Source organism: Glandiceps talaboti, chromosome 19 (assembly GCF_964340395.1).
Source record: "Glandiceps talaboti chromosome 19, keGlaTala1.1, whole genome shotgun sequence".
In the NCBI taxonomy this organism is placed as follows: domain Eukaryota; kingdom Metazoa; phylum Hemichordata; class Enteropneusta; family Spengelidae; genus Glandiceps; species Glandiceps talaboti.
The window spans coordinates 2116621-2188709 of NC_135567.1; the positions used below are offsets into that span (position 1 = coordinate 2116621).

Genomic DNA, 72089 nt, shown 5'->3' on the forward strand with positions numbered 1-72089 from the left:
TGAAAATGATATCAGCATAGCGATTTTATAATACGGTATGGCATCAAAATTCTAAATTTCAACACAAGTCTTATTTTCACCTTCACACTTGGGAGTCACAGTGAACATCTGTAGCCTACTTTTTTTTAACTACTAACAAGGATATCATGAAATGCTATGACAACGAATGACAGGTGGTAACTTCAAAAGGATCAAAGGAAACTCATAGACTGAGGCCAACATTTACTCATGATCAAACTAACAACAAAAGAAACAAAATAAATCTAAAACATGAATTGAAACACATCTAATATCACCCTAGATATTTGGGCGATATATCTATAAATGGGGTAAGCATTGTATTTTTAGATGATCTAGCTGAATATATATACGTTTATTTTACAATGAGAAAACCATTTATAAAAAGTCACTACTTAATATTTAATTTTCCCTCGCTGAAATACAGTTGCTGAGTGCTTTATTAAATGCAGCGCAATACATGTTAGGCACATCCGGGATAAATGCTAGCTTGGTGACGGTTATATTTCCCAAGAGCAATGCATGAATGGAAGTCATACCTCGTCTAAATTACTGTTTTTACAAGATGCTCTTAAAGTTTGGTAAAATATGCCCAAATAAGAATCCAAAGTTAGTTTTCATATCCAAGTATAATTATGTTCAGTCAGAATGAAATAAAGATATTACACCGTGGGTGTTTGTACGTATCTTAAACGTTCACTGTATGCTTACGGGTTCGGATCGGATTCTCAATCGCCCTCCCTGTGTTACACACATTACGAAATAATCTTCCCCAAACACCAATATTTTATGTGTAATACATACTATTAGTGTACAATATACAGCAATGTTACAACTCGTGGAAAATATGTGACATTCTTTTCAATACATCGTAACACAATTTGAACATCATAAATTGTCCATGAAATATGTAACTTATTTTAAATTCATAAAGATACGGCGAAAATGCAACTTGACGATGTTTCACTGCAAAATATTTACAGTAACAAAAATGAAATATTTACTGAGATAATAAAGTGAATTACGTGTTTATATTAAAATGACCACCAGATGGCCGTGCTGGGTTCGATTACAAATGAAACACTTGTATAATTTATGTACTGAACGTCAGTACAGCTATCATTAAAACACATCATCTGCGTGAGTCGTGTTGCGATTGGTCAATGCCCTGTCACGTGGTATGCGTAATTTGAATACTGTTGCCCGGGAAATGAGGATCTATTGCCCCATAGGGCATGAATGAAAAGTCGAGTGGACTATTGCCCGCCCATTGCGCATGTGTGAGCGTCTTCCTTGCAGACGACAAATATTAAGACATAGGTTGATGTTGAGGTGATCGACAGGCCCTCGCGGTGAACAGATGTATTCTATTGCCCTCACGACCAGTCGACATTTGTATACTGTTACTTTCAATATACATGATGGTTATTTTTTAGAGGTGAAAAATAATTATGTCTTTCTTTGTATCTATCTATCTATCTGTCTGTCTGTCTGTCTGTCTGTCTGTCTGTCTGTCTGTCTGTCTGTCACCTTTTACCTACCTCAAAACACGTATTATTTCATTTATTTTTTGTCTACAAATGTAATATTTTATAAGTAGGTAATAAAGAAGAGATATACATATATAAACACCTGTCTCCCAAGTAGTCCAGTGAGGGTCATCGCTCACGAGATCAATGTTAATGCAAAATATGATGCCAGCAAGCATCTGGTACCCAGAAGATATTTTCGATGCTGCAAACAGAATGATCCCTTCCAAGGTGTGGGTAAATCGAGGTGTTTCTTGCAGGTACTTTTGTATTTGGGAAACGTTTGTAAATTTAATAAAGGCCGGCAAAATGCAAGCCGTTAGTGGGAAAGATATTTATAATTCCCAACTCCAGAGTTCTTCAAACAAATATATCAGAAACCTCGGATTTCCCAATACACTATAAATACTAGAGAGAATATTGAGTTGATGGATATATACCTTCAACCACACACTGTATCAATAGACATCAAATCGATCTTTCAACATAAATGTTTACAGGATTATTATATTGCAGTTAATTATTGGCTCAAGCAATGGGTATCACACATTTTCTGCTCATTTTGCTCAAATTACAGTAAAACTATCCTTCACCTATTTTGTGAATGTGAGATAGTATTAGCCGGCTTTTGGCATGATGGAACACTTTAAGAAATGAATAAATTAATATTGACTGCGATGTAAATCTGTATGGGTCCACGAACTATATCCAGTGATTCTTGATTACATGATAGTTATTTCAGATATTTCAAAGTTTCAATATTCTGTCTATTCGCAACTAGTGGAGTACCTTTGCGTATTTGCGTATCTTCATGATGATATCCAATGATTCTCATGTTATCGACAACATTTGTTTCTTTACAGGTAGTAAAGTAACCAACCAATATACAATATTAACCAGAATATATCACCAAGGATACTTGTACATCATTCTCAACTCAATATTCATAATCTTAATCATACATGGAATGCATTCAACTATTTGTACTTCTGTCCCCTAGAGTGTCGTTGTTATGACAACTGAACTCTGACCTTTGTTTCATGGTTCCAGCTTAACAACAATTCATGTGTATTATCAGTGTAAAAAACTCGCTGGATACTGTGAAGGTCACAAATTTCGGACGATACCGGGGATTAAATGTACTCGGAATAGAACTATTACTACTGTATTTGAAAGGAATGCACTGTTTCTAAACAAATGCAAGTTTGACTCTACCCACGATCGGCAGCTCTGGATTTATACCTTCACCCTATGTCTGAATGCACTGTTCCTAAACAAATGCAAGATACATACATACATACATACATACATACATACATACATACATACATACATACATACATACATACATAGAAATGCATATAGAACTTATAAATCAGTCCGTTTAAATAGCTGTTAAATCCGATGTTTCGAATAAATATTCTTTTTCAAAGGAAAATCGGCGAGATACAAAAATGTTAGGTTAAAACCTGAACATTTCTGAAAATAATGGAACAAAACCGCGCGTGATATATAAACGGTTATACGTGGGAAAAGTTCTAAAATTCGCACGCACCAAATAGAACCCAATAGAATACGCCTGAAATTTAAAAAATACCCTGATTAGATGGGAATGACAAGAATAATCTAATAATTCCAAGGGGTTACAGCGTTCCAAGACGGAAAATGATTTCTTCTTCCTTTAACCTCAATGCTTTCTCATCACCAGTAACCTTACAAATTCCTGAAATGGACGTATTTGATACACTGTGATCGTTGGTAATAAAATGCATAGATACAGGATAGTTACGATTCTTTTGTCTGGTAAGGCGGAGATGTTCCACGAAACGATCACCAAGACGACGTTCAGTTGAACCTATATATAAAAAACCACATTTTTGACATGTAATGCAATACACTACATTAGTACTAATACAAGTAAATCTACTTGTAACAGGCACACCGTTCTTAGGGCCAAAAACATGATTAGTATTAATAATGAAACGACATGTACCACATCGAGTTCGATCGCAAGGAAATGAACCAGCATTAACTTCCAATTCACGTTGTTCTGTACGTACCACCATATCTCTAAGACTGGTATCATGACGCCAAGCTGTTAATGGTACTTCAGGAAACAATGAATTGGTAACCCTATTAGAACGTAAGATATTAAAATGCTTGTAGATGGTGTTTTTTAACTCTAGTGGAAAAGGGATGGTATGTAAGAGCTAGTATGGGACGATCGTTGTCACTCTTCTGATCATGTGATTTGATACAAGCTTCCCTCGACAAAGATGATACTTTATGTAAAGCCGTGTTGGTAACAGACATTGGATAACCACGTTGATGGAAGTACGTGCAAAATTCAGCAGACCTTTTTCTGAAATCCAAATCACTACTACAAATACGACGTAAATGAAGTAATTGTGAATAGGGAATGGAATCTTTACACTTATTAGGACGAGATGAACCATACTGTAAATATGAATGTGAATCAGTAGGTTTAGTATAAATAGAGGTAGCTATATCATCACCATCAATCCTAAGGGAGATGTCAAGGAAATTGATAGTTAGTTCTGAAATATCATAAGTATACTGAATAGCAGGATTAAAACCACATATGTAGTTAATAAACTGCATAAGGTCCTCAAGTTTGAGTGATGCTGCACCAACGCCGTCATCAATAAATCGTTTATATAGATCAGCTAAGATCTCTTGATACGAGCTAAAAATAAGGTGTTCTTGATAAGACATAAATAAACCAGCATAACTAGGTCCAAGACAACTTCCCATAGCAACGCCGCGTTTCTGCACAAAATACTTGTCATTAAAGGTAAAATAATTACAGGTAAGAACAAGTTCAGCCAATCTAAGAACTACGTGGGTAGGAGGGTCAAGTACAGGTCTTAAATTAAGATAGTGTTCGATTGCAACTAAACCTTCATTATGTGGTATGGAAGTATATATTTACCGTGAATTTACCGTGAATTTACGTGGGGTAGGAAGCCATTGAGGCTTTTAAAGACCCCTTACTGTTCTGAGGTGGTTATCAATACACGCTTTAAAATGATTAACTGATGAATTAGCAATAACCATTTCTGGTAAACTGTTCCAAATGTCTACGACACGTTGACTGAAAAAATATTTATTTATATCCAATCTGGATCTGTCCTTAAATAATTTCAAACTGTGTCCTCTTGTTGTCGAAGTTGATACGTTGAAAAACACAACTGGATCAACGAGAGTATGCCCATGGAAAAGTTTATACACTTCCAGCAAATCTGCTCAGATCCGTCTGGTTTCTAAAGTTGTCAGTTTCAATACGTGTAACCTGTCCTCATAATTCAAGCCACCAAGCTGCGGAATCATCCTGGTGAACCGACGCTGCACTTTTTCCAAAAACACAATATCCCTATTCGCATGAGGGGACCACACTGGGGAAGCATAGTCAAGGTGTGGACGAACTAGCGATTTATAGAGTGGCAATAGAATATCCTTCGATTTACAGGTGAATGTTCTTTTTACCAAACCAAGTACTCGATTTGCTTTATTTACCTTCCCTGCGATATGCAGTTTCGGTTTCAGTGAGTTGTGAATCAAAACCCCTAGATCTGTTTCAGACTCTACAGATGACAATCTACTACCATTCATGGTGTACGGATAGTTGGGATTATTGTAACCCACATGCATGACCTTACACTTGCTCACGTTGAATAGCATTTGCCAGTCACTAGACCAATCAATTAAGGTTTCCAAGTCTTTCTGTAACACTTCAGCATCGTCTTCAGATACAAGTTTGCGAATTAACTTTGTATCATCTGCAAACTTAAGAACTTTGCTAATAATATTTTCCTCAATGTCATTTATATAGATGAGGAACAGTACGGGACCTAACACGGACCCCTGTGGAACTCCACTTAAACTCTGCTCCATTTCGACGCAGTTCCATTCAGAATAACTCGCTGCTCCCTGTTCCTTAGCCAAGTCTCAATCCACCGTGACACCTTACCACTTATTCCATGAGCCTTTAGTTTAGTTATGAGTCTTTGATGTGGCACTTTATCGAAAGCTTTGGCGAAATCTAAATAAATAATGTCTACTGGGTGCCCCTTATCGACAGAATCCGTTACATACTCTAGGAAGGTTAGTAGGTTGCTGACACATGAACGACCACTTATGAAGCCATGTTGAGAGTCTCTGATGAGTTTGAATTTATCCAAATTATCAACGATAGAGTCACGTATAACTTTTTCAAATATTTTACATATTTGAGATGTCAAACTCACTGGACGACAGTTTCCACACAGGGCCTTGTCCCCTTTTTTGAACAATGGAGTGACATTTGCACGTCTCCAATCAATAGGTACATCTCCTTCGTCAATCGACTTTCTAAATATATCACACAGTGGGTCTACAATAACATCTCGATTGGAACATCGGCTATCGGGACATCTTCATCTAATTTTCTTTCTATTTTCTCCACTTTTTTCTCAACACAGTCCAACTGTTCTTGCATGAAATCTTGTTTAAGACTAATTCCACTCACAAAATTGAGCACTTTCACTGCTCCTCGATTACAACCAGTACAGTACCAGTGCAGTTGGACATCCTCACCTTTATTACTGCTGGCTCTGGCTTGCTTGCTTAGAAACTGATAAGTCTGCTTATTGACTTTCGCACATACAGGGTGGTACCAGGTCTCACACAGTTCACATTGAATACCATCATCATCTTCAAGTAACCTCTTATCACATACACAGATTAATGGCCAGCCAGTCCCATTTTTGAGGAAAAGTCAGTTGGTTCCAGAGATATGCAGTGCTGTGGCAAATCAGACAGTTACAATACCACCACGTAGTGAGATGCCCGTAACTGTTCGCCTTCAATCTGCAACTATGGGAGAGCCACCACCTCATGGTTACCCAGGTATTTTAGACCCTGATGAATCCTTTCGAGATGATAGGGGTTTAGCTGTAGCCCGAACTGTTTCCAGAGTTACCAATGGTGTTGCGCTAGTACAAGTTATGAACATCAGCGAATAGCCTGTAGACTTGCATGAGGACACGCCTTTAGGATCTTTTGTAGCTACTAAGACTGATGAAGTAAGCTATACAGTGTCAAGAGTATATATATGAACTATGTGAAACAAAGAAGCCAACAGCAACGGTATCACGTGTGGAAATCAGTAAGAACACATCAGAAATGGATAGTGGTATAGCCAAGATAGCACTTAATGATGCAGCAATAACAGAACCTCAGAAAAGGAGAGTGGGGAATTTATTGAAGGAGTATTCCTATGTATTTAGTAAGAACTCGATGGATAGAGGTCGGACCCATCTAGTCCAACATCATATACGGACAGGGAATGCTGCCCCTATAAAACAACGGCCTCGGCGTGTACCAGTGCATCTACAGGCAGAGATATGCATTTTTCTCGACACTGTGTGAGAAGAGCCACTGGCTCAACAGTCTATCGAGATTAAATAAAGTCTAATAATTATAATAATAGTACATGATAATAATAATAATTGTAATAATTGGGTTTACTCGAATATTAACCACCCTACCTGGGGTAGTTTTGTATGCTGAGTTCAAAAAGGGGGTCATTTTATGAACATCTGTTGCCATGGTAACCAAAATCACCATAATATGTTAATCATTTTTCCAAAAATTGACATAAAACATTGAAAAAAAAGATAATACAGTGAAAAAATGTCCTTGTATTAGACATGTATGAGTTAGTGCTATCTGGTGTAACATAAATTGTATAAAATTGGAAAGCTGTTTCCATGGAAACATATGGTAGAGTAAAAAATGTTGTGTTTGTTAAACACCTACATATCTGGAAAATAACATGATAAACCTACCGTAATTATAACATAGTTTATTAGCATATTGACTGCCCTATCTTGAGTAGTTTGTTATGCCGAGTTCAAAAATAGATATCATTTTAGGAACATCTGTTGCCATGGTAACCTAAATCACCATATTATGCATTATTAGGCAAAATTTATGTAAAATTCGAAGAAAATTTTTTTTACAAACAAAATCCTTACTTTTGGCATATATGCACTAATGCTATCCATTGTAAGACAGATTATTTAAATTGGAGAGTGGCTTCCATGGAAACATAAAATACGCTAAATTTTACAAATGCCATGTTTTACTAAAAAAAAATTACATCTGACATACACCTACAAACGAATGGGTTTGCTATTAAAATACCAAATATTTTGTTACTCCAAGTCCTAATAAAATATGCAACTAGTCACAAACTGAGTGGTTAACATGTATGTCAGAAGATCTGTGCCGATTACAAGGTCTAATTACGATCCCAATTTTTTGAAGGGCCGGCCGGGCCAACTACACTACAACATGTCACGCGCAAGGAGGGTGCTACTATACGTCACATGAACATAAACAACCCGGTGTGCGGGAATGTGAAGAAAATTGCAGGCCTTCGCTAGTTTTCTGTTAAATATTAAATGTATACACTGGCAACTGTTTGCAATAATGACAGCATAACACAGCAATAAAGATATACTGTGTGAAATTACGATTTAATACAAATTACTCAGCTTTTAAATACAACCCCATCTTGACATATTCTTTTCAGTAACTGTTGTGCTGACATTTAAAAACATGTACGTTAACGACGTCATCAGCTCTACATACCTTTAGCTATGAACAAAATTCAACTTTCCTTTCTTGGCAGTGTAAATCATATACATATATGCATACGTAGTACATAGTCTTCAGTTGAATATATGACATAAAAATTAATGTAACATAGGTCCGGTTTGACATTGACACCCGATACCAAAACATACATCCAAAGTTGCGTTCAACTTCAAGGAAACCGTTAGTTGCTTCATGATTAAACACTGTCCGTTTTCACTGAGGTTATTTCCACGCAAATATATAAATATATAGCCGTCACAAAATAATTGAATATTAGGTATCCTGTGCAACTCTGTAGGGTTGCACTCGTGCTGTATATGCTGCTGTTCGAAGCATACGATATGCAGTCCGACATAAACTCACAAGCAAATTCAAATATGGCCGGTCAGTCTTATCACAGTATCGTGTAGTCTGCAGGAAACGTCCACAATAACAATAAGTAAACATCAGTAAGCGTCTAAAAAAAAAACACACTTGGTAGAGTTTTTTTAGTGTATGTTCGTTGAATTTAGCAGTCAGTATTGCCAAAGGAGTCATCACAATACAGATTTTGAGTGAAATTTTGTTGTGGATTTCTCTCATTGATCCACATAATACTGTGGTCTGATTGTTGCATGATGGGAAAATTTGGACCGGCCGATGAGGGCAGCATTCGAATGACAAACTCAGGTACTAGGTCTGGCACCAGCCCCCCCCCCCTACACACACACAAACAAACACACACACACACACACACACACACACACACACACACACTCACTCACATACTTTTTTTTTTAAATTCATGTTTTCTGTTTATTATTCATTTTGAGCTTTTGAGCTTTATAAAGGAAAAATGTCCACATCTTATTATCCCTTTAAAATAAATATATTCTATAAGCTCACACGGATACATTTTATTGAAAGCACCATTCCTCTAAAACAAATTTGTGCAGACATTTTTATTATTATGTACTATTAAAACCCCTTAACTTGTAATAATAATAATAATAATAATAATAATAATAATAATAATAATAATAATAATAATAATACAACGACAAGTGAAAAACGTGTTGGAAAATTATGTCATAGAGGAGAGCAATTCACCATGGGCTTCTCCAGTAGTATTAGCAAGGAAGAAAGACATGTCCATCCGCTTCTGTGTCGATTACCGCAAAGTGAACTCAGTTACAGAAAGAGATGCTCATCCTTTACCAAGAATTGATGATACCTCGGATGCTTTGTCAGGATCTAGCCTTTATTCAGTTGTAGATCTTTGTTCAGGATATTGGCAGGTTGAAGTGCACCCAGACGATAGAGACAAGACTGCATTTACCACAGGAGTTGGCCGTTATAATTTTAAGGTCATGCCATTTGGATTAACAAACGCACCACCAACTTTTCAGAGATTGATGGAATTAGTGTTGGCTGGTTTGGATTGGCGTAAATGTTTAGTTTACCTGGATGACATTATTATATTCAGCAAAGACTTTGAGGAACACATACAGAGCCTTGAAGAGGTGCTCAAAAGGATGGGGGTTGCTGGTTTGAAATTGAAAACTGTTTCAAGCCACTGTTGTGTTTTTGGGACATAAGGTCTCAGCAGAAGATATATCTCCAGACCCTGACCTAACAGAACGTATACAGTCCTATCCTACTCCAATATGTGTAGCAGACGTTCGCCGCTTCTTAGGCTTAGCATCATATTATAGGAGGTTTGTAAAGAACTTTGCACTGATTGCAACACCCTTACACCACCTATCAGAGAAGGAAGTAAAATTTGAGTGGTCCGAAGATTGTAGTCATGCCTTTCAAGTACTTAAAACTGCCCTTGCCTGTCCACCAATACTTGCATACCCAGACTTTACCAAGACTTTCTACATTCACGCTGATGCCTCACATTCTGCAGTAGGAGTTGTTTTAGCACAGAGACATGAAGGGGGAGAGAAAGTAATAGCATATGCAAGCCATGCCCTTAACAAGGTGGAGAGAAGGTGGGCCACATATTATAAGGAACTTTTTGCTATTGTGTGGAGAATAATACATTTCCGCCCTTACTTATGTGGAGCACAGTTTCATGTTGTAACTGACCAGAAACCTCTGGTAGGATTACGGGATATTAAAGCTGGTAATGATCCCACAGGATGTAGAGAGAGATGGGCTATAGAAGTGAGTATGTATGACTTCACCGTAAAACATAGAGGTGGGAAATATCACTCAAACGCTGATGCCATGTCTAGATTAAACTCCAAAGAGGGCACTGATGAAGAAATGTCACTTGAGCAGGAATGGTGTTGTCCAGTCTTGTCAACTCGTGGTAACAATAACTCTGAAATTCAGAGTACACAGGTAATTAATGAAGTATCATACTCAAAGTTAACTGGTGGTAATACTCTGTTGGACTTTAAAAGGGGACAGCAAGAAGATACAGTATTACAAGAAGTTTTATCATGGTTACAGACAGGAAAGAAACCATCAAAACAGTACCTGAAAGGGAAGAACTGGAGATTGAAAGCGTTATGGCATAAAGTTGACAGTTTGCAAGTGGTGAAGGGAGTAATATGCAAAAAATGGAGTATATATGATGGTCAAAGAGTAAGACATTTGCACCTTGTTCCGGATGCAATAGTCAACACTGCATTGAAAGAACTGCATGATGGTGCCATGTCTGGTCACATTGGAGTAAAGAGAACAGTAGAAAGATGTAGACAGCGGTTCTATTGGCCTGGAATGAGTCAAGATGTTAGGAGATGGGTTCAAAGCTGCCAGCTGTGCCAAAGAAGGAAACCACCAGCACCAAAGGCAAGGGCACCTATGCAAAATATATCAGTAACCCGCCCATTTGAGATGGTTGCAGCAGACCTGAATGAGTTACCCATGTCTAAAAAGGGAAATCGCTATACTCTAGTTGTGATGGACTACTTCACTAAATATGTCAACATTTATGCTTTATCTAACCAAAAGGCAACTACTGTAGCCAGAAAGATATTTGGAGAATATATTGCAGAGCATGGAGTATTTGAAATATTTCACTCAGATCAGGGACGTAATTTTGAGTCCCAGGTGATGACAGAACCCTGTGCACTACTACAAATATATAAATCACGCACTACTCCATATCACCCGCAGTCGGACGGGGTGGTCGAAAGGTTCAACCGGACTTTGGCGGAGATGTTGGCAAAATGTGTTGCACAGTATGGTGATGAGTGGGACGATCATATATCTAAGATTGCGCTAGCTTATAATACAAGTGTTCATGAAAGCACAGGACAAACTCCATATTTTCTCAATCGTGGGAGAGAAGCTAGACTACCAATAGATATACTGTATGGAAGTACTCCAGATGAGGCAGTTGCGGCTCCTATTACACATGCAAGGCGTGTTGTCACCAACTTGAAAACTGTCTTTCTACAGGTACGTGAAACATTTGGTAGATCGAAAAGAAGACAGAAGGTTGGGTATGATATATGGGCTCACCATCAACCATATGACGTTGGAGATAAAGTGTGGCTACATGACCCAAAGACCAGAAGGGGTAGATGTCAGAAACTTAGATTGCCATGGGTTGGTCCATTTATAGTAAAGAAGAGAATAGTGGGTCCAGATGGAGAGCCAGGTGTGGTATACCGCATACAACAGGAAGGACCCCACCGTAGGCGATTAGTGGTACATCACAATAGACTGAAACCATGTATAGGCTTACAACGAGATGACCCACATTCACCACCTTCAGTAAGTTTACAGAGACAAGGGGATAAGGAGAGTCAAAGGGAAATAGAAATTGAGAGTTCAACTCCTGCTCCTGGTGGCTATGTGATTATTCCTGGAAGGCAGCAGATTGAAAATGGGGAGGATAAGGATGTAAATGAGAGACTGAATGTAGCTGAAAAACAACATACTTGGGAGATGAGAGATGTGCCAGTAGTAGAAAATAATGTGCCAGTAGTAGAAAATAATGTGCCAGAAGTAGAAAATAATGTGCCAGAAGTGGAAGAAAATATATTGGATCCAGGGCAGAATGAACATGTGTTGCGCCCTCAGGTGACAAGTTCAGGACTGGTAACCAGAGTACTAGCAAGGTACACAGAGTAGAAGAGGAAAACAATATGATAAAATGTGTACTTTGAATGTGTTATCAAGGACAATATCCAGACTGTGACCAAAGTCAATATTGTGTGTTTTGACGGACCCATACCAGGACATTGCCACTTGGACTTTGTGCGGATAATAATATGTACTACCAATAATAGGATATCAATGTGTAATTACTGGTTTACATTACCTGATGCCGTCCATGGATTTATTGTTAATTGTGTACAGTTTGCTGGATTAGGGTGAGGAGTTGTGTAACATGTTTGTGTTCAATTCTGAATGCTACAATGAAACCATTGTGACGATGGCTACGAACTGTTTCGGTTTTACTGCATTTAACAAGGATGTCAGACATTCTCTCTTGCTGAGAGCGTAAATATGTACAATGAGACAACGAAATATCGTTCTGTAGATGACACATCTGATATGACTATTTTTAGTGAAGGCAATGGGTTCATCTCTATGTCCCAGCCATCAAGCTAACTGCCTCATAAATTATATATTACCAAAGTTACTTAATAATTGTTGCAGTCAATTTTCAAGCCGCGGAAGTCAATAAGTTGGTAATCCGTTTATGTCATCCTTGAGTAAAGAAATGGACCATTCTAAAAGAGCAGACTATGTCAAATCGATAACATTAAGCTATAGCCTAAAATGGCTGAACACCACTTTCGTTGATTACAGCTAGATAGTCCAACGACTTGTGGTAGGGACAGTCCCTAATGACTCACTGTGAAAGTTACAGTTAGCATGAATGGACGCAAATCACAAAGAAGTACATTATTAACATGACAAATAGACATGCTTGAGTGATATAAAGTTTACTTGTCTCTTGAGATGAGAAGTGCGCCACCATACAGTATTATGCAGTAAGCTATTCATCATTACGTCACCTTTGACCAAATCGTTGCATCCGGGATTTCCCCCAACGCATGCCAATAATAAACCTAAGAATACCTTGTCGACTAGTTACTACTTCTTTTTGGATGTGGGCCATACTAACTGTGTTCGTATCGATTGCTGTATTTTCAAGCTAAGAAAACATGTTATGTCATAGATTAGATAGAATGAACACGTCCTAACCACCTTCCGATAAGTACAACAATTTTCATTCTTCTTTTTGTAACGTTGTTATTTTTGCACTGATTAACAGTGAGATGCAGGAATGTAGATGATTTACAATGGCCTTTATATCCAAAATGAAAAATTCTCAATAAATAATGACGGATATTATCTAAATCTCTATATTTTTAGAAAATGCAAATATGTGGATTTTATTGGCATTGTGTTACCTTTGTCACAAAACAGGTGATTCTTAGGTGACAATATGATTTTTCAGTCCAAGTTTGCAAGGTACATCATATGCATCTGTACCATATACTGTGCATCCGAACCACTAACGTTTGAAACAAAGTCCTTGAAATGAAGGTATGAAGCTTGTACATTTGCATTTTGGGTTAGTGTGCTGTATTGTCTGAAATTAGGACCTCGATTCTGTGCAATAGTACATGTCTGTCCTGAATTTAAAATGGGCGTTTAAATTCGTCTAACGAACTTTCCAAACATTCAAGTTACCGAATAAAGTCCCCCACTGAAGAGAAATTCAGAATTTGTTTATTTGATTCCTGCTGTCCTCAAACCATGTGCTCCCACAGGGATTCTTGATTTGTGTTCTGCAGAAAATGTAATACCAGGATTTACTTTCACGGAAATTATATGTGCTGATCACCATGAAGCAGGAAGCCGTTGCAGTTATTGAACACCTTTCAAATTGAACAGACTATAACACCACTGTTCTGTTGAATTTGAATACATAGTATATATCACTATGTAACATTTAGTTTGATGCTTAGACCGATCAGACTCGTGATTTGCACCGACAATATAATGGAATAATATATTTAGTACAATAAACTAATATTCTAGTAAATCCTGTGGTGTATACGTTTTCATATGGACATATGGTGGGATACCCTCACTTGACCACACCCTGGGAGATGATATGACGATCCGTAAAATGAAGTGTCAAATTTAGACATGATGAATATACATTTCTGTTATTCTGATGAGAGAATGATGTATTGACATCATCCCCGTCACAACATATCACTCAGTATGGGGTTATTATCTTAACCACTGAAAGCACTGTTCTGTATCAGTCAGTCAGTCAGTCAGTCAGTCAGTCAGTTAGCCAGCCAGCCAGTCAGTCAGTCAGTCAGTCAGTCAGTCAGTCAGTCAGCCAGCCAGCCAGCCAGCCAGTCAGTCAGTCAGTCAGTCAGTCAGTCAGTCAACTAGTCAGTCAGTCAGTTAGTCAGTTAGTCAGTCAGTCAGTCAGTCAGTCAGTCAGCCAGCTAGTCAGTAAGCCAGCCTGCCAGCCAGTCAGTCAGTCAGTCAGTCAGTCAGTCAGTCAGTCAGTCAGTCAGTCAGTCAGTCAGTCAGTCAGTCAGTCAGTCAGCCAGCCAGTCAGTCAGTCAGTCAGTCAGTCAGTCAGTCAGTCAGTCAACTAGTCAGTCAGTCAGTTAGTCAGTTAGTCAGTCAGTCAGTCAGTCAGTCAGTCAGCCAGCTAGTCAGTAAGCCAGCCTGCCAGCCAGTCAGTCAGTCAGTCAGTCAGTCAGTCAGTCAGTCAGCCAGCCAGCCAGCCAGCCAGTCTGTCAGTCAGTCAGTCAGTCAGTCAGTCAGTCAGTCAGTCAGTCAGTCAGTCAGTCAGTCAGTCAGTCAGTCAGTCAGTCAGTCAGTCAGTCAGTCTGTATGTCTGTCTGTCTGTCTGTCTGTACGTCTCCATCTGTCTATGTCTGTCTATCTGTCTGTCTGTCTGTCTGTCTGTCTGTCTGTCTGTCTAACAACAAGACTCATATTTATACATTTTATGTACATTTTATTTCAATTATCAAATATAACATCTAGTCTAGATACATTGTAACTGAATACATTATACTCTTCCAATGCCAACTTAATGTTAATCACAGAATTACATGAATCGATAGGATAACCACAACACTGAGTTACGTGTAATTCAACTCAGCTATCGTTTAACTGGATAATACAATATTTAAAAAAAAAACACGTTTTGATTCTTTTTGGGTGAGAAATGTAGACAAAAGGTGAAAAAAGAGGGGTGGGAGTGATGCAAATTTTTGGGGGAATCATTTCGTATCATAATTGACATCAAGCATGATTTTCAGAATGACATATGATACTAGTATGACATCAATATCACATTAAGGTAAACCATTACTCTAGCAGATCTTTTATGAAATCAAAAAACTCCAACCAGTGCAACTTAACAAGTACAGATTTATTTACATATTATCAATCTAAAAAAATCAGTACAGGGTTAGTCATATGACGTCATCTACTAACACTTGTCATGACGTCACACTGGTTGTCACAATTGCGTAGAGTACATTGCTATATCTAATTAGAAATTCGGTTATTAAGAATAAGTGACAAACAAACAAAAATGTTAGGACACAGTAAATAGTTAAACTCATTTGACATCAAAATGTAAAAAGCAGTTTGAATAAATGAGCTCAGAACAAACACACAAAATAATAAAAGTAAACAAATCACACACATCATTCTTGGAAAAAAAATTCACCAGTCACTTGTACATTAGAGAGTATAATTTTTGTTGACTTTAGAAAAAAAATTGTCTGTTTGAAAATTATTTGAAAAGTATTAGTACTGTGTGTTTGTAGAAAACACTGCTTTTATTTGATGAAAATTATATTAAAAGAATACAGTATTCTAGAATTGGGTATTTAGGCTTCTAAGAATAGGATAACAAAAACATAAATAATCAAAAACATAAATAAACAAATAAACAAATAAAGAAATAAACAAACAAATAAGTGAACAAATAAATAAATAAACATGCATAGTAACAGTTTATCTGTGAATTGTGAAAAGATGGAGTACGTCCAAAAAACACAAATTTAAAACCGACTTTAAAAATCAAATGTAGGATGATTGTTTATTTACATGTAGATGTGAAAATATGATCTAAGTCCATCGATTTCTTCAAATTCTTGGTGAAAATGAAAATATCATCAAAATAAAGTTTTTGATTTTTTATAAATCTAAATATGAGCGAAAACTAAAAAGTGAGTAGTCAGTAGCACATATTGATAGTACCGAAGTAACTGCTTCAACAGCTGAGTCCAAGCTATTGACTATTAAAGCAAGGCGACTTACTATGTATGTATAAAGTTCAAAGTTCAAAGTTTAAAGGTAATTTGGAAGGAAATCGTCACAAATGTGATGAACTGTGTAGACAGTGGTACATGTCGTTCCTGTAGCATAATATCTGTCATGTTGTCTGCACACCACAATTCGCGAAAGACGAATACACTCGATGGCATTTATAGACAAGACAACAATATAGCTCCAATAGCATATGATTATTTCATACACTGCAGCTTGCTGTCACTATGAAATAGTTCTACAGTTACAAAGGTAGTAGTAGTCTGAATATAATTTATTCTGTGATCTCGTCCAAGATTGTTGTCGTTCGTGGCGTCCTTCACTTGCAAGAATGGAATACTTGTAAGGGTTCAGTCATGGATGACAAGGTTCGTTATTGAGACATAGGGTAGTAGTATTAATCCGATGGTACAGGTCATGGGTTAACTTTCACCTTGTCATTCAGAATGAACAAGTTAATCCTTGCAAACGTAGTAGTAATAGGTGTAGTCCTAACAATTAAGCAACAATATCATCAACGATTTGTCACCTTAACAATTTCTTTCATTGATGTTACACATGAAGGGTTGTCAAGCTAGAGTCATAAAAGAAAGGTTAGAGTTGAAATGTCATGACAACAGTAATCTAGGGACTATAGGTACAGCGAGTGGAATGCAATCCATGTACGATTTGCGTATATCAGTTAAGAGTATTGATTTGAGAATGATGTACAAGTATCCTTGGTGATATATCCTGATTAATATTGTATATTGGTTGGTTACTTCACTCTCTGTAAAGAAATAAATGTTACTACATTAATCATTGGATATCATGAATGTAAGCAAGGGTACTTCACTAGTTGAAAATAGACATTGGAACCTTTACATGTACATATACCAGTGACTGCTTGATTGATTGCTTGGCTACCCAACAAACTTAACTAACTGACTGACTGACTGACTGACTGACTGGCTGGCTGGCTGGCTGGCTGGCTGGCTGTCAGTCTGTCTGTCTGTCTGTCTGATTGATCACTGACTGACTGACTGACTTACTTAAGAAATTAACTGACTGACTGACTGACTGACTGACTGACTGACTGACGGACGGACGGACGGACGGACGGACAGACTAATTGGTTCACCATCAATTCATTCATCTTGATTATACCATCTTGTCAAATGAGAGATTAAATGCCGTTCACATATTTTCTGAATACATGAGAGTTTGAATAATGCATAGTCAGACAGACAGTAATTTATTGAGGTATACAATTACAAGCGTTCTCCTAGACTATCTCTGTGTATGTTACTGAATGACTGGTACATCTATATCACTCTGTCTGTAATGTAGTGAATCAATTCACAGATTAGAACATTTACTATATACAAGTGTTCTCCTAGACCATCTCTGTGTATGTTACTGAATGATTGGTACATCTATATCACTCTGTCTGTAATGTAGTGAATCAATTCACAAATTAGAACATTTACTATATACAAGTGTTCTCCTAGACTATATCTATGTATGTTACTGAATGATTGGTACTTCTATATCACTCTGTCTGTAAAGTAGTGAATCAATTCACAAATTAGAACATTTACTATATACAAGTGTTCTCCTGGACTATCTCTGTGTATGTTACTGAATGACTGGTACATCTATATCACTCTGTGTGTAATGTAGTGAATCAATTCACAGATTAGAACATTTACTATATACAAGTGTTCTCCTAGACTATATCTTTGTATGTTACTGAATGACTGGTACATCTATATCACTCTGTCTGTAATGTAGTGAATCAATTCACAGATTAGAACATTTACTATATACAAGTGTTCTCCTAGACTATCTCTGTGTATGTTACTGAATGACTGGTACATCTATATCACTCTGTCTGTAATGTAGTGAATCAATTCACAGATTAGAACATTTACTATATACAAGTGTTCTCCTAGACTATCTCTTTGTATGTTACTGAATGACTGGTACATCTATATCACTCTGTCTGTAATGTAGTGAATAAATTCACAGATTAGAACATTTACTTTATACAAGTGTTCTCCTAGACTATATCTTTGTATGTTACTGAATGACTGGTACATCTATATCACTCTGTCTGTAAAGTAGTGAATCAATTCACAAATTAGAACATTTACTATATACAAGTGTTCTCCTAGACTATCTCTGTGTATGTTACTGAATGACTGGTACATCTATATCACTCTGTGTGTAAAGTAGTGAATCAATTCACAGATTAGAACATTTACTATATACAAGTGTTCTCCTAGACTATATCTTTGTATGTTACTGAATGACTGGTACATCTATATCACTCTGTCTGTAATGTAGTGAATCAATTCACAGATTAGAACATTTACTATATACAAGTGTTCTCCTAGACCATCTCTGTGTATGTTACTGAATGATTGGTACATCTATATCACTCTGTCTGTAATGTAGTGAATCAATTCACAAATTAGAACATTTACTATATACAAGTGTTCTCCTAGACTATCTCTGTGTATGTTACTGAATGACTGGTACATCTATATCACTCTGTGTGTAAAGTAGTGAATTAATTCACAGATTAGAACATTTACTTTATACAAGTGTTCTCCTAGACTATATCTGTGTATGTTACTGAATGACTGGTACATCTATATCACTCTGTCTGTAATGTAGTGAATCAATTCACAGATTAGAACATTTACTATATACAAGTGTTCTCCTAGACTATCTCTGTGTATGTTACTGAATGACTGGTATATCTATATCACTCTGTCTGTAATGTAGTGAATCAATTCACAGATTAGAACATTTACTATATACAAGTGTTCTCCTAGACTATCTCTGTGTTTGTTACTGAATGACTGGTACATCTATATCACTCTGTGTGTAATGTAGTGAATCAATTCACAGATTAGAACATTTACTATATACAAGTGTTCTCCTAGACTATCTCTGTGTATGTTACTGAATGATTGGTACATCTATATCACTCTGTCTGTAATGTAGTGAATCAATTCACAAATTAGAACATTTACTATATACAAGTGTTCTCCTAGACTATCTCTGTGTATGTTACTGAATGATTGGTACATCTATATCACTCTGTCTGTAATGTAGTGAATCAATTCACAAATAAGAACATTTACTATGTACAAGTGTTCTCCTAGACTATCTCTGTGTATGTTACTGAATGATTGGTACATCTATATCACTCTGTCTGTAATGTAGTGAATCAATTCACAAATTAGAACATTTACTATATACAAGTGTTCTCCTAGACTATCTCTGTGTATGTTACTGAATGACTGGTACATCTATATCACTCTGTGTGTAAAGTAGTGAATCAATTCACAGATTAGAACATTTACTTTATACAAGTGTTCTCCTAGACCATCTCTGTGTATGTTACTGAATGATTGGTACATCTATATCACTCTGTCTGTAATGTAGTGAATCAATTCACAGATTAGAACATTTACTATATACAAGTGTTCTCCTAGACTATCTCTGTGTATGTTACTGAATGATTGGTACATCTATATCACTCTGTGTGTAAAGTAGTGAATCAATTCACAAATTAGAACATTTACTATATACAAGTGTTCTCCTAGACTATCTCTGTGTATGTTACTGAATGATTGGTACATCTATATCACTCTGTCTGTAAAGTAGTGAATCAATTCACAGATTAGAACATTTACTATATACAAGTGTTCTCCTAGACTATATCTATGTATGTTACTGAATGATTGGTACATCTATATCACTCTGTGTGTAATGTAGTGAATCAATTCACAGATTAGAACATTTACTTTATACAAGTGTTCTCCTAGACTATATCTATGTATGTTACTGAATGACTGGTACATCTATATCACTCTGTGTGTAATGTAGTGAATCAATTCACAGATTAGAACATTTACTTTATACAAGTGTTCTCCTAGACTATATCTATGTATGTTACTGAATGACTGGTACATCTATATCAGTCTGTCTGTAATGTAGTGAATCAATTCACAGACTAGAACATTTACTATATGCAAGTGTTCTCCTAGACCATCTCTGTGTTTGTTACTGAATGACTGGTACATCTATATCACTCTGTGTGTAATGTAGTGAATCAATTCACAGATTAGAACATTTACTATATACAAGTGTTCTCCTAGACTATCTCTGTGTATGTTACTGAATGACTGGTACATCTATATCACTCTGTGTGTAAAGTAGTGAATCAATTCACAAATTAGAACATTTACTTTATACAAGTGTTCTCCTAGACTATATCTTTGTATGTTACTGAATGATTGGTACATCTATATCACTCTGTCTGTAATGTAGTGAATCAATTCACAAATTAGAACATTTACTATATATAAGTGTTCTCCTCGACCATCTCTGTGTATGTTACTGAATGACTGGTACATCTATATCACTCTGTCTGTAATGTAGTGAATCAATTCACAGATTAGAACATTTACTATATACAAGTGTTCTCCTAGACTATATCTGTGTATGTTACTGAATGATTGGTATATCTATATCACTCTGTCTGTAATGTAGTGAATCAATTCACAGATTAGAACATTTACTATATACAAGTGTTCTCCTAGACTATCTCTGTGTATGTTAATACTGAATGATTGGTACATCTATATCACTCTGTCTGTAATGTAGTGAATCAATTCACAGATTAGAACATTTACTATATACAAGTGTTCTCCTAGACTATATCTCTGTGTATGTTACTGAATGACTGGTACATCTATATCACTCTGTGTGTAAAGTAGTGAATCAATTCACAGATTAGAACATTTACTATATACAAGTGTTCTCCTAGACTATATCTGTGTTTGTTACTGAATGATTGGTATATCTATATCACTCTGTCTGTAATGTAGTGAATCAATTCACAAATTAGAACATTTACTATATATAAGTGTTCTCCTAGACCATCTCTGTGTTTGTTACTGAATGATTGGTACATCTATATCACTCTGTCTGTAATGTAGTGAATCAATTCACAGATTAGAAAATTTACTATATACAAGTGTTCTCCTAGACCATCTCTGTGTATGTTACTGAATGACTGGTACATCTATATCACTCTGTCTGTAAAGTAGTGAATCAATTCACAGATTAGAAAATTTACTATATACAAGTGTTCTCCTAGACTATCTCTGTGTATGTTACTGAATGACTGGTACATCTATATCACTCTGTCTGTAAAGTAGTGAATCAATTCACAGATTAGAACATTTACTATATACAAGTGTTCTCCTAGACTATCTCTGTGTATGTTACTGAATGACTGGTCCATCTATATCACTCTGTCTGTAAAGTAGTGATAATCAATTCACAGATTAGAACATTTACTATATACAAGTGTTCTCCTAGACTATCTCTGTGTATGTTACTGAATGATTGGTACATCTAATAATCACTCTGTGTGTAAAGTAGTGAATCAATTCACAGATTAGAACATTTACTATATACAAGTGTTCTCCTAGACTATATCTATGTATGTTACTGAATGATTGGTACATCTATATCACTCTGTGTGTAAAGTAGTGAATCAATTCACAGATTAGAACATTTACTTTATACAAGTGTTCTCCTAGACTATCTCTGTGTATGTTACTGAATGACTGGTACATCTATATCACTCTGTGTGTAAAGTAGTGAATCAATTCACAGATTAGAACATTTACTATATACAAGTGTTCTCCTAGACTATATCTATGTATGTTACTGAATGATTGGTACATCTATATCACTCTGTCTGTAAAGTAGTGAATCAATTCACAAATTAGAACATTTACTATATACAAGTGTTCTCCTAGACCATCTCTGTGTATGTTACTGAATGACTGGTACATCTATATCACTCTGTCTGTAATGTAGTGAATCAATTCACAAATTAGAACATTTACTATATACAAGTGTTCTCCTAGACTATATCTGTGTATGTTACTGAATGATTGGTACTTCTATATCACTCTGTGTGTAAAGTAGTGAATCAATTCACAGATTAGAACATTTACTATATACAAGTGTTCTCCTAGACTATCTCTGTGTATGTTACTGAATGACTGGTACATCTATATCACTCTGTGTGTAATGTAGTGAATCAATTCACAGATTAGAACATTTACTATATACAAGTGTTCTCCTAGACTATCTCTGTGTTTGTTACTGAATGACTGGTACATCTATATCACTCTGTCTGTAATGTAGTGAATCAATTCACAGATTAGAACATTTACTATATACAAGTGTTCTCCTAGACTATATCTTTGTATGTTACTGAATGATTGGTACATCTAATAATCACTCTGTGTGTAAAGTAGTGAATCAATTCACAGATTAGAACATTTACTATATACAAGTGTTCTCCTAGACTATATCTATGTATGTTACTGAATGATTGGTACATCTATATCACTCTGTGTGTAAAGTAGTGAATCAATTCACAGATTAGAACATTTACTTTATACAAGTGTTCTCCTAGACTATCTCTGTGTATGTTACTGAATGACTGGTACATCTATATCACTCTGTGTGTAAAGTAGTGAATCAATTCACAGATTAGAACATTTACTATATACAAGTGTTCTCCTAGACTATATCTATGTATGTTACTGAATGATTGGTACATCTATATCACTCTGTCTGTAAAGTAGTGAATCAATTCACAAATTAGAACATTTACTATATACAAGTGTTCTCCTAGACCATCTCTGTGTATGTTACTGAATGACTGGTACATCTATATCACTCTGTCTGTAATGTAGTGAATCAATTCACAAATTAGAACATTTACTATATACAAGTGTTCTCCTAGACTATATCTGTGTATGTTACTGAATGATTGGTACTTCTATATCACTCTGTGTGTAAAGTAGTGAATCAATTCACAGATTAGAACATTTACTATATACAAGTGTTCTCCTAGACTATCTCTGTGTATGTTACTGAATGACTGGTACATCTATATCACTCTGTGTGTAATGTAGTGAATCAATTCACAGATTAGAACATTTACTATATACAAGTGTTCTCCTAGACTATCTCTGTGTTTGTTACTGAATGACTGGTACATCTATATCACTCTGTCTGTAATGTAGTGAATCAATTCACAGATTAGAACATTTACTATATACAAGTGTTCTCCTAGACTATATCTTTGTATGTTACTGAATGACTGGTACATCTATATCACTCTGTGTGTAATGTAGTGAATCAATTCACAGATTAGAACATTTACTTTATACAAGTGTTCTCCTAGACTATCTCTGTGTATGTTACTGAATGACTGGTACATCTATATCACTCTGTCTGTAATGTAGTGAATCAATTCACAAATTAGAACATTTACTATATACAAGTGTTCTCCTAGACTATCTCTGTGTATGTTACTGAATGACTGGTACATCTATATCACTCTGTCTGTAAAGTAGTGAATCAATTCACAGATTAGAACATTTACTATATACAAGTGTTCTCCTAGACCATCTCTGTGTATGTTACTGAATGACTGGTACATCTATATCACTCTGTCTGTAAAGTAGTGAATCAATTCACAGATTAGAACATTTACTATATACAAGTGTTCTCCTAGACTATATCTGTGTATGTTACTGAATGACTGGTACATCTATATCACTCTGTCTGTAATGTAGTGAATCAATTCACAGATTAGAACATTTACTTTATACAAGTGTTCTCCTAGACTATCTCTGTGTATGTTACTGAATGACTGGTACATCTATATCACTCTGTCTGTAATGTAGTGAATCAATTCACAGATTAGAACATTTACTATATACAAGTGTTCTCCTAGACTATCTCTGTGTATGTTACTGAATGACTGGTACATCTATATCACTCTGTGTGTAATGTAGTGAATCAATTCACAGATTAGAACATTTACTATATACAAGTGTTCTCCTAGACTATATCTTTGTATGTTACTGAATGACTGGTACATCTATATCACTCTGTCTGTAATGTAGTGAATCAATTCACAGATTAGAACATTTACTTTATACAAGTGTTCTCCTCGACCATCTCTGTGTATGTTACTGAATGATTGGTACATCTATATCACTCTGTGTGTAAATTTTAGTAGTGAATCAATTCACAGATTAGAACATTTACTATATACAAGTGTTCTCCTAGACTATCTCTGTGTATGTTACTGAATGACTGGTACATCTATATCACTCTGTCTGTAAAGTAGTGAATCAATTCACAGATTAGAACATTTACTATATACAAGTGTTCTCCTAGACTATATCTTTGTATGTTACTGAGTGACTGGTACATCTATATCACTCTGTCTGTAATGTAGTGAATCAATTCACAAATTAGAACATTTACTATATACAAGTGTTCTCCTAGACTATCTCTGTGTATGTTACTGAATGACTGGTACATCTATATCACTCTGTCTGTAAAGTAGTGAATCAATTCACAGATTAGAACATTTACTATATACAAGTGTTCTCCTAGACTATATCTGTGTATGTTACTGAATGACTGGTACATCTATATCACTCTGTCTGTAATGTAGTGAATCAATTCACAGATTAGAACATTTACTATATACAAGTGTTCTCCTAGACTATATCTGTGTATGTTACTGAATGACTGGTACATCTATATCACTCTGTCTGTAATGTAGTGAATCAATTCACAAATTAGAACATTTACTATATATAAGTGTTCTCCTAGACTATATCTGTGTATGTTACTGAATGATTGGTACATCTATATCACTCTGTCTGTAATGTAGTGAATCAATTCACAGATTAGAACATTTACTATATACAAGTGTTCTCCTAGACTATCTCTGTGTATGTTACTGAATGATTGGTACATCTATATCACTCTGTGTGTAAAGTAGTGAATCAATTCACAAATTAGAACATTTACTTTATACAAGTGTTCTCCTAGACCATCTCTGTGTATGTTACTGAATGATTGGTACATCTATATCACTCTGTCTGTAATGTAGTGAATCAATTCACAAATTAGAACATTTACTATATACAAGTGTTCTCCTGGACTATCTCTGTGTATGTTACTGAATGACTGGTACATCTATATCACTCTGTGTGTAATGTAGTGAATCAATTCACAGATTAGAACATTTACTATATACAAGTGTTCTCCTAGACTATCTCTGTGTATGTTACTGAATGACTGGTACATCTATATCACTCTGTGTGTAATGTAGTGAATCAATTCACAGATTAGAACATTTACTATATACAAGTGTTCTCCTAGACTATCTCTGTGTATGTTACTGAATGACTGGTACATCTATATCACTCTGTGTGTAATGTAGTGAATCAATTCACAGATTAGAACATTTACTATATACAAGTGTTCTCCTAGACTATATCTTTGTATGTTACTGAATGACTGGTACATCTATATCACTCTGTGTGTAATGTAGTGAATCAATTCACAGATTAGAACATTTACTATATACAAGTGTTCTCCTAGACTATATCTATGTATGTTACTGAATGACTGGTACATCTATATCACTCTGTCTGTAATGTAGTGAATCAATTCACAGATTAGAACATTTACTATATACAAGTGTTCTCCTAGACTATATCTATGTATGTTACTGAATGACTGGTACATCTATATCACTCTGTCTGTAAAGTAGTGAATCAATTCACAGATTAGAACATTTACTATATACAAGTGTTCTCCTAGACTATATCTGTGTATGTTACTGAATGACTGGTACATCTATATCACTCTGTCTGTAATGTAGTGAATCAATTCACAGATTAGAACATTTACTATATACAAGTGTTCTCCTAGACTATATCTGTGTATGTTACTGAATGACTGGTACATCTATATCACTCTGTCTGTAATGTAGTGAATCAATTCACAAATTAGAACATTTACTATATATAAGTGTTCTCCTAGACTATATCTGTGTATGTTACTGAATGATTGGTACATCTATATCACTCTGTCTGTAATGTAGTGAATCAATTCACAGATTAGAACATTTACTATATACAAGTGTTCTCCTAGACTATATCTGTGTATGTTACTGAATGACTGGTACATCTATATCACTCTGTGTGTAATGTAGTGAATCAATTCACAGATTAGAACATTTACTATATACAAGTGTTCTCCTAGACTATATCTGTGTATGTTACTGAATGACTGGTACATCTATATCACTCTGTGTGTAATGTAGTGAATCAATTCACAGATTAGAACATTTACTATATACAAGTGTTCTCCTAGACCATCTCTGTGTTTGTTACTGAATGATTGGTACATCTATATCACTCTGTGTGTAATGTAGTGAATCAATTCACAGATTAGAACATTTACTATATACAAGTGTTCTCCTAGACTATCTCTGTGTATGTTACTGAATGATTGGTACATCTATATCACTCTGTGTGTAAAGTAGTGAATCAATTCACAAATTAGAACATTTACTTTATACAAGTGTTCTCCTAGACCATCTCTGTGTATGTTACTGAATGATTGGTACATCTATATCACTCTGTCTGTAATGTAGTGAATCAATTCACAAATTAGAACATTTACTATATACAAGTGTTCTCCTGGACTATCTCTGTGTATGTTACTGAATGACTGGTACATCTATATCACTCTGTGTGTAATGTAGTGAATCAATTCACAGATTAGAACATTTACTATATACAAGTGTTCTCCTAGACTATCTCTGTGTATGTTACTGAATGACTGGTACATCTATATCACTCTGTGTGTAATGTAGTGAATCAATTCACAGATTAGAACATTTACTATATACAAGTGTTCTCCTAGACTATATCTTTGTATGTTACTGAATGACTGGTACATCTATATCACTCTGTGTGTAATGTAGTGAATCAATTCACAGATTAGAACATTTACTATATACAAGTGTTCTCCTAGACTATATCTATGTATGTTACTGAATGACTGGTACATCTATATCACTCTGTCTGTAATGTAGTGAATCAATTCACAGATTAGAACATTTACTATATACAAGTGTTCTCCTAGACTATATCTATGTATGTTACTGAATGATTGGTACATCTATATCACTCTGTGTGTAATGTAGTGAATCAATTCACAGATTAGAACATTTACTATATACAAGTGTTCTCCTAGACTATCTCTGTGTATGTTACTGAATGACTGGTACATCTATATCACTCTGTGTGTAAAGTAGTGAATCAATTCACAGATTAGAACATTTACTATATACAAGTGTTCTCCTAGACTATCTCTATGTATGTTACTGAATGACTGGTACATCTATATCACTCTGTCTGTAATGTAGTGAATCAATTCACAGATTAGAACATTTACTATATACAAGTGTTCTCCTAGACTATCTCTGTGTATGTTACTGAATGACTGGTACATCTATATCACTCTGTCTGTAAAGTAGTGAATCAATTCACAGATTAGAACATTTACTATATACAAGTGTTCTCCTAGACCATCTCTGTGTATGTTACTGAATGACTGGTATATCTATATCACTCTGTCTGTAATGTAGTGAATCAATTCACAGATTAGAAAATTTACTATATACAAGTGTTCTCCTAGACCATCTCTGTGTATGTTACTGAATGATTGGTACATCTATATCACTCTGTCTGTAATGTAGTGAATCAATTCACAGATTAGAACATTTACTATATACAAGTGTTCTCCTAGACCATCTCTGTGTATGTTACTGAATGATTGGTACATCTATATCACTCTGTCTGTAAAGTAGTGAATCAATTCACAGATTAGAATATTTTACTATATACAAGTGTTCTCCTAGACTATATCTATGTATGTTACTGAATGATTGGTACATCTATATCACTCTGTGTGTAATGTAGTGAATCAATTCACAGATAAGAACATTTACTATATACAAGTGTTCTCCTAGACCATCTCTGTGTATGTTACTGAATGATTGGTACATCTATATCACTGATCTGTCTGTAATGTAGTGAATCAATTCACAGATTAGAATATTTACTATATACAAGTGTTCTCCTAGACTATATCTTTGTATGTTACTGAATGACTGGTACATCTATATCACTCTGTCTGTAAAGTAGTGAATCAATTCACAGATTAGAACATTTACTATATACAAGTGTTCTCCTAGACCATCTCTGTGTATGTTACTGAATGATTGGTACATCTATATCACTCTGTCTGTAAAGTAGTGAATCAATTCACAGATTAGAATATTTTACTATATACAAGTGTTCTCCTAGACTATATCTATGTATGTTACTGAATGATTGGTACATCTATATCACTCTGTGTGTAATGTAGTGAATCAATTCACAGATAAGAACATTTACTATATACAAGTGTTCTCCTAGACCATCTCTGTGTATGTTACTGAATGATTGGTACATCTATATCACTGATCTGTCTGTAATGTAGTGAATCAATTCACAGATTAGAATATTTACTATATACAAGTGTTCTCCTAGACTATATCTTTGTATGTTACTGAATGACTGGTACATCTATATCACTCTGTCTGTAAAGTAGTGAATCAATTCACAGATTAGAACATTTACTATATACAAGTGTTCTCCTCGACTATCTCTTTGTATGTTACTGAATGATTGTAAGATTCAGTTAAATACTGTGAACCATCAGACACATCAGGATCTTTTGCGATGACAAAGCTGATGATGTGAAAGAGAATCCAGTTACCTTTACTTGAGGAATATTATATGACTTTGAACACGAGAACATGATAACAATGTTTCTACAGTAAAAGGTTACAGAACGTATCAATTACTTTTACATCTAAAAACGCCTATGTTTGACATTTGACCATACATTATCGTCTTGATATGCATTATTATGTCACCAAATATATTGATGAGACTTAGAACTTTAGTCAATTAAAGTGTGCATTACCTTTACAGTTCTTTGTTCCAGCTCCAGTACCAACAGTTGTACCGAAAGGTAGACAACCAAAGTCATTGATGTCATCTATATCATCAGTTGCAGTGAATAACAATGTACACGTGTGTATAGACTTCACAGTTGGTTGCATCTAGTGTTATGTCGATGGTTTGGACGGCAATGAAGGTTTTGACATCAGTGGAACCAGCTCTCACAGTAATCGCTGAAGTGAATGTCCTCTCCACAACAGTAGATTTTGTTATTCCACTGGCTTTAAAGTCAGCATTATAGGTAAAGTATACGCCAATCTTTGTGACGGGGTCGATCACTACTTCCTGGTACGGTTAACCCCAGGGTGATGCTGATAGTTTGTGCCGATCCACCAGATGTGTAGATTACACTGGTTGCATTGGAAATAGAGCTCGACGCAACTGACACATCTGTCCAAATAAAATCAATTTAAAACTATCAAAATGTCATTCAGATTGATTGAAGGACATAGTTAAAGTGTAACGTAATCTGATAAAATTATTGAGAAGATTTGGTGATGATAGCAAAGTAAAAATGTAATACAAATGTCAACTTTACCTTATGAATAGAGATTAACCCAACTACAGATATTACACACTGATATTTTGGATGGCCATAATCTAGGAAATTGTGTATGAGTTTGAGGTAAAAACGAGATAACTTACTGTTTCATTAGTCAATTAAAATTAAGAACAAAACATTCTCATTTACATCGTATAACATTCACGGGATGTCCCTATCATCGTTGCGACGTGTGTCACTAGGTCTATTGCACATATATCGTACCCTTCTCACAGCTGGCCTACCTTCCTGACTATGTTCTACGGGTTCTGCTTCAACTAGAATCATCATGTGAAGTTTGACTTCTGTATTACCCTTTGACTAGTTTTGCTGTCAATAGAATCATTTTCACTGTCGGCATCTTGAAAAACACTTCAAGGGCTTTGTCCGTTTTAAAGTGTGCCAACGTTGCCATTTTTAAATCAATTTTGGTGAAACAAAATTGAATACGAAACTATAGAAATAACAGCGGCGAAACTACCGAGTATGGCGCCATTAGGGTTGACCTCTGTCGTACACGTAAATGTAGGCTTGAGGAAACAACTAACAGACATGATATGAACAACCAACACAACGTAATTACGATCGAATTACGATCTTGGCGAGTTTACGCGCCTCCCACAATCTGCCTGTTGGCGCAGAATGCGTCCTCCCGTTGTCAAAAATAACATGATATCAACCTAATTGTTATTATTGAAATAACCCTGACAGTCCTTTGTTGCAGCTTCAGTACCGACTGTTGTACCGAAAGGTAGACAACCAAAGTCATTGGTGTCATCTGTATCATCAGTTGCAGTGATAACAATACACACGTGTGTATAGGATTTACAGTTGCAGTGATAACAATACACACGTGTGTATAGGATTTACAGTTGCAGTGATAACAATACACACGTGTGTATAGGATTTACAGTTGCAGTGATAACTACACACGTGTGTATAGGATTTACAGTTGCAGTGATAACAATACACACGTGTGTATAGGATTTACAGTTGCAGTGATAACAATACACACGTGTGTATAGGATTTACAGTTGCAGTGATAACAATACACACGTGTGTATAGGATTTACAGTTGCAGTGATAACAATACACACGTGTGTATAGGATTTACAGTTGCAGTGATAACAATACACACGTGTATATAGGATTTACAGTTGCAGTGATAACAATACACACGTGTGTATAGGATTTACAGTTGCAGTGATAACAATACACACGTGTGTATAGGATTTACAGTTGCAGTGATAACAATACACACGAGTGTATAGGATTTACAGTTGCAGTGATAACAATACACACGTGTGTATAGGATTTACAGTTGCAGTGATAACAATACACACGAGTGTATAGGATTTACAGTTGCAGTGATAACAATACACACGTGTGTATAGGATTTACAGTTGCAGTGATAACAATACACACGTGTGTATAGGATTTACAGTTGCAGTGATAACAATACACACGTGTGTATAGGATTTACAGTTGGCTGCATCTATCGTTAAATCAATTACTTTATTAGCAATGTGAGTCTTAACATAAGTAGAACTTAATCGCTGGCGTGAAAGTCTCCACCACTGCAGTCGATTCATTTTTTATTCCGCTGGCTTTAAAGTTGACATTATTGCTAAAGTAGACGTCCATCTTTGTGACAGTTCCAGCATTACCTCCATATTCTGATATTCCCAGTGTGATGGTGATGGTCTGTGCCGATCCAGTTGTGTAGGTTGTAGTAGGTACCTTAGATATGGAGGTAGACGCTAACTGACACATTTGTCCAAATAAAATAAATGTAAATTATCAAAACGTCGCTCAGATCAATTGAAAAAAAATAGTTGAAGTTCATTATAATCTTCTAAGTTTAGTGAGACTTTTGGTAGTGATATAAAAGTGCCAATGTTTGATTTTATCTTATGAATAGAGAGTTACTCAACAAAGGACAAGTTTTATGATATCAATATGACTTCAAAACACGTAACCTAAATCCAAGAATGGGCAAAGGTCAAAGTATGCTTGAATAGATTTAAAACATAAACATGTGCAAAGACAGAACTGGCTTCTATGATATACCATATTGCATTAACATTAATTAGTTGAAAATAATGTTTAAACAATTGTTAACAGCCTTAGACGACTGACTGGTAATTAAGGTATAATGGTTTCGATTTTGTTTTGTTTAGAAGATTGTGCAAAACACCAGCCAACCAACCAACGAACCAACCAACCAACCAACCAACAAACAACCTACCAACCAACCAACCAACCAGCTAACCAACCAACCAACCAACCAACCAACCAACCAACCAACCAACCAATCAACCAAGCAAACCAACCAACAAACAAACAAACAAACAAACAAATAAACAAACAAACAAACAAACAAACAAATAAATAAATAGACATTTGATCACTCCTAACTCATTTTGTAAGTGATATGATAGTATAATTACTAGGAACGGTAGAACTGGTAACTTTGAAACCAGCATTCAACTTTTTTTAGTAAATGAACATCTATTTCTTTAGCAAGGGACAAATAAATGACAGTAGTCACGTGACCACAAGGTAGGTGTGATTGTTAAACTACTCACCCAGTCGTCACTATACAGGTGACTTAACATTGGTTCATACAATACATCCCACTCACAAATAGAATTGATAAGTGTGTACTATTACCTAGGCAATTCTTTGTAAGACCTATAGTAATAAAATTATCGCCTGGCATGATTTGTATTCTCAACAGGTGGTTTCGAAGGACATACGTTACAATTGACGGCTACAATACTTAAGATGAATGTCCACTATAACTCAAGTTTTCCTAAACTACCTGTCAATATCTCATAAACTCTAAATAAGTAAACTCAAAGTTTAAACTTCAGGTCATACTATCATAGCAAGGAAATGAGTTATATATTAACCATCGGCTGTCATCAAATGAGGTTACGCAAATAAAATATATAGGTCTCTCCATTCAAGCCGGATTGGTGTACAAGTACTGAGATACAACAACAAGGAGAACGTAAAGAACCATGACTATATGTGTCAACCAATGCTTCTAAATAAAAAGTGTTTTCATTTGAACAGGTGCATCTTATTTTGACTCTTTGGATACATTACATATGTAAACAACAACGCAGGAACAACTTGTTTATTTGTTCATTACATATACCCTACATTGTATATTTCAAAATCAACTGTGGAATTTTGCAAATATCACTCTGAAACTTCTCTTGAAAAGTGCTACAATTGTAAACCAATAGAAGTTTCACAATCACGATTATTGATATATGAATAATATTATGGACAGTATTTTAGCTGATCATAAAATATAAAATTAGTTTGATTGCTATCACAGTATCATAATATTGTTGTCCATAATAGCAATATTTTCTATGAGTCTTTTAACAAACAAATCGCCTAGAAAGGGAAACGTTTCATGTAATACATGGTATTTTAAATTCAGACATGAGGCCTTGTAATGCATTAAACATATAACTATAAATTCAGACATTAATCTTACAAATTACAATATGAGTCATAGAATGTGTGCAGTTTAAATTTGAGCTACAAAATTCCATTGTATAGCAATGTCGTCATAGTTTCGAATCAGTGCAATATCAAGTACATAATCTATAATAAGTAATGATAAATTATATAGACGGAATGATTATGGCATCTTGGGTTTGTTACAAGCTAAATGTTGCACAGTGATCGCGACACTGTACATCGTGTTTATCCAAAAATAGAATATTGTTCCTACAGACGTATACATGCATATTGCGAAACAACTGAACTTGATATAATGTAATGTTCGTCTTCCTATTGTGTGAAACTTAGTCATACAAAGTGATCACGTGAATTTGTCATGTTGCAAGCACGCCTACCTGGATGTCACCTTTGACCTGTCCTCACCCTTTGTTCTGACAACTCAGATTTACTTTAACCAGCCTTTAACGAAACAACTACATGAATTCATGCACATTCTGTATGACACTAAAAAATCACCCACATCACAAAAAAAACCTGACAACTACTTTACAAAATCCCTTTCAATGATGAGAAAGTTATTTACGTGTAATATATATCACATTGTGCAACTTTGAACAGTAAACTAAAACATGAGTTTAAAATCACTCTATAGTAACTAGAGATTTTATTCAATGTTAATTACAGGTTGATTCATTTATAATTTGATAACGATGTCACTGATATTTTTGGCTGCAATAAAATTATTATGTATTTGTCTCTCATTCACAAACTTTGCCTAGCTGATTTGCTAGAGAACCGACTACTACCAGGGATGAAAAAAACATGTCCCGATAAATACAATAAAACGTGTGTTATGTGTGCAAGTTTGTCTATCTGTTTTGATCGAGATCTGACTGCTACCTGTTGATACAGTCCAAGTAAATATAATGGCGTATAATTTTTCATATAAAACAAATATATTCAGATTGTTTAGATCTGTCCATGTAACGTGAGATTTTACTATATAAATCATTCAACCAATAATCACCCAGTATAGTCGACATGTATTGACATACCATACATATTTGTTGATCAGAGGCTACGTGCACCTGATCAAAAGAAAACATGATATATGTTTGTGTCGCTTGTAAACAAAACTATGCTCTTTAATTTAGAAGAACTTGGTACCCAACTTAAACCGTGTCATCGACATTATTCATGGCGGCGTCTGTAATTTAGTAAATGTATTCTAATGTGACCTTTCCTTGACTTGTGTTAACAGTAAAAAAATATTTAAATGGACATTTTCTTGCGAGGTCAGATCTAGTCACTACCGGATATAGATATTGGAGTATAGACTGGTGATCGGCTCTAAACATTACATATTATAATAACAATAGAACGAATTTATAATGTGCCTGTTCTTGGAAGAGCTCCAGGCACAAACACAGAGTTACTAACAAAATGAATGGATACAGAGTAACTATTTGAAAAGTTGCAAGGATATGTATAGAGAAGTGTGTGAGTGAGTGAGTGAGTGAGTGAGTGAGTGAGTGAGTGAGTGAGTTGAGTTAGTGAGTGAGTGAGTGAGTGAGTGAGTGAGTGAGTGAGTGAGTTGAGTGAGTGAGTGAGTGAGTGAGTGAGTGAGTGAGTGAGTGAGTGAGTGAGTGAGTGAGTGAGTGAGTGAGTGACTGAGTGAGTGAGTGAGTGAGTGAGTGAGTGAGTGAGTGAGTGACTGAGTGAGTGAGTGACTGAGTGACTGAGAGTTAATATTTAAATACTAGGTAAGTTTAAGGGTAGAGGAATGTTTAGAGTGTGAGTGATGAAGACTGTTAAACGAATATATAATAATACAATTAATGTTACGATTGGTCGGTAAATGTGTTATTATGTGTGGGGAGGACTGATTGAAATTGAAGGAGAAGTATAACAAAATGAATGCTCACTTCTTAGTACTACATATCAAAGTTATTTTATAGTGCTTGGTTGTTGTCTAGTATTTATTGCATTGTACAGTGTGTCTACAAACATTTTGATGTTACCTTTCCGTGTTCAATAGGTGATCACAGTATTCCACTTTAAATTGGATTTATTGCTTGCATTGTCAGACATGGAAACTATTAGGAAATAATGCAGTCTTAAAGACATTAAACAAAATTTTGTAATACCAGATTCACCGAACACTTGATTAATAATATTCTTAAAATATCCACTACGAAATGAACAATATGTTTATATATTCTTTCAATTATTATGAATATCTCTTTTGCTTAATTTAATGAATGTGGGTGGGTGCACAAAAGCAGGACCTTTCTATTATATTATAGTTTTAATGTTGTATGAGTAATTTGGACACTGTAGAGAAATTTGACATTTAAAGAAATTTTATTTTAAAGAAATCCAGAGAAAAACATACTTTTAGCTATAGAAGATCACGTGCTATGACCTGAGTTTAAGCGCTGGTTTAAAGATATTTTATTTATAACAGACAATCTTCTTTTCCATCAGTTCAAGTCTCCTATGCATATAATAAAGTCATATTACAACTGTACATAATTATGGATTACATTATGCATTTATACTTTCATCCATTGTAAATGTGACAATGTTGACATCCTCCAAACATGTACTTCATTTTTAATGATCTGATCAAGTTTAGATATTTGTTGTGAAAATTCATGTTTACAAAATATAGTGCTTTGGATATTTATTAGCACAATTTATTTGTATATTAATGCATAGATTCAAATGAAAATTGCCCATGTTGTGAGAAATCAAGTTATACGTAAAAAAACAATATCCAGTACTACAGTAAACACGGTGAAACCTTTAAGTGATAAACATTAGTTTACACAATGGTTTTAGTGGTCTGACCTTTACTATCACAATATTAAACAAGACAGAAAGTATTTATTTCAGCTACTGAATTGGTGAATGGTTTCCCCTTTTGTATTAGATGAATATGTTTGGCACGTGGCCTGTCAGTAGGTTGTAATGGCTGATATATTTTTATCCTTTTGTTGAACCTTTAGTAGGAGGAATAACAACTTCAGTATTCTTGTACAAAGTACTCCTACAACGTGTGTCAAAAATAGCACACTATGCGAGAATAGGAAGTTTTTCACGTTTTGCATTGCAACCTGTATTTTTACTTTACTTTCTCAGTAAATTAACAAATACAACGTTACAGACGTAATAAAAGATTCGAAATTATAAAACTTGGTTATCAGGTCAATAAAATAATTATTTGCCGAAAGTGGAAAGTGTTCATCAGGTTGTCAAAAGTACAATTACATATCCTGATGATATCAGTCATAGTGAATATATTGTAAATTGCGTGCTTTGTAAGTCGCTCAATTCATTCTTCATTATTAATACTGAATGATTTGATTATGATTATGATTATGACGTGTGTCTTCTAAGATTATACTAAAATTAGAATCATACCAGTGTGTGTAAATGTTAGCAATTTTAAAATTATATTCTGTTTCAAAGAATGAATTGAAAACAGTTTTAATTATTAATTGACTTTTAAGTACAGACGTCTTCATTTGGGTTCAACATATCGGCAGTTGTAAAACTAATCGCATGAGTTCCTAGTATTTGGGGACAAATACGACAATTTGCACTGAAACAGTCAGCATCAAATGATGAATGAATCTAAAGGGATGGAACAGAGAGCTAAGCGAGGAATAATTTACAATGAGCTGATTGTTCCCGAGTCACCTTTGACATGACTGTTTGTTCATGAGCATCCAGTATATTTTAACAGCTGTGAGTTCAGAACAATTGCAGTATACTGTGTGTTCAAAAAATTTCCAGAACTTAACAAGAAGTTTAAAAACAACTATTTGTATCATATAAATCACATCTGAATGCAGTCAGACCATCAAGATGTGTTATTTTGACATGTATGTATATATATACCGACAGAAGCAAACAGAACTGCCTGTTCTGGTGGAATGATATGTAGTGTCTTTTCGAAACTTTATGCATTATAATGTTTTTGTGTAATGTTAACGAATGAAATATTGTTTTCACGAATATCTGCTTCAGTGTCATGCGTATGGAAATGTTGCCATGGACACTCTAACAAACCTATATTTCATTGCAGACGTTTGCATTTTTCATGGAGTAATTTTCACCAGGTAGACACGGGTGTCTTGCTGGTAAGCCAGATTCAATATGGTGATCGGAATTTGGACAGTATAAAACATGCGATATAAATTGGTAATGTTTCTAAACAAACAAACAAAAAGTAGCTCAGCATGACATACATATCACATGACCACTGACTGTTCATTTGTTTAAATGCAAGGCTTCCCTTACTAGGTTACCCCTCCAAAACATAGAAGGTAGTCGTGCTCCATATACTCCTGACTGGCTGTAATAACTAACCATTCTGTACCTTTTCTGACGACTAAAACTGAATTTTAAATGTAAATGGTATGAAATTTCATGTGAACATATAGGCATAACGGAAATATAATACATGACATGTACTACATTTATTTCGATCTTGAAATTTTAGAAAATAAGTTGCATTATAAAATTAATGATAATTTCCAAGCAACAAATTCGAAAACGTAAGCCTAGAAAGCATGATCAGCATCTTATCCGTGTTAATGATTTATGTCATTGACTATATTTTAAAAGTATTTTTGTAACAGTGGGTGATGTAAACCATTACCAAAGTAAGTGTGTTATATTACAAATTATGAAGATAAAATTTCATTTTTATATGCACAATAAATATATGCATTTTGACATTATGAAGAAAATACATTGAAGTTTAAATTTGCGAAAGAAAAGTCGAAGGAATTGCATTTTACAATATAGTATATCTATAGTGTAGTAGTTTACTTACAAGATATATATCTATCACTCATTGTACTTCTAACAAACACACACTTGGTGGGATGGTAAAAGAATAAGCAATGGTTTTTACCTAAACCCAAATCAATGACTGTAATTCAGATGTTACTGTCTTCATGAATGTTTGATTGATTTTATATAGAATATGATTGTCTGACATATTGTCAATTTTAAAAGTAGCAGGTAATTTAATACAACTAGATAGAAACTATTACAACAAGGGGTCGGAAGGGTCAGGTCAGGAAGGTTATTGCCCCCTCTCCCGCATTGAAACTCTTTGAAACTTTTGGACCCTAAAGCATGCGATGTGATGTTATATTCACGTGTTACTAGATCTTACTACTGGTTATTCTAGATCCAAATTCCAGGAAATGTAAATGCTGTAGGCATTTTTGGATAAAAGGTGGACGGCAGCTTTAATAGTATATCACATTGTATATCCAGACACTTCCTCTGGCCCGCTGAGCTATTTCTGTTAAAGTCATGGGTATGCACATACCTAATTGACATTATGTCGTATATAACAAAAACCATATGTTCCAGATGTGAGTATAACTTATCCAACAAACAACGATGTTATATCTGAAACGTTTCGACGACTTGATTCGATGTAATGCAGTCCACCTCGTGCAATGCTGTCTGCACTGATCAATTGCAGACTTTGTTTGTAACGTGAATTAACCACCAAGAACTGTAGTGTTTAAATGACAGTAAGACAAGCCTGACTGATGTCCACATGAATGGAAACTATGTCAGTAATTCTCTGCTTAACTATTCATTGTCAGGTGACCTTTGACATTCGATTCTTAACAAGCATCCGGTAATTATTCAAAGGTGTTAAGAAAGCACATCAGTAAAATACCACACAGTCTGACTTTTGATAAGTTACTGATAGTAATCAAGTCGTGAAAAATATATATATATTTTTCATAATCTTGGAACACACGTCAACTAGGTTAGTCACAGCAGTCACAAGTAGGTAATGTCCAGACAAATTAGACAAAAGAACATGGACAAATAATCAATCGAGGAAAATTAATCAAGATATAAATATATTATGGGAAGAGAGATTTTACATCCAGAAATCCACACGTCTTCGTAGGTACCATTAGTATAGTCAACAGAGAACAAAGGGACGGTAAGACAAGCTTGAGTAATTTTACTGACGTTTGAATAGAAAGGTGAGTCTGCAATTCTATGACATGTTATTTTTAGTCTTATTGATGTCGTCTGCTGAATATGTCGGTACTGTATACATTGTGTACGTACTCTGATTTACATATGGCGTGAATAGATACACTAGACTATAACCGACGAATTGACGTGGCAACCTAAATGGGTCACATGTAGGTAAAACAGGTTTTATCTCCGTACCTTTTATTGTGCTTAGTTTTAGCGTGGCAACAGAAGGGTGAGGCTGACTTTGTGTCAGTAGAGTGTGTTATGCTTAGTTGAGACAGGTAGGATATTTACATAAATCATACATCAGGTGACATCTCACATGACATCAGGGGACATCTCACGTGTGCTTTCCCAGATGACAAGATATTATGTCCTAATTAAACTAAAAGGTTCATTCAATTATATATCTACCTGATTGCCACCCAATGCTCACATATTTGTGTATTCATTGTCTAATTACAGTAAATACAGTCATTTAATCTGATGAACATTTTTGGTCACAATCATCAAATTAAGTTTATTGGACTTCTTCATTATAGTTCATGTCTGTAAATGTTGACAACCCATGTTTTTGAGATTTGTCAGTACAACTCAACTTCACTGTAAATTATATGAAAAACCTTACACAAATATATAATTCTTGTTATAAAGTGGTATGATTTTTGCCTTTAAGATTTTCAATTCTATTGAAAACTTTATTCAATGAAGTCTCTGCGGATTGCTTGGATTTCATGCTTTGGTATCAGTGAATAAAAAAAAATAACTTGTGCATGCATAGCTTATTGAGTCAACGTTTAGATATCAAGAAGTACACATGGATAACCCATAAACACAAACAAGAAAACGAACAGATGAACAAACAAACAAACAACAACAACAACAACAACAACAACAACAACAACAACAACAACAACAACAACAATCAATCAATCAATCAAACAAACACAAACAAACAAATAAACAAACAAGCGAGCAAACAAACAAACAAACAAACCAGCGAACCAACCAACAAAGAATAAAACACAATAGTATATCCAGTATACTTATATATAATCCCATGAAATCAATGTTAGTTTTACGTCATAATGCTCCGAGTATGATTTCGCGGACTAATACAAATTCGAGCTGGTAGGCTCATAAAGAGTTATGAGCCATGATAATTTGTAGTCCGTGGAATCATACGTCAGAGCATCATACGTAAAACTAACATTGATTTCATGGGATTATATATTTATCACATAACTAAGTATTTCCCCGTATTTTTCTAAAATTTTAAATCGTATTTTACGAAAACTGCATCATTTCATCGCACTATATTCTTCATCGCGTATTAAAAAAATGGCACCTGACGGCTATGCAAATTACATAATCGCGTGACCTGTCGCGAGGTCAAGCTTACCATATGTATGGTATCGGTCATACTGTTGTGTGGTTTCTCAACCAAAATTATCGGTTATAACCTTGCGATGTGCATGTAATATCGAATTTAGTTTAAAACGTAAGTAGAACTGTCTGAATACGACTTCTGTGCCGTCATTTTAATCATATTTTCTCGGGTTGTGTAAGTTCGGAGATCTGAGCTCGACGGAAAACCGGAAGTAAGCTTGCGGGCTGCTACATCGATCTACGTGATTTTTAAATAGAATAAAATGTATCAAATAAAAATAAAAGGACTTCTACGTATCAAACTCATGTCATCCAAGGAGATATGTAACGTAATGTATGCATTTACGTTTTGAAAGCACATAATTATTATGATAAACTTGATCATAGCGTGGGATTGACACGAACACTCGAACAGTACGGAGAAAAAATAGTTCGGTAGAACAGGGGTGATATGCTCTGAAATCACCCCTGTTTGACGTCACACAGTAGAAAATATGCACGTATTTATGTGATAATTATATTTACAATTGAGAATGAATAATTCATAATTGCAATAAAACGTAGTTTATGAAATAATGTGAATGTATGTATTGTCTGTATATTGATGTCACGTACATCATGTGACAGAGTGACTTCTTAAACACTGACTCCTAGTTACCATTAGCAAACCCACTGACTTGTTACCATTAATGATAGCATAGTGTTAACACTAAGACAATATAACATCCTAACGTCAACATAAACATATCAGTTAGACAGATAGGTATACTTATTTGGAATTACCATGTTTGTTTTTAATAAAGAAAGTGACTTACTATTTCGCAGTCCATTTTTCAGCCGCCAGGAAGCCAATAAGTTGTTAATCCGTTTACGTCATCCTTAGGTTAAGGTGGTGGAATATTCCAGAAGAACAGAACAGTCAAATCCACAACATTAAGCTATAGCCTAAAATGGCTAGACACAACTTGTGTTGATTACAGCTAGAATGTCCAACGACTTGCGGTAGGTTCAGCCCCTACCGACTCACTGTGAACGTTGCAGCTAACATGAATGGAGGCAAATCACAAAGAATGACATATTAACATGACAAACAGACATGCTTGACTGATATAAAGTTTACTTGTCTCTTGAGTTCAGAAGTTTGCCACTATACCATACTATACAGCAAGCTATTCATCGCTATGTCACCTTTAACCAAGCATCCGTGACCCAGCCGCCCTCTGCCAATAACAAAACCTTAGATTATTCTATTTGCTAGTACTTCTAGCTGGATATGACCCATGCTAAATAACGTGTGTAAAACAGAACGGTTGTTGTATTGTTCAGATACGAGAAGATGAACATGTCCTGTCATAGATTACATAGCATGAATATTGCCTTAGACAAGTACGACAATTCTATTTTGTTATTTTTTGTTGCTATTTTCGCACTATTAAAGGGCGGAGATGCAGGAATGTAGATGATTGACAGTGGTCTGTATATCTATTCTAAAATATAGAGAACAATTTTTTATAAATAATGACGATAACTATCTAAAACTTTATATTTTCAGAAATGCAAATTTGTGAATTTTATTATTATCGTGTCACCTTTGTCAAGTGACCCAAAAGAGTTATGAGCCATGATAATATGTGGTATACTTGGTCCGCTATTAATGTGGACGATAGTGTCGAGACATGCTACGATCTCTTCTTCGGAGCTATCAATGCGAGTATACCTCAGGAAACGAAGATATCCTGTTTGGTACACATGTGATATGATCATTTTACTGAAACAGAAAGCTCACGTTCTGTAAAACCAGTCCACAAGTGAACTATGACCACTTATTTCGCCTCAGAGCTGAATTCAAGTCGATGCAAAAGACTGTATTCTACCCAGGACATAGCTAATGCTTTCAGTTATTTCTTCCAGACAACATTTTCAGATTATCAGTAACTATCCCAATTGTAAATTGTTCGTTGACTTTTCACTGGATAAGATCTTTGTAACATCAGCACAAATTGAGAAAATTTTGTTAGGAACTGATCCTCATGAGGCTTGTTGGCTTGATGGAGTATCTGGTACATGACGTAATACTTTACAAATGTGCATCTCAGTTGTGTATACCGTTGACAATCCTTTTTAGCAAATCTTTAAATTCTGGAGTTTTTCCATTACTTTTCAAAAAGGCCCATGTTGTTGCTGTATGTAGTCTTTTTATATAAATGTTTAAATTGCTCTTTTAACTCAGTGTATATTGTTGCTAATGTTCCGTTTCATGTGCCATCCAGAAATCTCCGTTCCCACTACACTTTTTAAATTGGCACGTTTTAATTCTACTCAAAGGAAAAACACGTTTTTACCCAGGACCTTCAATGTTATCAATACATTGCAAAACACTGACATATTTTCCTGTCTCAGTACTTTTAGATAAGATGTCCTAAATGAAATAGTTGATGTATGAATTTAACGCAATTATCTTCTTTTAATTTATTTTATTTCTACTAGTTTTGTAAATATTGAATACATTTTAGTTTCCTTTTCAATTTCAAAGTGTCTGTACATGGGGTAATCCTGGAGTCATCCCAAAAAAAGAAAGGAAAAAGAGGTGATCACGTTTTAGTGAAAATGTGATTGTTCAACCCGAGTTTGCGAGGTACAGCATTACCAGGCCTTCATTGGATATAATCGGTTCAATATTCTAGTCCATCACGTCAAACACCGCTGGATGAATCGATTCGTTTAATGAAATGTAGTAAAATTTTATTTAAAAGTACGGAGCAAGGTTGTAGTCATGGTGATTCATAAGCTTACGTCTCAATATACATCTTAGAGACAACACCAAAGTCTGGTTTCTAAACGGTGCCATTTTTTTGTATATGACGTCAAAAGGCTACTGTGACGATTCTTTGACTCATGTTGTTGCATAATATATCAGTCTGTTTGCAAAAATGTTGAGTTGTCTAGTCCTCACCCACTTAATGACAACTAATTATTCATCAAATGGCTTGGAAATGTAATCTAAAGAAAATGAATTATAAAAACTATCGAACTTAAATATTTAAAAGTGCAACATATACATCAAAACAAGTAAGAATGTTAGTACTTACAAAATGTAGAATAATGACTGAAGCAACAAGTAAATTTTATGACTCCACATTCAAGTTGAATATGTACCTCCTCGTTAATCAAAGTACATGTCATTACAAATACACCAGTCTGAATCACAATTCATAAAGTTATGATATATATTATAAGTAAATACATTAGTTAATATTATGTCGTTATAAATAAGACGTACATAATTATAAAATAAGTAGTGAGGGCAGTATGGCTCGCGATCAAACTGAATTATAACTAGTATGGTATAACGAAGAAGCATGGAGCTATGATGAATGCAGTGACGTCATAGTGAATAGAATTATGTTGATAGACAAAAAGATATATGTGTAGCCTAAAAAGCTGACCAAATTCAACTTGTTTGTATACACTCAGGGAATTGTGGTAGTCTGAGATTTAATCCAACGGCACACTTCGTTTCTTAGTATTAAACATGATCGGAAGCAATCTCAACGCGTCATCAGGACACTACTAGCTTGACTGAAGCTTTATAAACTGAGAAGTACGCCAGTGTACGTACGTCACTGTACAGTAACTATTCATCTCCTTGTCACCTTTGACCCGGATGGACTCAACAAAACATACGGGGATTTCCCCAAAGATGTAAACAAATAATGACCTCTCTGAATACCCGTTCCTCTTTATTCGTACGGCATTTATTACTTTATGTATATTATCAATCTATTTAATTCTAATTCCCACAAACTAACCATATAATCAAAATATTTATAAATGTCTACTGATAAAACATATTTCAGACGTCTCTTTCATGTCACGGACAGGTAGTAACTATTTCACAGCGATTATGTAGATAAACGAGTCTGTATATTCTCTGGTTATCATCATAAATATATGATTTTTATAGTCAATATATATGAATAACGACTAAGCCTACATGGCAGAATGGAATATAAAAACACCATAATCAACGTACAAAGACCTGTATTTAGGATATGTACACTATTGTTACTCACTGTTTAAAGTGGCCATATGGATGAGGCTTTGGTATTTATTTTTGACTTTTAATTATAAAACATTTTATCACGGCTTCATGTTTGAAAAAATAGTGTAAATGAACATTGACCAAGTCTGTGTTTGCAAGTCATTAAATTGCAAAAAAAGCTAAAAACAAAAGGTGTAAAACGTTTGCATATGTTGTTCCATGTTGATTTGTCAAGCAGGAAACCATGGTGAAATTGATTTCTAAATTAAAAATCCAAAATAAATACCCAATCCTCATACAAAAACTTCAAAGCAGGATTAGCCCTTTTTTTTAGCATGTTAAGTAATTCACACTATCACAGGTACATTTTTAAATGACTGAACATAACAAGGTAGCGTTCACGCAAACATACATATGTTCTATTCCATTAAATATACTGTTGTGACAATCCCATCTGGCAAGTAACATTAATAACTAGCTATTTCCTAAATACATCATTTCCAATTGTATCACCCTATGTTAAAACCGTATGCTACCATTGTAACGTAATTTGACAATACTGCATAATTACATCCGCTCCCTAAAATGCCAACATTTAATTTAGGTTGATGGACATATACACGGGTGCCATATAAGTAAAGTAAAAAAAGTAAAAAACAAATATTGCAAACTATTGTATATATATATATATATATATATATATATATATATATATATATATATATATATATATATATATATATATATATATATATATATATATATTATATACATTTATAATATATATTTATATTATTTATATTATTTTTTATAATATATATTTATATATTATATATATACTTTGTGTACACACAGCCGTCAGTGAACACACATAAGTTATATACATAAAGCAGAATGTATAGCTAACGAATACTATTAAACCACACTGGTGAAAAAGTCCGTAGTGTAATTCCACAATGTAATATCAGACTCGTCTTCTTTCACTTTTATGTATATATATATATATATATAGTTATTACGCTCTGCCACTGCGGTATAGAGCACTGTCTTAGCAGATTGATACTCACCGAGTTATATATATATATATATATATATATATATAGGAAGTCAGTGGTAAGATTTGTCCGTAGTACAGTGCTCGATACGTCTGCACGCAGAGCGGAGTATATGTTGTCAACATCTCCTGACGAGTGATTTACTCACGAAACAGGCTTGTAGAGACGAAAAACCCGACTTGATTTTCTTCTACCCTCAACATATATATATATATATATATATATATATATATATATATATATATATATATATATATATATATATATATATACATACAAACAACAGACAGACAGACAGACAGACCTACCTACCCACATACCTTCCTACCTACATACAAACATGTACATGCATACATACATACATACATACATACATACATACATACATACATACATACATACATACATACATACATACATACATACATACATACATACATACATACATACGGACAGACGGACAGAAAGACAGACGGACAGACGGACAGACAGACAGACAGACAGACAGACAGACAGACAGACAGACAGACAGACAGACAGACAGACAGACAGACAGACAGACAGACAGACAGACAGACAGACAGACAGACAGACAGACAGACAGAAAAGCAGTTAGGCAGGCAGATTAAAAGACATACATTCAGACAAACCGACATACTGATAGACAGATAAACAGACTAACACAGATATCGAGACATTCATACGGACAGAAAGTCAAACATATATATATTCGGCAGGCGGGCGGTTGGCCGGGCAAAAGAAAACAGGAAAACCAGAAACGAGCGAGTGAGTGGGCAGCTCCACTAGTAACTGACTAACCACATGTAATTTTAGGTTTCCGATGACATAGAGAAGAACAATGCATCGATTGATCGTCATCACGAATACACCTTTACTGCATTACAATACTACTGTTCAGTAGACGACACAATTGGTATACAAAGACAGTTAGATGAAGATGAGTAGTTTTGAAGACATTTGAATAGAACGGTATTTTACATGAAATTATTCAGTTTATTTGGTGTTACCCATTATATAACCTGATTGATCATGGCCACTTTAACACCGCTAGTTTCATTTATTAGCAGTGTTCCAAAATAGATCAATAATGAAAATAAGCATTTTAGTTCTTTTATGTAGAAACATGTTTTCACGTGATACTGGGTAATGTTGATATTACTCTCTGGCGTGTGTTATTATTGACAATCTATTACTTAAGGATATTGACAGCGCCCCCAACTATAATGTGGCGTCTGTCCACACACTTTCCAATACATGTTAGTCACGTGATTTCTACTACATTTATATCTATACAAATCACAGGTATTGCGCCTCCTTTTATTACCCATCTTAATTACCCAAATTGAAGATATTTTATCTGTTTGGCATAATTCATGTACCACATAGTGAAATTGTTTATTTGCAAATGGATTTTTTACACTGGTTTATTGTAAACACAAATTGTTTGTTTCTAGTTCAGGGTCGACCATTTGTAACTTTCATTATCATTACAGGGACTGTTGTGACAAACTTTTGCTCCACTTGTGACTGCAATTGTTATACACGCAACACTTACAGAAAACAATTTAAGCGTCCACAATTAGTATCATTAACGACAATTTCACACTCTCTGTCTCTGACTGTCTCTCTGTCTGTCTCTGTCTCTGACTCCGTCTGTATCACCCTCTCTCTCTCTCTCTCTCTCTCTCTCTCTCTCTCTCTCTCTCTCTCTCTCGTATGAAAGACAAGTTATTTGTACATTAAACACATTTTATTCCACCATAAAAATCATGTACAGACAAAAACATCTGCCATCTAGTCGAGGTACATTGCAAATAAAGAAATTATTACAAGAACTCTTTCAATGCCAATGTAATGTCTATCACAGATTTGAACGGATCCAGAGGATAGCTTGTATACAGAGTTTCTTATCAACTCAGCTATCGAGTAACTGGAGATTACAATATGCAAATATAAGTGTTTCGAGGTTGATTCAATGAGCAATATAGACTAAAGGCGTAAAACGGGGTCGTTGTCAAATAAAAGACTTGGGGACAATTTCTTTGGATCTTTGAACCCAAATATATTTTTAATCTTTAAATTTCTATATCAAATATTGTGCCAAATTGCTTCATTAAAACTCCAACCAGTGTAACTAAACAAGTACAGATTCATTCACATATGATTAATCTAAAATAAATATCCAATACCGGGTTTGTCAAATGCTGTCATCTACTAGCACTTGTCATGACGTCACACTAGTTGTCACAAATGCCTAGAGTACATTGCTACATTAAATCAATTATTCAAAACTAAATTTTAATGATATGCGAATTCTACACATCAATTAAATTCAATGCATGTTAATAAATAAACCTAACACAAAATAAATCAAAAGTTTCAAATGCATAACATTTTCTGCATACAATGTTTTTTCAACCGGAGACTTGTACATAATATTGCAGCCAAGATCAGACTTTTGTTTCGTATAAAAAAAATGAAATTTACTGACGTGTACTTTTCAAAATACTTGAAGTTGTGTTATTTCAATCAGACATGTAGTCGTAGAAAAACAGTTTCAAAAACTCTGTGTGTTTCTATAATTTACATGCTTCCATGTCAATTATTTGCATAACTTTTTCAAATAAAGGCCAACATGCTGATTTAGAAATACTATCATGGAATTTCAAGTCGATAAAAAATAGTCAAAGAATTTTGTTCATGTGTATGTTCACAAAACTTTTCTTTCGTTTTTCATGGTCAAACATATTAATTGGAAATTGATCATATCAAAGACGTTTTGCTTTTATTTGTAAAAGTAAATTTTTGTTCAAACTAAGGCATATATCCTTACGACATTGTTTAGTTTTTGTGTTCGTTCCTTAATTTGAAGATTTGGTTTATTTACACTCATTTCTGCAACTGCTGATCCTACGATGAAAATGATTTGATTTTGATTTTGATGGTGACAAAGTAAGGAATACAAATGAGAGAATAAGAAAATATTGTGTAATGAACAATCAACCGGGTAGTCTTGTACAGGCGCATAATTATTTTTGTTGCAATGGGAATAGCAGTAGAAAATGTTTAACATTCAAATTGACGGTTGGAAGAAAGTCAATATTTTTAATAAGAAAGTAAGTCGAACTATATGGATATATAGTAGTAACACTAACTGTGAAGACATAAACAGAAAAATAAACAAACATATGAACAAGTAAACACATAACATACCAACATAGACTGAGCCCATTTATAGTACTGTGTTGAATTTCTTTTGTTAGGAAAAGTTTTATATGGCCAATCTCCTATATAAAATGAGTAACAGCACCTGGTAACTGCAGTTGAATAGCTCGATCCCTTAGTCCAGAGAGTGCTGACAATCACACATAGATATTGTCGGAGTAACTGTCCCAGCAGACAGATCACCCGATCTGGGAGTGTAGGAGAGTCTGTAGACCGGTTGGATAATTTAACAGTCAAATGTCATCAAAGGTGACTACACTTGATGTACATAGTTACTATGGTGATGAACTATGACGATGTTATTTACTGAAGAAGTATGGAGGTGGTATCATTATTGTTCTGCTGAAGTCGATGAACGACATATAAACGACAAACGAATTTCAACAGTTCAAATCAGCAATTCTATTGAATAGCTCCAATCATACATGATGTGTTACTTGCGATTATAGAATGGAAAGGTTGAGTAGCAGTCCGTCCCGTTCCCTTCGTTCACAAAAGCGTCTGTGCATGTTTCAGCGGTCGACGGCTTTCAGTCACGGATGGTAGAACTGAACGCTATTACTGGACTGTACTGCTTGTATAGTTCGCGTGAAGTTTATTAAGAACTTGTATTGTGAAGGAAAGGTTGTACAAAGTATTCCGGTGTTATATCCTGGTTAATAATGTATACTGATTTGTCGACTTACTTCCTGAAAATAAGTAAAATAAGTAAGAAAAATGTAGTTAGTTAAGTTGGCTTCATACCATATGATAGGATACACTTACAATTTAAACCTACAAACAATCCATGGTTGATTTACTTTTACTTATACTGGACAATTTTTTTTTCTAGCCATAGTGTATTACAGTGTTACATTAAATTTACATTATATTGTCTGGCATTATCACATTTCGAAATATGGTACACTACTTTATATTTTCTAGGGAACAAATAATGTATTGTGTACATATCCTTACAAAACGTAGAACGAAAATGAACTGTTAACTTACTTTGCTGACTATATGATGCATGTCACCATGACAACAGCCGATGCACCGAACATGGTAAGGACGCTTCCTATGACACTGCTAGCACCACTGTCCCCTGAAATTGGAAAGTGACAGTGAATATACATTATGACAAAAATACTTGTCATCCAAACACAATGATTAAACTTAGCAAGAATTATGCCAGTAATGTTAATCATGTGAAGGATATTGAAGCCCATGATACAAACGAATGTCACCATATTGGACTAATTTGCTGTAGAATAATTTGCAGGAGGTCCTTTAGTTTCAAGATATACTTTATTTCTCTTCCTAAACGTCTGCTAATCATGTGCAATCAAAATCAAAATGTTTGTCAATGAACAAAATATAAATAAAGTTTCTTTTAAAATTAATATTGTAATACATCAAAAGAATCACCATATAAGCTCTGACCGGTAGACATCGTGCATTATTTACAGTGTTTTCTTGCTCACAGTCTGCAATTTTTGTTTAAATATTCGTCTACACCCTTTTTAGAAGTTGAATTCTAGTTTCGTATCTAAGCATTGCTTATGTTTGACATTCATTTGAACGTATATTGTCGTCTTGATATGCATTATTATGTCCCCAAATAAATAGTTGTGGTTTAGAACTTGAGTCAATTAAAGTGTGCATTACCTTTACAGTTCTTTGTTCCAGCTCCAGTACCAACAGTTGTACCAAAAGTTAGACAACCACAGTCATTGGTGTCATCTATATCACCAGTTGCTGTGATAACAACGCATACATGTGTATAATCTGCGCAGTTGGTTGCATCTATGGTTAAGTCAACGGTTTGATCGGCAATGAAGGTCTTGACATCAGTGGAACCAGCTGTCACATCAATTGCTGGACTGAATGTCTTCGACACAGCAGTTGATTTCTTAATTCCACTGGCTTTAAAGTCGGCATTATTGGTAAAGTAGACGTCCATCTTAGTGATAGTACCACCAGTGCCTGTGTCTGTTAACCCCAGAGTGATGGTGATCGTCTGTGCCGATCCACCTGCTGTGTAGGTTGCACTGGCTGCATTGGTAATGGAGGTTGATGCTACTGACACATCTATCCAAAAGCAAATGAAATTAAGACACTTTTTTTAGAAAGTAGCTGAGATGTATTGAAGCAAAAATAATCAAGTGTTTAAAGAATGTATACCAGGTGATATTAGTTGAAATTCATGAATATAATTTAAAGTAATGATTAGGTGGCATTAAAAAAAGAATATGACGAAGACAAAACAAGACAATGTCATTAATCACATTGACAAGCTAAACCATGTTTGGCCTTTATCGGAGAATAACATAATTTTGAGATGTATTTTAAAATAATTAAAGACTTTCTTAAATTGTATACAATCTAAGTTATCCAATTCAATTATATTTTTCCACAGAGATACACGCCAAGACGTTTATCCTGACTTCCTCACACGTTCATACTTTTTTCATTTGTTTTATAGTTGCAGTGTAATCTGTTAAATTCCATGATAAGTATGGGTCTTAATATTAAAGTGGCCATATGGATGAGAATTTGGTATTTATTTTTGATTTTTATTTGATAAAACTGCTTCACTATGTCTTTCTACTTGAAAAAATAATGTGAAATAACATATACCAAGTCCATGTCCGTCACTAATTAAATCCATCTACAGGTTGTTCGCAGAGAAATGGGGATAACAGAAATGGGTAATGCCATAAGACTTCCATAAAAAGAAACACAGATTCTGCAGTGAATGATTGTAACAACAGAAATTGAATTTTCGATTTATTTTCGCATCTTAAAAATACAAATGTTTGATATTTGAGCATACGGTATCATCTTGGTATGCATTGATATGTCTCTATATATATCGACGCGGTTACGAAAATGAGTCAATTAAAGTTGGCATTACCTTTACAATCCTTTGTTCCAGCTTCAGTACCGACAGTTGCACCGAAAGATAGACAACCAAAGTCATCGGTATCATCCATATCACCAGTTGCTGTGATAACAACGCATACGTGTGTATAGGCTTTACAGTTGGCTGCATCTATAGTTAAATCTACTGTCTGATCAGCAAGTAAAGTCTTGTCATTAGTTAAACCAGTTGCCACGGCAATCGCTGTAGAGAATAACTTCTGCACTGCAGCTGATTTTGTTATTCCACTAGCTTTAAAGTCAGCATTATCTGTGAAGTAGACGTCAATCTGTGTGACACTTCCACCGCCACCTCCAGTTTCCGATAACCCCAAAGTGATGCTGATAGTTTGTGCTGCTCCACCAGATGTGTAGGTAACACTGGCTGCATTTGAAATAGAGGTAGACGCTACTGCCATCTCTGTAAAAATAATAGATACATTTAAATATAACATAGGAATTGATTTATATTACTTTTCGACACATTTCCACTTCAATATATGAATAGATATTTTAAATATGATTAGTTAAGTTCAAATACAACTAGAAATCATAGAAAGAATACTTCACAAACACCATGTGAATTGTCAAAACAATAACAACAAAATGTTTACTTACGTTGGGCATTACAATGTACAATGACAACAACAAGGATGAACACAAATGTGGTAGTCAAGCACATTCTAGAACAAAAAACACAATAAATAGTCAGTGAATTTCGATCGAGTTCGGATAATACAATAACATTAAATTATGCTATTTCTCAGCCATCTGGTTGGTAAAGCACATACAGGCTATCGATTACGAAACCACCTCTGAGGCAGCAAAATTTTCAAATTATAAATGACCAATGTTAACGAGTGTGTAATATTAATAAACGCTGAGAAGCGCTGAGAGAGAGAGAGAGAGAGAGAGAGAGAGAGAGAGAGAGAGAGAGAGAGAGAGAGAGAGAGAGAGAGAGAGAGAGAGAGAGAGAGAGAGAGAGAGAGAGAGAGAGAGAGAGAGAGAGAGAGAGAGAGAGAGAGAGAGAGAGAGATCAATTTAAAAGTACATGATTTTCAATGTTTAAATTTTGGATCTCGTTGCTGGTAGTCTATGCCAAACGATAAATACTGTAAGAGTTTTCCACTCACCTGATAGTCATCATTACACAGTAGTCTTCGGTACAAGGCACTGCTGACTGTGACCAGAGGTACTGCTACTTATATGCGTCATTTCACGGTCGCTATGTGTGAAATATTGCCTTCTAAACACTTTGATTGGTTTACAAATACATTGACGTCATATGTGTTGTCATCCATAGTATGATTTGTTCATAGCAGCAAAGATGATGTTGCCACAACAGTAATTGTAAAAACATAATGCTACCACAACTAACTAGTATTTAGAACTTTGTTGAATAGCGTTTTTCCAACTTCGATTTTCACCAGTTTTGTTTTTGTGGGTAAACCTTTATTTTGTATCGACATATTTGTATTCAAAATATAACGTGAACAAAGAAGAACATAACTTGTTCTTGTGTCCTAGTCATTTTCCATCGAAGACAGTGTAGCTCTTCACAATTATGCTTATTATGTGGCAGGGAGATTTGACTGTTTTAATTGCTTGTTTTGAACCTCTAAACATTTGACTTTCCAATTGTGCCGTCGAATTGTCAACAATATTGTTGTTACGAGCCAATAGCTGTGTTATTGTGGCGCTCCAGAATATATGGAAGCCATTACTTGTAAACTGTTTTGTTATTTGTGTATACAGTGCTAACGTTTGAAGGACAGTGCTGCTTCATGAGCTGAATAATTATTTCTTCGTCTTTTGAAACACGAAGGTAAATTAGAATAGATCAGACAATGGTCACATTACTTTGTTACACCACTCGGACTCCCTAGTACAATGTATCTTATTCAAAGATATGTTAAATCACGTGCATGCTGTCATAGTAACGTAGTCTAGATGTGAATTCTATTTGTGTTTTTTGTTTTTCAACCGACTTTACTGCAAATCTCAATTCACAGTCCATTTTTTATATATGTTGGAGAGAAGTTTGAAGATAAAAAATATACATCCTCTAGAAGTGTGACGACATATAAAACCCCCACTTTCATGATAGATATTGTTCTAAAGTTACCTTAGGGAGATAAAATGTAAACTGACACAACAAATCAATGTCAACTAATCTAGTAATGAGGAGTGTGTTGACTATTTGTTAATTAAACATAATGTAATTGAGAATAGAGATAATACAATTAGTTTACAGATTTTTTAAATTATACACAGGAGGAAGCCGGCACATGGAACCTCTATGGACACTGGGAATCAAATGGCCGTGTCAGTTAACAGTGACGTAAAATCATTGGCCCGTCCCGAGGCGGCCTTGTGTTACATGTAATATTGTCGACTGCACCAAAAGTATTCCTGTTAGAACATGGTATCTCAAAGATTGCTAATAATACGCAAACTGGTATAGAACAAGATTTTGGCCTAGCAAATTCAACATGTGGTATATTGACAGTGTAAGTGTGCTGGTATGGATCAATGCATTAAATACTACCTAGCCAGAATAATACTTATGAAAGACATGGTTGTTGAGTTTTTCACTCAATAAACGGGTTTGTGTTTCCTACGAACACTGTCGTCTGCGTTGTGAACGTCGCTCGATTGGGAATGTTTTCAAATACAGTTGTCACGTTACTATACCACAACACTTTGTGCTCATGCCATGTATAAAGAATCGAGATTAAAATACTGAAATAAAGATAGTTAAAGCATACATTATTTAACTGCCCATCTCTCTACAGTGTCGTTGTCACATTAAGGCGAAGATGATAATTATAAGTATGGTCTGGTCAAATGCTAAAAGAGACACGGGTATATGCCAATGTATTACCTTCAGTGTAATTACAACGGTGCTTGCGATTTACATCTCGCAATCTTAGCAATGTCAAATCAGCAACCCCCCTCCCCCCAAAAAAAAATGAAAAATAAAAATTAATATATATATACTCGACAAGCTGATATTATGCCAATCGCTGGTTAAACTAAGGATATTGACTATTTTGCTCAAAAATAGAATAAAATAAAACGGTGTTGTTTATGTTTATGTCTCGAAATAAGCAATTCTCAAAAGTGGGATTATATAGAAGTTGAGAGACTAACAGCTATGCAGGAAGTTCTCTCGATGTATGACATTGCATCCTGTTATGGAAATAACTCGAGGTAGAAAAATCCACACACAGTTCGTGTATAAGTTACATGGCCGAGTGATCAAATAAGTAGTGACTAGTCACCAAAGGAATTCACCCTCTTTTGAAATCTGAGCACCATTGTGGACAGTTTATAATTAATGCCTCTCGTTGTACAACGCAGTGATTTGTTTATGTTAACCAGCAAATACATTTGTACAGAGTTGTATCAAGAAATGGCTCATTCCACGTTCTGGTAGTCTGCTTAGACGTACTATGAATAATTGATGTAAGCTATCAAATTGAAACAAATTTACTCTCCCATACCCAGCTACATTCGATTGTAATATGTCAGCGTCAGTTTAATTAAAACAATGTTTTCATTAGAAGCCAATTTAGTCGACGTCGAATACATAGGTGTGTCAATAAGAAAATGACGGTTTTGGTTTAGGAAAAGTAAACATGGGGTAGGCACTTTATACGTGTATTCCCTGGTTATGAAAGTAACCCTCCATACGAAATGTCCACACTTGGTTAAAAGTTAAATAGACGAGTCGTTTGGCGTTTAAATAGAAAGTGATCACTCACCATATAGACACTCATCGAGGTGTGGAGAGTAAAACCAACACAGTAATTTGATCGTACGATTCGAATTATGATTGAACTAGTGTGACTGGTATCTTACATTGTGTTTTTTATAAACTGTGCTAAATGATCACCGTTTTACAGAGGAAAACAACCCTCTAACTGAGCACATAGAATCAGTGAGTAAAATTAATTGGAACTATTATCATTTGAAGAAAGTGTGAGATCAACAGTCAATTCAGCTAAGAAAAGGTAAACTCCAATGGAGGTTGTATTTGCAAATTACTTTATTTTGCAACGTACGTAAATAATGAAAGCACAGTAGCTAAGATACGTGTTTCTACTGGATATGGAAATATCCGTAAAAATCCATGCACATGTCAGTTACTGAAACAATACTAATACTAACAAAGACGTGTCGAGTAGGTCCACTTCGTAAATATTATCAATAATACCATTTGTCTTACGATTGGCCTATTTGCCATTCACAGGGGTTGTAACAATTGACAATGTACGATTTTCAGTAGAGGAAGGTAACACTCTGTTTCTTAGTGGTAAAACAACAGTGTATATACAGATATGGAGAGTGGTTATACATTCTAACCGAAGCCGTTTGTTACAATGTTAACTGGCCTGCAGACGTAGTGTATTCACCGTGACCCTCTGTTGAATTCTGACATCCGTTGAATAATGTTGTTATACAATGATCACCATTGAACATGACAGTTTTTTCGTGTCACCTCTAAGCGTGCATCAGATTCATCGTATGAATCCGTATATAGTTTGATAACATATATATATATATATATATATATATATATATATATATATATATATATATATATATATATATATATATATATATGTATGTATGTATATATATATATATATATATATATATATATATATATATATATATATATATATATATATATATATATATAACTATTACGCTCTGCCACTGCGGTATAGAGCACTGTCTTAGCAGATTGATACTCACCGAGTTATATATATATATATATATATATATATATATATATATATATATATATATATATATATATATATATATATATATATATATATAGTAAATAGTATCAAACTCGTAGAAGGGAGTGCTCGATGCTTGGGTAAGCAGGGCGGGAATAATCAAAGACTGATGCCTGACAGTCAACATTATCTACAACGCAGAAGTTAGAAGAGAGGAATGCAACCAACCCCCAAACTGTTCATCGGCCTGACTGAACATGCCTTCAAACAAAGGTACAATAACCACAACCAAACTTCAGACACGAAAAATACGCAAACGGCACTGAACTTTCGTAGTATGTCTGGCAGCTGAAAAGAAATTAAAAAAACGTTCAAAGTAGACTGGTCTATATCACAGAGAGCACGCGCATACAGTAATGAAACCAAGCAGTGCGACCTCTGCTTAACTGACAAACTCTGCATCCGCAAAGCCAACAAACAAACACTTCTCAACAAAAAATCTGAACTCATCTCAAAGTGCTGACACGAAAACAAGTTATACACTCCTTGTATGCATCTACACAATCAACTTTCAAAAAATTCTTTCACACCTTACACATATAAATACAGTAACACAACGAGTAGCTGCCAGTTGTCCGATGATCGCATTGAGCGTGAAACTCGGAGTAACAACTAAGCACCTCAAGTTCCAACCAACTTACTTTGTATATATTAGTAAACAACTAAGGCGTATTATCAAAACAAATGCTTGCAATTGCCACTTTGTGAGGACACATCTTTCTGTCTATGATCATAACTTCTTAAAGTCAAATTTCAATTTAAAATACATTCGCAATAGTTTGCATCTACAGAAAAGTAACTCTACCTATGGAATATCCACAAGTGGGTTAAAAGTTGAATTAACCAGTCTCTTACAGACACTCACTGACGTGTTCCTAAAGAACAACGCGTAGGTAGTTTTGATTAAAAACTATCAAGCTTATGTGACTTAAATAATGTATTGTTGTGTTTCTGGAGGGGATCACTCACCAATCAAATTGCAGACCATCATAAGAAATAAAATTTAGTAACACTAATGTAATTGACACGTGTATGGTAATCTGATAGTGAAAAAACATTCCACTTTGCAATCAAACAATTTAACATTCACTTATAAAAAACAAAGCACATTGATTTTGTTTTATTTACTGTTAAAATACTGATGCATTGGTAAGACGGATATCTCAAGTCGAGGGATACTTTTACATTAGGTTCAACACTACAATGGGTATATAGTGTACATGTTAAATTGACAAGTAATTTATTCTTCACTCAGTCTGACAAAAGTGTGTGAGTAGGTCCACTTTGTAAGGGACGATAGTACAATTTCACACAAGCTCAATAGCTCACTAAACGAACTTCGTTTAGGGGCGGGAGTCTGGCGTCAATGCGAATGTTGAACTTCATTTTGCCACTTCTAACTAAATTTCGAAATTTCCCACGCCTTCAATTGTAACATTTTATGTATTTACAACTGAGATGTTGAGAAGTTGATTAAAATGTTCATCTAATGTAGGATACAGTGCTGGGTTTCCGGTAATATTGTAATGTGTTTGTGTGGCTAGAACAGTCATACAAAGGTCACCAGACTGCTTGTATTATATGGTACGCATATTTTGTACAGTTTTGATTTTTAGATTCAAGAAACCAAACGAATTTGAGAGCCAGAAAAATCGGCTTTATGTTAACGTACTTCGCAAATTCTTGAACTGAGTGTTATGCCAGGTTGCTGTTTTCTTTGTCATCATCATCATCATCATCATCATCATCATCATCATCATCATCATCATCATCATCATCTTCAAAATCATCCGAGCTGTCACAGCCACTCCCAACGTCGTCATCATCATCATCATCATCATCCTCGTCGTCGTCATCATCGTCGTCGTCGTCGTCGCCGTCGTCATTATTCTTACTTCCATACTCATTGTAAAATTATAACCATTATTTCTATAAGGTGATCACATCAGGTAGCATTTAAAATATTTACAAAGTTTTTGATCATCATCATCATCATCATCATCATCATCATCATCATCATCATCGCACAACCACCTTCTTACACAAGTAAATGTGTAGAGCACATGAGAGATAAGGCAGATGAACATAATATGACTACTGAGTCAACTCATGTCACACAATTTACATGACAGTATAGAAAAATCTCACCTTTCCAGGTTGAATGTATCTCCAATTAGTTTACTAGCGGATGACATAGGTACTACTTGTAAAGAGTTTTATTATCATTCCATAGTCTTTAAACATCGTACTTGATAGTTCACATTAATATTTATTGTCAAAATTGCCTCATCACCATGTTACCTCACTCCACAAACGCAGTCTCGGGAGAAGCAACGGAAACATTACCGGGGAGTCTGATAAAGGGGTTGGGGGCACCTTATCGAATTCAAAATGGGAGACTAAATAACATAATACAAAAACCGAGGTCAAGTTATAGTTGTAATTATTTGTACTTGAAAATATTTGTATTTTTGTAATGGCAAGACATGTCTATATCAAATCGTCAGCTCATGCATTCAATTTGTTCGGCTGACCGAGTCAGACACGACGAGCTGCTTGAGTTTTAAAATTACGACCTGCCTATGCGATTTGTCTACATCCGGGTTCTCATCATCACCATTACTCACACCTTTTGGGTAATATTGAATGAAACACAAGTTACACGTTATTGAAAACGTCATTACGTGGTTTGCACTGCGATTATAGTAGGTGAGAAAAATTCCCGTGTTTCTGTTTTCCATATAACTTGAACTAATATAAGGTATCGGGTCAAACAAGGTCAGCTTTACAACGTCCGGTCGAATCAACAGTTTTCTACTTGAAATTGTTCAACGGTTCTTTACACAAAGACCATCAACCCTTTTACGGTAGCCATTTATACCAAACAAGATTCTATCTATCTGTGAAAAATGTCATCTTTTCTGTTCATATTAGGGAAACAATATGCGTACAAACCAGGTCGTACAAATCAAGTTTTCGAGGATGAAGTGCACTTAGATAATATAAGTATTCGTAAAAATAATTCCAACATTTATTTCATGAATCAGTTGAGATGTGCGCTGTTAGCATATCTTATATGATGAACTCTAGTGAAAGTTACGGCGAGTTGAAAATACCATAAAAGACAAACGGTAAAGCTTTACAAACTGTATGGGACTCAATCTGTATGTAAACGTATATGCAAATGAAGGTGTCGCGTTTTGGCTGTTGAGTTCTGAATGTAGTTACGAATTCTGTCTTAGAATGACCACTGCACCTTTGTACATTCTAGCATTTCTTTCTTGGCGAAATATTACAAATATATACCATTACCTTAAAATGAATCGTGTTTTGTCCTGGTAGAGTGTTTTACTTAGCAACGTTGTAAAGATTACAAGAATACTATCAAAACAAATTTAATATATTTCACTCGATGAAATCGCCATTTAACGACAACATACACAACTGTCTTTGATTCCATGCGTCAGCGTCTGGGTAACATTAAATCTTATTTACAGTCCTATATCTAGCCCAATGTCTAACAAACAATATATTGCAATAAACAGTGCATTAGGTCTAATGTCAGATTTCTAGACCATTGGTTATTGAACTGGTGGTGTTGCCAGTGGATAAATGAACTTAAGATGGAGTGATAACGTACCATTATTAAAGTAAACCTTTGTATGAATTATCAACACACGTTTAAATGTTAAAGGGGGAAACGTACCGTGTTAAATTGAAAGTGGCAAGTTATAATATGGGTAAGGCAACGTCATCAGTTCGTCAATTTATGTAAAGTAGTCACTAATACAGTAGTTTAGGCTGGCTGTGTAGCACCGTACAGATACACCAACAAGTACTACTCGTTGACTCACACACCAATTGTAACAGACTCTTGGACTATTCTGTTTGAAATTACATGAATACATGGTCATGTCAGTTAGTCTTTATTTGCACGTTTTCAATATATGGTTGCTCGAGTTTTTTTATATAGATTTTTTTGGACACACGAAAGTCTGTCAACATAATATGATTTGGAAGTCCATGAATATGGTCAACGGATTAAACACGTAATCAAGCACTCACGGCAATATATTGACAGAGTCTCAAACAGAAATCTAGAGTCTGTCATATATGAGTCGACGAGGAGTCCATGTTATGTCAAGGACCTATGCATTCCACCAATAAGATTTAAGAACACGGTAATGGAATTGGTTTTCTAGTGATTTTAAACCTAAGCTTGGTATACCAACTGTCAACAAATATTGGCCTTGGGATTGGATAGTAATGATGTGTTTTTGTTTTGAAATTGAAAATAGAGATGCAAATGAACATTGTTTATTATCAGAATTAAGAACAGGACTAAGCAGACATCATCAATTTATTGAAAATCCGTTACGTTTCCAACCCAGACTGACTCTTCATCAGGTGTATAATTCTAAAAGATACATTCTAAATCTGCTAACTACCAAGACACCACCTCGACAAGTCAGCATACCCAGGTCTCTATACCCGCTTCTATCAGAGGTTGAAGTATATAGTGAGAGTGTGTGTTTGTGCATGTTTTCTTTCTCCGTAATATTTAACATAGAAAGAACCATGGCATTTGACCTTACTCTGTAACGAGATACAGGCTGTTTGATATGTGTATGTGACCAAATTGTGAAAACATTGTGTTTTTGTGTCTTATCATATTGCCTGCCTGAATACACAAGTTATCTAGACAGACTTTGATATGTATGAAGTTTATGACATTTGGCAATATGAAAAAAACATGATTTTTTTGGTCACGAAACATAAAGCTAGTCGCTTATGAAGCCACCTTGCCTGATATTTAGCGCATTTCTACCATTTTAAAGGGCATAAAAGGACCAGTCATGTGTACACCATAAATCTGGTTATGCCAAGAAATCGCTTACATGTTGTTAGTGTTCTTACCAAGTGCCGTTGGCTCAAATGCCTGCAATTCTATTGAATGAGTACACCTCAATTGACCCATTCACCCAATGCAAAACAATGAATGTGAATGAATGAATGAATGAATGAATGAATGAATCAACTGATCCATTTGCCTTTTTTTTAGAGTATAACCATTTGAAACAAATGACAAACAAATCACCTGGACGCATTCACTCAAGAAAGGACAATACAAAAGCCATTATAATATAGCACCGTAGAATTATTGTAATTGTACGTCCATGTTACGAATGTCAAGGGCTGTGTGACCCCTTGCATATGTCAAGGGCTGTGTGACCCCTTGCATATGCCAAGGGCTGTGTGACCCCTTGCATATGCCAAAGGCTGTGTGACCCCTTGCATATGTCAAGGGCTGTGTGACCCCTTGCATATGTCATGGGCTGTGTGACCCCTTGCATAGTCGCATCAACGATTGTACATTGTAATTGAAGTGAAAACAAGTAATGAAATTATATAGCATTAACATAATTAGCTGTGGTGTGAAATTGAAACAAAACTTTTATCAGCACATAGTAAACATATGATGTAATTGTATCACTTAACTAATTTCAACTGTATTACTAGCTGTAAAATTGTTCATGTGCAAACTTACTTGAAATAAATATACATTGATTACCTTGTGTATTTTGGCGAAATGCTCAGTTAAAGTAATTTCATTCTCACGTTGACTTACTTTGTCACAATTATAATTTGACCAAAGGGAACGTTATAGTGAAATAATATAACCAAAATTATATAAACAATATTGTTCTCTCATTTTGTATCTACCTGCTGTGGCTTTGTTTATTTTATAGATAAACTACTTGTTGGGTGTATCCATTGTACTATGAGTAATACAATTGAGATTGTTGTATACACACCTTGTTATTTCCACATAGACAACTTAGAGGTCATTTAGATTGTACGTCATGCAAAAAAATAATCTTGAATTCTTCCCAACTCATTTTTCTTTTTAACCAGAAATGCATGACTACATCGATACTACCTTACTTAAAATGGGCAATTGAAGGCTCCCCAGTAGGATGAAATTCTACACAAAACATTAAAATTTCCAACAACAATGAAATTCGACACTGACAGAGGGCATTGATTGAATTTCAAAACAGTGGTCAATAAACATGCACAAATACAGTTTGATGGGGACACTGAGATATAGTGTCAGAAATGGCCACACAAATAAATAGTTTAGTCCTGAAAAATGGCACTATGCAGATATTTTAAAGTCAATGGAACACATTTACATACTTATGAGTTTGGGCCAATGTTACGTTCATATACTTGGACGTGATATGTACTTGTATTTGTAGCCAATTTCAAAAAAAAAATCACAATTAAATTGACATCATTACCGAGTCAACATTTAAAACAGATTGTGACTTGGTATTCATGAAAATCATTTTAAACGAATATAATACATGAAAACACAGACTGCCTTTAAATTTGCCAGACCAATATTGATTGTGTTATTAAGAACAAGTTTGATATTTCAAACCTAAAGTTCCAACTTCTCACTTGTCAAGTCACCAAAATGTCTAGTGCACATCTCTTGATAGGATGTATAAAGGTCAATGAGACGAAGTACATAAACGTAATTTGTTGTGTCTCCCTGGTCTGTCCAGATAAACTGACCGAGGACAGGAAATCATGCTGAAACATGAACAGATGAAGTTGTCATTTGTGATAAATTGTTGTGTTATTTAAAATCTATATGTGCATCTCTCCCACAAAGCCATCAGAGGTGCACAGAGAATCGTCTATTAATACCCAGTTATGTCGAAAAACACCAAATACCAGACCATATAAGGCCCTACCTTGGCATCTTTACTGAACTGTAGTAAACACAGATATAAATCTTGTTCCTATTGACACAGATTTTATAATAAATCCAACATGTAGACACATTGTCGATATTCGGATACACCAACTATCACACCTTATAAGGAAATACTCTGGCATGATCACCCGACTGTAGTAAACAATTTGATATATGTTGTGTCTATTGTCACATTTTTGTCAGCATACAGACGCAAATTTGATATTCTGGTGTACCAAATACCAGACCATATAAGGCATTTCCTTGGCAGGAGTCCCAATTGTAGTAAAGCCAACCAATAAACAATACAGCTAATCCCATAAACTAAAGGTGTGTTGTTGATATTAATTCAAACAATTGTTACCATCTCATCAATGCAATTATAATCATATATAGCGATGTAACGAATTATTAAAACAATGTTTGAAATTACGGACTATTATTAGTACCCGACTGTAATTTTTTGTCATGTTCACCTGTAATCTTGTATATTAAGATCGTGACACATATGATGTCATCGATACCAAAATGACAACTATACCGTATGTCTTAAGGTGTGTATGTTTATTTGTTTGTTTGTTTGTTTGTTTGTTTGTTTGTTTGAGAGAGAGAGAGAGAGAGAGAGAGAGAGAGAGAGAGAGAGAGAGAGAGAGAGAGAGAGAGAGAGAGAGAGAGAGAGAGAGAGATCAATTTAAAAGTACATGATTTTCAATGTTTAAATTTTGGATCTCGTTGCTGGTAGTCTATGCCAAACGATAAATACTGTAAGAGTTTTCCACTCACCTGATAGTCATCATTACACAGTAGTCTTCGGTACAAGGCACTGCTGACTGTGACCAGAGGTACTGCTACTTATATGCGTCATTTCACGGTCGCTATGTGTGAAATATTGCCTTCTAAACACTTTGATTGGTTTACAAATACATTGACGTCATATGTGTTGTCATCCATAGTATGATTTGTTCATAGCAGCAAAGATGATGTTGCCACAACAGTAATTGTAAAAACATAATGCTACCACAACTAACTAGTATTTAGAACTTTGTTGAATAGCGTTTTTCCAACTTCGATTTTCACCAGTTTTGTTTTTGTGGGTAAACCTTTATTTTGTATCGACATATTTGTATTCAAAATATAACGTGAACAAAGAAGAACATAACTTGTTCTTGTGTCCTAGTCATTTTCCATCGAAGACAGTGTAGCTCTTCACAATTATGCTTATTATGTGGCAGGGAGATTTGACTGTTTTAATTGCTTGTTTTGAACCTCTAAACATTTGACTTTCCAATTGTGCCGTCGAATTGTCAACAATATTGTTGTTACGAGCCAATAGCTGTGTTATTGTGGCGCTCCAGAATATATGGAAGCCATTACTTGTAAACTGTTTTGTTATTTGTGTATACAGTGCTAACGTTTGAAGGACAGTGCTGCTTCATGAGCTGAATAATTATTTCTTCGTCTTTTGAAACACGAAGGTAAATTAGAATAGATCAGACAATGGTCACATTACTTTGTTACACCACTCGGACTCCCTAGTACAATGTATCTTATTCAAAGATATGTTAAATCACGTGCATGCTGTCATAGTAACGTAGTCTAGATGTGAATTCTATTTGTGTTTTTTGTTTTTCAACCGACTTTACTGCAAATCTCAATTCACAGTCCATTTTTTATATATGTTGGAGAGAAGTTTGAAGATAAAAAATATACATCCTCTAGAAGTGTGACGACATATAAAACCCCCACTTTCATGATAGATATTGTTCTAAAGTTACCTTAGGGAGATAAAATGTAAACTGACACAACAAATCAATGTCAACTAATCTAGTAATGAGGAGTGTGTTGACTATTTGTTAATTAAACATAATGTAATTGAGAATAGAGATAATACAATTAGTTTACAGATTTTTTAAATTATACACAGGAGGAAGCCGGCACATGGAACCTCTATGGACACTGGGAATCAAATGGCCGTGTCAGTTAACAGTGACGTAAAATCATTGGCCCGTCCCGAGGCGGCCTTGTGTTACATGTAATATTGTCGACTGCACCAAAAGTATTCCTGTTAGAACATGGTATCTCAAAGATTGCTAATAATACGCAAACTGGTATAGAACAAGATTTTGGCCTAGCAAATTCAACATGTGGTATATTGACAGTGTAAGTGTGCTGGTATGGATCAATGCATTAAATACTACCTAGCCAGAATAATACTTATGAAAGACATGGTTGTTGAGTTTTTCACTCAATAAACGGGTTTGTGTTTCCTACGAACACTGTCGTCTGCGTTGTGAACGTCGCTCGATTGGGAATGTTTTCAAATACAGTTGTCACGTTACTATACCACAACACTTTGTGCTCATGCCATGTATAAAGAATCGAGATTAAAATACTGAAATAAAGATAGTTAAAGCATACATTATTTAACTGCCCATCTCTCTACAGTGTCGTTGTCACATTAAGGCGAAGATGATAATTATAAGTATGGTCTGGTCAAATGCTAAAAGAGACACGGGTATATGCCAATGTATTACCTTCAGTGTAATTACAACGGTGCTTGCGATTTACATCTCGCAATCTTAGCAATGTCAAATCAGCAACCCCCCTCCCCCCCAAAAAAAATGAAAAATAAAAATTAATATATATATACTCGACAAGCTGATATTATGCCAATCGCTGGTTAAACTAAGGATATTGACTATTTTGCTCAAAAATAGAATAAAATAAAACGGTGTTGTTTATGTTTATGTCTCGAAATAAGCAATTCTCAAAAGTGGGATTATATAGAAGTTGAGAGACTAACAGCTATGCAGGAAGTTCTCTCGATGTATGACATTGCATCCTGTTATGGAAATAACTCGAGGTAGAAAAATCCACACACAGTTCGTGTATAAGTTACATGGCCGAGTGATCAAATAAGTAGTGACTAGTCACCAAAGGAATTCACCCTCTTTTGAAATCTGAGCACCATTGTGGACAGTTTATAATTAATGCCTCTCGTTGTACAACGCAGTGATTTGTTTATGTTAACCAGCAAATACATTTGTACAGAGTTGTATCAAGAAATGGCTCATTCCACGTTCTGGTAGTCTGCTTAGACGTACTATGAATAATTGATGTAAGCTATCAAATTGAAACAAATTTACTCTCCCATACCCAGCTACATTCGATTGTAATATGTCAGCGTCAGTTTAATTAAAACAATGTTTTCATTAGAAGCCAATTTAGTCGACGTCGAATACATAGGTGTGTCAATAAGAAAATGACGGTTTTGGTTTAGGAAAAGTAAACATGGGGTAGGCACTTTATACGTGTATTCCCTGGTTATGAAAGTAACCCTCCATACGAAATGTCCACACTTGGTTAAAAGTTAAATAGACGAGTCGTTTGGCGTTTAAATAGAAAGTGATCACTCACCATATAGACACTCATCGAGGTGTGGAGAGTAAAACCAACACAGTAATTTGATCGTACGATTCGAATTATGATTGAACTAGTGTGACTGGTATCTTACATTGTGTTTTTTATAAACTGTGCTAAATGATCACCGTTTTACAGAGGAAAACAACCCTCTAACTGAGCACATAGAATCAGTGAGTAAAATTAATTGGAACTATTATCATTTGAAGAAAGTGTGAGATCAACAGTCAATTCAGCTAAGAAAAGGTAAACTCCAATGGAGGTTGTATTTGCAAATTACTTTATTTTGCAACGTACGTAAATAATGAAAGCACAGTAGCTAAGATACGTGTTTCTACTGGATATGGAAATATCCGTAAAAATCCATGCACATGTCAGTTACTGAAACAATACTAATACTAACAAAGACGTGTCGAGTAGGTCCACTTCGTAAATATTATCAATAATACCATTTGTCTTACGATTGGCCTATTTGCCATTCACAGGGGTTGTAACAATTGACAATGTACGATTTTCAGTAGAGGAAGGTAACACTCTGTTTCTTAGTGGTAAAACAACAGTGTATATACAGATATGGAGAGTGGTTATACATTCTAACCGAAGCCGTTTGTTACAATGTTAACTGGCCTGCAGACGTAGTGTATTCACCGTGACCCTCTGTTGAATTCTGACATCCGTTGAATAATGTTGTTATACAATGATCACCATTGAACATGACAGTTTTTTCGTGTCACCTCTAAGCGTGCATCAGATTCATCGTATGAATCCGTATATAGTTTGATAACATATATATATATATATATATATATATATATATATATATATATATATATATATATATATATATATATATATATATATATATATGTATGTATATATATATATATATATATATATATATATATATATAAAACTATTACGCTCTGCCACTGCGGTATAGAGCACTGTCTTAGCAGATTGATACTCACCGAGTTATATATATATATATATATATATATATATATATATATATATATATATATATATATATATATATATATATATATATATATAGTAAATAGTATCAAACTCGTAGAAGGGAGTGCTCGATGCTTGGGTAAGCAGGGCGGGAATAATCAAAGACTGATGCCTGACAGTCAACATTATCTACAACGCAGAAGTTAGAAGAGAGGAATGCAACCAACCCCCAAACTGTTCATCGGCCTGACTGGACATGCCTTCAAACAAAGGTACAATAACCACAACCAAACTTCAGACACGAAAAATACGCAAACGGCACTGAACTTTCGTAGTATGTCTGGCAGCTGAAAAGAAATTAAAAAAAACGTTCAAAGTAGACTGGTCTATATCACAGAGAGCACGCGCATACAGTAATGAAACCAAGCAGTGCGACCTCTGCTTAACTGACAAACTCTGCATCCTCAACGCCGACAAACAAACACTTCTCAACAAAAAATCTGAACTCATCTCAAAGTGCTGACACGAAAACAAGTTATACACTCCTTGTATGCATCTACACAATCAACTTTCAAAAAATTCTTTCACACCTTACACATATAAATACAGTAACACAACGAGTAGCTGCCAGTTGTCCGATGATCGCATTGAGCGTGAAACTCGGAGTAACAACTAAGCACCTCAAGTTCCAACCAACTTACTTTGTATATATTAGTAAACAACTAAGGCGTATTATCAAAACAAATGCTTGCAATTGCCACTTTGTGAGGACACATCTTTCTGTCTATGATCATAACTTCTTAAAGTCAAATTTCAATTTAAAATACATTCGCAATAGTTTGCATCTACAGAAAAGTAACTCTACCTATGGAATATCCACAAGTGGGTTAAAAGTTGAATTAACCAGTCTCTTACAGACACTCACTGACGTGTTCCTAAAGAACAACGCGTAGGTAGTTTTGATTAAAAACTATCAAGCTTATGTGACTTAAATAATGTATTGTTGTGTTTCTGGAGGGGATCACTCACCAATCAAATTGCAGACCATCATAAGAAATAAAATTTAGTAACACTAATGTAATTGACACGTGTATGGTAATCTGATAGTGAAAAAACATTCCACTTTGCAATCAAACAATTTAACATTCACTTATAAAAAACAAAGCACATTGATTTTGTTTTATTTACTGTTAAAATACTGATGCATTGGTAAGACGGATATCTCAAGTCGAGGGATACTTTTACATTAGGTTCAACACTACAATGGGTATATAGTGTACATGTTAAATTGACAAGTAATTTATTCTTCACTCAGTCTGACAAAAGTGTGTGAGTAGGTCCACTTTGTAAGGGACGATAGTACAATTTCACACAAGCTCAATAGCTCACTAAACGAACTTCGTTTAGGGGCGGGAGTCTGGCGTCAATGCGAATGTTGAACTTCATTTTGCCACTTCTAACTAAATTTCGAAATTTCCCACGCCTTCAATTGTAACATTTTATGTATTTACAACTGAGATGTTGAGAAGTTGATTAAAATGTTCATCTAATGTAGGATACAGTGCTGGGTTTCCGGTAATATTGTAATGTGTTTGTGTGGCTAGAACAGTCATACAAAGGTCACCAGACTGCTTGTATTATATGGTACGCATATTTTGTACAGTTTTGATTTTTAGATTCAAGAAACCAAACGAATTTGAGAGCCAGAAAAATCGGCTTTATGTTAACGTACTTCGCAAATTCTTGAACTGAGTGTTATGCCAGGTTGCTGTTTTCTTTGTCATCATCATCATCATCATCATCATCATCATCATCATCATCATCATCATCTTCAAAATCATCCGAGCTGTCACAGCCACTCCCAACGTCGTCATCATCATCATCATCATCATCCTCGTCGTCGTCATCATCGTCGTCGTCGTCGTCGCCGTCGTCATTATTCTTACTTCCATACTCATTGTAAAATTATAACCATTATTTCTATAAGGTGATCACATCAGGTAGCATTTAAAATATTTACAAAGTTTTTGATCATCATCATCATCATCATCATCATCATCATCATCATCATCATCATCGCACAACCACCTTCTTACACAAGTAAATGTGTAGAGCACATGAGAGATAAGGCAGATGAACATAATATGACTACTGAGTCAACTCATGTCACACAATTTACATGACAGTATAGAAAAATCTCACCTTTCCAGGTTGAATGTATCTCCAATTAGTTTACTAGCGGATGACATAGGTACTACTTGTAAAGAGTTTTATTATCATTCCATAGTCTTTAAACATCGTACTTGATAGTTCACATTAATATTTATTGTCAAAATTGCCTCATCACCATGTTACCTCACTCCACAAACGCAGTCTCGGGAGAAGCAACGGAAACATTACCGGGGAGTCTGATAAAGGGGTTGGGGGCACCTTATCGAATTCAAAATGGGAGACTAAATAACATAATACAAAAACCGAGGTCAAGTTATAGTTGTAATTATTTGTACTTGAAAATATTTGTATTTTTGTAATGGCAAGACATGTCTATATCAAATCGTCAGCTCATGCATTCAATTTGTTCGGCTGACCGAGTCAGACACGACGAGCTGCTTGAGTTTTAAAATTACGACCTGCCTATGCGATTTGTCTACATCCGGGTTCTCATCATCACCATTACTCACACCTTTTGGGTAATATTGAATGAAACACAAGTTACACGTTATTGAAAACGTCATTACGTGGTTTGCACTGCGATTATAGTAGGTGAGAAAAATTCCCGTGTTTCTGTTTTCCATATAACTTGAACTAATATAAGGTATCGGGTCAAACAAGGTCAGCTTTACAACGTCCGGTCGAATCAACAGTTTTCTACTTGAAATTGTTCAACGGTTCTTTACACAAAGACCATCAACCCTTTTACGGTAGCCATTTATACCAAACAAGATTCTATCTATCTGTGAAAAATGTCATCTTTTCTGTTCATATTAGGGAAACAATATGCGTACAAACCAGGTCGTACAAATCAAGTTTTCGAGGATGAAGTGCACTTAGATAATATAAGTATTCGTAAAAATAATTCCAACATTTATTTCATGAATCAGTTGAGATGTGCGCTGTTAGCATATCTTATATGATGAACTCTAGTGAAAGTTACGGCGAGTTGAAAATACCATAAAAGACAAACGGTAAAGCTTTACAAACTGTATGGGACTCAATCTGTATGTAAACGTATATGCAAATGAAGGTGTCGCGTTTTGGCTGTTGAGTTCTGAATGTAGTTACGAATTCTGTCTTAGAATGACCACTGCACCTTTGTACATTCTAGCATTTCTTTCTTGGCGAAATATTACAAATATATACCATTACCTTAAAATGAATCGTGTTTTGTCCTGGTAGAGTGTTTTACTTAGCAACGTTGTAAAGATTACAAGAATACTATCAAAACAAATTTAATATATTTCACTCGATGAAATCGCCATTTAACGACAACATACACAACTGTCTTTGATTCCATGCGTCAGCGTCTGGGTAACATTAAATCTTATTTACAGTCCTATATCTAGCCCAATGTCTAACAAACAATATATTGCAATAAACAGTGCATTAGGTCTAATGTCAGATTTCTAGACCATTGGTTATTGAACTGGTGGTGTTGCCAGTGGATAAATGAACTTAAGATGGAGTGATAACGTACCATTATTAAAGTAAACCTTTGTATGAATTATCAACACACGTTTAAATGTTAAAGGGGGAAACGTACCGTGTTAAATTGAAAGTGGCAAGTTATAATATGGGTAAGGCAACGTCATCAGTTCGTCAATTTATGTAAAGTAGTCACTAATACAGTAGTTTAGGCTGGCTGTGTAGCACCGTACAGATACACCAACAAGTACTACTCGTTGACTCACACACCAATTGTAACAGACTCTTGGACTATTCTGTTTGAAATTACATGAATACATGGTCATG

At 35.0% G+C, this 72089-nt stretch overlaps 1 protein-coding gene and 1 long non-coding RNA gene across 2 annotated transcripts; both read right to left on the reverse strand.

Annotated features, from left to right (window-relative positions):
• Window positions 1–16284: 16284 nt before the first annotated feature.
• On the reverse strand, window positions 16285–41776 carry LOC144450325 (uncharacterized). Its single transcript, XR_013482231.1, has 3 exons — window positions 41732–41776; window positions 29430–29857; window positions 16285–17256 (listed from the first exon to the last, which is right to left on the reverse strand). It is a non-coding gene; the product is annotated as an uncharacterized LOC144450325 (long non-coding RNA).
• Window positions 41777–48394: 6618 nt separating this feature from the next.
• LOC144450250 (uncharacterized) lies at window positions 48395–53433 on the reverse strand. Its single transcript, XM_078140843.1, has 6 exons — window positions 53294–53433; window positions 52779–52843; window positions 52156–52581; window positions 50907–51329; window positions 50250–50343; window positions 48395–49948 (listed from the first exon to the last, which is right to left on the reverse strand). Exons 1-5 carry the CDS (start codon window positions 53305–53307, stop codon window positions 50258–50260), a joined length of 1014 nt encoding a protein of 337 aa, XP_077996969.1. The 5' UTR covers window positions 53308–53433; the 3' UTR covers window positions 48395–49948; window positions 50250–50257.
• Between the last annotated feature and the right edge of the window lie 18656 nt (window positions 53434–72089).

Excerpts from the sequence above, each read along its gene's own strand:
- LOC144450250 (XM_078140843.1), bottom strand. Across the intron at positions 52,582-52,778 it reads TGTACATTGTAATGCCCAAC|AGATGGCAGTAGCGTCTACC; the intron begins GTAAGTAAACAT and ends TTATTTTTACAG. Across the intron at positions 50,344-50,906 it reads TGGAACAAAGAACTGTAAAG|GGGACAGTGGTGCTAGCAGT; the intron begins GTAATGCACACT and ends TTCCAATTTCAG.